This window comes from Dendrobates tinctorius, unplaced genomic scaffold (assembly GCF_039654945.1).
Source record: "Dendrobates tinctorius isolate UK_male_01 unplaced genomic scaffold, ASM3965494v1 ptg000308l, whole genome shotgun sequence".
NCBI classification, from domain to species: Eukaryota; Metazoa; Chordata; class Amphibia; order Anura; family Dendrobatidae; genus Dendrobates; species Dendrobates tinctorius.
In genome coordinates this window covers 1,083,524-1,135,383 of record NW_027361975.1, presented here as the reverse complement: position 1 = coordinate 1,135,383, position 51,860 = coordinate 1,083,524, and the positions used below count along the sequence as shown (strand labels likewise).

The following is a 51,860-nucleotide window of genomic DNA, read 5'->3' as shown; positions in this document are numbered from 1 at the left end:
GTGTCCTCCTTGGTCGTCTCCCATGAAGTCCACTTTGGCTCATACAAAGACAGATGGTGCGATCTGATACTGATGTTCTTTGAGCTTGAAGTTCAACTTTAACCCCTTCACCCCCAAGGGTGGTTTGCACGTTCATGACCGGGCCAATTTTTACAATTCTGACCACTGTACATTTATGAGGTCATAACTCTGGAACGCTTCCATGGATCCCGGTGATTCTGACATTGTTTTCTCGTGACATATTGTACTTCATGTTAATGGTAAAATTTCATTCAAATAATTTGCGTTTATTTGTGAGAAAAACGGAAATTTGGCAAAAATTTTGAAAATTTCGCAATTTTCCAACTTTGAATTTTTATGCCCTTAAATCACAGAGATACGGCACACAAAAAAATTGATAACTAACATTTCCCACATGTTTACTTTACATCAGCACAATTTTGGAACCAACATTTTTTTTTGTTAGGAAGTTATAAGGGTTAAAAGTTGACCAGCGATTTCTCATTTTTACAACACCATTTTATTTTTAGGACTACATCACATTTGAAGCCACTTTGAGGGGTCTATATGATAGAAAATACCCAAAAGTGACACCATTCTAAAAACTGCACCCCTTAAGGTGCTCAAAACCACATTCAAGAAGTTTATTAACCCTTTAGGTGCGCCACAGGAATTTTTTTGAATATTTAAAAAAAAATGAACATCTAACTTTTTTTCACAAAAAAAATACTTCAGGTTCAATTTTTTTTATTTTACCAAGGGTAACAGGAGAAATTGGACTGCAAAAGTTATTGTGCAATTTGTCCTGAGTACGCTGATACCTGATATGTGGGGGGCAACGACTGTTTCGGCGCATGGCAGAGCTCAGAATGGAAGGAGCGCCGTTTGACTTTTTCAATGCAAAATTGGCTGGAATTCAGATCGGACGCCATGTCACGTTTGGAGAGTCCCTGATGTACCTAAACAGTGGAAACCCCCTACAAGTGACCCCATTTTGGAAACTAGACCCCCCCAAGGAACTTATCTAGATATGTGGTGAGAACTTTGAACCCACAAGGGCTTTTGTAGTGAAACCTCCACCAGGGGGAGCTGGTGAGGGAAGAGAGGTTATACACTAAGAGCAGCAACCCTGAGCAACAGCACAGGTGCCACAGATAACAAGAGAGAATAGTCAGACGAGCCGAGTCAGAAACTAACAGGAGCAGACGTACCAGAAGGAGCAGCAATACACGTAGTCAAAATACCAAAGCCGAGAGTCAGAAAGCCAGAACATGAGCACGGGGTCCAAAACGTGAGACAAAATACGTGGTCGGGGTACAAGCCAGGGAGTCAGATGCCAGACAGGGAACATAACAGCAGAGACGAATACCAAGAGACGGGGTCAGAAATCAGTCCGGGTCATACACGTGAATATCAGTCAAAGGCAGGAGGATCACCAGGGTACAAGGGTCAGTGGCTCTAAACTGCAAGCTTGAGCTATCACTAACACTGGTCAGCAGGCTGTGAGGGATTTAAATAGCCCAGCTAGCTCCAGAACGAGGCTGAGGAGATTAACCCCCGCATGACCAGTCCGGAGTGAAGACAGCAGAAGATAAACTCCGGACTGGACCATGACAGTAACCCCCTCTCAATGGGGGGCCACTGGACCCCCAGGGTTCCCTGGATGACGAGCGTGAAAGGCCCGGACCAACCGATCCGCATGGACCGAACGCGCCGGCACCCATGACCGATCCTCAGGACCGTATCCTTTCCAATGGACCAAGTACTGAAGTGAACGACGGAGCATACGAGAATCCACCACCTGTTCCACCTCGTACTCGGTCTGCCCATCTACCATAACAGGCGGCGGGTGCGAGGGAGACTCGTCAGAGGAAGGCACCGAGGGCTTCAGAAGCGCTTTGTGGAACACATTAGGAATCCGTAATGACGGAGGCAACCGCAGGCGAAAGACCACAGGATTAATCACTTCTAAAATCTCATACGGACCAATAAACTTGGGACCCAACTTAGCAGAGGGAATTCTCAGCCTTATGTTTTTGGTGGATAACCATACCTTATCGCCCACCTGATAAGCCAGCCCCACCGAGCGTCGTTTATCTGCAAAAAACTTATATTTGCCCTGAGCCTCCCAAATGTTTCTCTGAACTTCCCTCCAAACCTCCTCCAACCGCAAAAAGGCTGAATCAGCCCCTGGACACTCCGAATCTAGTCTGGAGAATTCACCAAAATGAGGGTGAAACCCATAGTTGCAGAAGAAAGGAGAAGTACCAGTAGACTGATTGACACGATTATTGAAGGCGAATTCCGCCATAGGTATCATAGAGCACCAATCATCCTGTCTGGATGTGACAAGACACCGCAGGATCTGCTCTAAAGACTGATTGGTCCTTTCAGTCTGACCATTGGTCTCGGGATGGTAGGCCGATGAAAAGGTCAGACTGATGCCCAGCCTTTTACAAAAAGCTCTCCAGAATTTTGACACGAATTGCACCCCTCTATCAGACACCATACTGACAGGCACACCATGCAACCGAATCACATGCTCAATGAACAGCCCAGATAGAGTCTCAGCATTAGGAAGGCCCGTTAAGAGTACAAAATGTGCTTGTTTGCTGAACCTATCCACAACTACCCAGATCACGGTTTTGCCATTAGAGGGTGGGAGATCGGTGATAAAATCCATGGACAGGTGAGTCCACGGTCTATCCGGAATTGGCAGTGGCACCAATTCCCCGGCCGGCCGGTTGTGGGAGGCTTTAGCGCGGGCACAAGTTTCACAGGAGGACACAAAACCAGTGACGTCAGAAGTCAACGAGGGCCACCAGAACAGCCTAGTGATGGCTTTACGAGTGGCCGAGATTCCTGGATGCCCACTCAGAGCTGATTCGTGGAACTCCCGAAGCACTCTTAACCGATACTGGACAGGCACAAAGAGCTTATTTTCAGGAATGGACGGGGGAGCAAGAGATTGGGCCTCACGAATCTCCTGCTCCAATCTCTGGGACACCAAAGCCACCACCACCCCGCGCTGAAGATTGGAGGAAGGAGCCTCCGGAGGCGATACCGGATCTAGGCTGCGAGACAAGGCATCCGCCTTCACATTCTTGGAACCTGGTCTGAAAGTGATGGAAAACTGAAATCGGGAAAAAAAAAGTGACCACCTTGCCTGTCTCGGAGTCAGACGTTTGGCGGATTCGATGTAAGACAGATTCTCGTGATCTGTAATGACAGTGACACGATGGACAGCCCCCTCCAAAAAATGCCTCCTTTCTTCAAAAGCCAATTTAATGGCCAACAACTCTCGGTTACCCACATCATAATTCCTTTCAGCAGAGGAAAATTTTTTAGAAAAGAAGGCACAGGGTCTTAAGTTAGTTAATGTGGTGGGCCCCTGGGACAACATATCCCCCACTCCCACCTCAGAGGCATCCACTTCTACGATGAATGGTTTAGACAAGTCAGGTTGCACCAGTACCGGAGCAGTCATGAAACGTTCTTTTAACAAAGAAAACGCCGCCACAGCTGGAGCTGACCAGTTTTTAAGATCCGCTCCCTTTTGGGTGAGATCAGTGAGGGGTTTGACCACTTGAGAGAACCCCTTGATGAATTTTCTATAATAATTGGCGAAACCCAGAAATCGCTGAAGACCCTTTAGATCTCTGGGTTGCACCCAATCCACAATGGCCTGTACCTTCCTAGGGTCCATACGAAACCCCTCAGCGGACAGGATGACCCCTAGAAAGGACACTTCTTGAGTAAAAAATGAACACTTCTCCAATTTGGCAAAGAGTGAGTTCCCCCTGAGCCTCTGGAGAACCGCATGAAGATGACCCATATGACTTTGTCTATCAGAAGAATATATAAGTATATCGTCAAGATAAACAACTTCAAAACGTCCAATAAAATCAGAAAAAACATGGTTAATGAAATTCTGGAATACAGCTGGTGCGGTAGTCAAACCAAAGGGCATAACCAAATTTTCAAACAGACCCTCAGAGGTGAGAAACGCAGTTTTCCGTTCATCCCTCTCCCGCATACGGATGAGATTGTATGCTCCCCTGAGGTCCAACTTAGAGAACCACCTGGCCTCCGACAATTGATTGTACAAATCAGGTATCAGTGGGAGAGGGTAGGCGTTTCTTATGGTTATTTTATTCAGTTCTCGAAAATCGAGGCATGGGCGTAAACCACCATCCTTCTTTTTTACAAAAAAGAACCCCGCTGCCACGGGAGAGACAGATGGCCGTATATGCCCTTTACGGAGGCTTTCAGAGATATACTCCTTCATAGCAGCCCGCTCAGGGCCGGAGAGATTGTACAGCCGGGCTTTGGGCAATTTGGCACCGGGAACAAGATCCACGGCACAATCGAATGGGCGGTGTGGTGGTAGAACCTCAGCCTCCTTTTCGGAGAACACATCCTTAAAACCCTTTAGGTACTCCGGAATACCCTCCAGGTTGACGGATGACATAGACACAGTAGCAAGACAATTTTCAGAACACCCAGGTCCCCATTTAACAATATCCCGGGACCCCCAGTCAATAACTGGGTTATGCCATTGCAACCAGGGAAACCCTAACACCAGGCCAGCAGGGAGGTTATCCAAAACAAAGCATGACATGCGCTCCTGGTGTAGGGCCCCCACCCTGAGGGTAAATTCTTTAGAACTGAAATGGAGACCATCCTTAGTGAGTGGTGTAGAATCAATAGCCACAATTTTTAAGGGAGTCCCCAACCTAACTGTCCCTAATCTACAGCGAGCCACCAGCTTAGAGTCAATCAGGTTCAGGGATGACCCACAGTCTACAAAAGCCGAAGTATGGAAAAAGCCGTTCTCAACACCAAGTTCCACCTTTAGCAGTACTCTTGAAAAGGAAGAAAAAGGTACCTGAGAGTCTGGGTGACCTCCACGATTATCACCCAGACTCAGCCGCTTGTTAGTCGGAGGACAGGAGGGGCAGTCTTTTTTCCAATGTCCGGGATCTCCGCAGTAAAAACACAATTTTCCATCACGTCGCCGTCTCCTCTCTTTCTCCTGGGGGTTGGTGGCTCCCACCTCCATAGGTTCAGATGGAAGCAAAACATCAGGGTAGCAGGGAAAAACGGAACCCCTCGCTGAGTAACACCTCTCTCCCGCAGTCTCCGATCCATACGGATAGCCTGACTCATAGCCTCCTCCAATGAACTGGGAGGTGGATGGAGAGCCAGAGCGTCCTTTAAGCAATCCGACAGTCCCTTCCTGAACAGACATCTCAGTGCAGAGTCGTCCCAGGACACCTCAGTGGACCATCGACGGAATTCGGAGCTGTACCATTCAGCTGAGTGCTTCCCTTGCCCCAGACCCAAAATAGTGTCCTCTGCCACCCTAACACGGTCCGGTTCGTCATAGATAAGTCCTAGGGCCTCAAAGAACCTATCTACCGACATCCGTTCAGGGGCAGTAGGGGGCAACGAAAAAGCCCAGGATTGGGGACCCTCCCTAAGTAAGGAGATAACAATCCCCACCCGCTGAGTCTCATCCCCAGACGATCGGGGTCTAAGAGAAAACCATAATTTACAACTCTCCTTGAATATATGAAATTTATCTTTTTCGCCAGAAAATGTGTCAGGAAGTTTAACTGAGGGTTCAGGAGAGTGCAAAATAACATCTACAGAGTCACCTGGTGGACAACAAATATGAGAGGTGTTTCCCTGCATGGTCTTAATAGTCTCAGTCAGCTCTTTCTGTAAGAGGGTCTGAGACATCACAAGGGACTGATGATTCACAGAAAAGTCCTGCGCCATCTGCGTCAAACTGGACACTTGATCTGCCAAGTTATGCAGCAGATCCATGGCCAAAGAAAAAAAAATGCAAAATCCCGTTTAAATGTGAGTTTAGTGATAATGTAGTGAAACCTCCACCAGGGGGAGCTGGTGAGGGAATAGAGGTTATACACTAAGAGCAGCAACCCTGAGCAACAGCACAGGTGCCACAGGTAACAAGAGAGAATAGTCAGACGAGCCGAGTCAGAAACTAACAGGAGCAGACGTACCAGAAGGAGCAGCAATACACGTAGTCAAAATACCAAAGCCGAGAGTCAGAAAGCCAGAACATGAGCACGGGGTCCAAAACGTGAGACAAAATACGTGGTCGGGGTACAAGCCAGGGAGTCAGATGCCAGAGAGGGAGCGTAACAGCAGAGACGAATACCAAGAGACGGGGTCAGAAATCAGTCCGGGTCATACACGTGAATATCAGTCAAAGGCAGGAGGATCACCAGGGTACAAGGGTCAGCGGCTCTAAACTGCAAGCTTGAGCTATCACTAACACTGGTCAGCAGGCTGTGAGGGATTTAAATAGCCCAGCTAGCTCCAGAGCGAGGTTGAGGAGATTAACCCCCGCATGACCAGTCCGGAGTGAAGACAGCAGAAGATAAACTCCGGACTGGACATGACAGCTTTACAGAAGTTTATAACGTACAGCGGTACAATTAAAAAATCATATTTTTTCCACAAAAATGATCTTTTCACCCTCAATTCTTATTTTCCCAAGGGTAACAGGACCCTAAAAGTTATTGTGCAATTTGTCCTGAGTACGCTGATACCCCACATGTGGGGGTAAACCACTATTTGGGCGCATGGCAGAGCTCGGAAGGGAAGCAGCGCCATTTGACGTTTTTGGCTGGAATTGAGATCGGACACCATGTCGCGATTGGAAAACCCTTGCTGTACCTAAACAGTGGAAACCCCCCACAAATGACACCATTTTGTAAACTAGACCCCCCAAGGAACTTATCTAGATGTGTGGTGAGCACTTTGAACCCCCAAGGGCTTCACAGAAGTTTATAATGCCAGGGCATGAAAATAAAAAAATCGTATTTTTTCCACAAACATGATCAATTAGTCCCCAATTTTTTTATTTTCCCAAGGGTAACAGGAGAAAATGAACCCCAAAAGTTGTTGTCCAATTTGTCCTGAGTACGCTGACGCCCCATATGTGGGAGAAAACTACTGTATGGGCACACGTCGGGGATCGGAAGGGAAGTAGTCACGTTTTGGAATGCAGACTTTGAGGGAATGTTCTGTGGGTGTCATGTTGCCTTTGGAGAGCCCCTAATGTACCTAAACAGTGGAAACCCCCCACAAATGACCCCATTTTGGAAACGAGACCCCCTAAGGAACTTATCTAGATGTGTGGTGAGCACTTTGAACCCCCAATGGCTTCACAGAAGTTTATAATGCCCGGGCATGAAAATAAAAAAATCGTATTTTTTCCACAAACATGATCAATTAGTCCCCAATTTTTTCATTTTCCCAAGGGTAACAGGAGAAATTGGACCCCAAATATTGTTGTCCAATTTGTCATGAGTACGCTGACACCCCATATGTGGGAGAAAACTACTGTATGGACACACGTCGGGGCTCGGAAGGGAAGCAGTGACGTTTTGGAATGCAGACTTTGATGGAATGGTCTGCGGGTGTCATGTGCGTTTGGAGAGCCCCTGATGTACCTAAACTATTGAAACTCCCCACAAGTGACCCCATTTTGGACACTAGACCCCCCACGGAACTTATCTAGATGTGTCGTGAGCACTTTGAACCCCCAAGTGATTCACAGTAGTTTATAACGCTCGGTCGTGAAAATAAAAAAATCATTTTTTTCCACAAAAATGATATTTTTGCCCCCAATTCTTCATTTTCCTAAGGGTAACAGGAGAAATTGGACCCCAAAAATTGTTTTGCAATTTGTCCTGAGTAGGCTGATACCCTACATGTGGGGGTAAAACACTGTTTGGGCACATGGCAGAGCTTGGAAGGGAAGGAGCACCATTTGACTTTTTCAACTCAGAATTGGCTGGAATTGAGATCAGACGCCATGTTGCATTTGGAGAGCCCCTGATGTGCCCAAACAGTGGAAACCCCCAATTCTAACTCCAACCCGAACTCCAACACACCCCTAACCCTAATCTCAGCCCTAACCCTAGCCCTAACCCTAACCCTAGCCCTAACCCTACCCTAACCCTAGCCCTAACCCTAGCCCTAACCCTAACCCTAGTGGAAAAATGGAAATAAATACATTTTTTTTATTTTATTATTTTTCCCTAACTAAGGGGGTGATAACGGGGGGTTTGATTTACTATTTATGGCGGTTTTTATATTTGGCAGCTGTCGCACGCTAAAAGACGCTTTTTATTGTAAAAATAGTTTTTGCATCACCATATATTGAGAGCTATAATTTTTCCGTATTTTGACCCACCGAGTCATGTGAGGTCTTATTTTTTGCGGGACGAGTTAACGTTTTTATTGGTACCATTTTCAGGCACGTGACATTTTTTGATCGCTTTTTATTCTGATTTTTGAGACGCAGAATGAACAAAAAACAGCGTTTCATGAATTTCTTTTGGGGGGGTGCGTTTACACCGTTCCGCGTGCGGTAAAATTGATAAAGCGGTTTTATTCTTTGGGTCAGTACGGTTACAGCGATACCTCATTTAGGTCGTTTTTTTATGTTTTGTCGGATTTATGCAATGAAAACTATTTTATATAAAAAATAATTATTTTTGCATCGCTTTATTCTGCGAGCTATAACTTTTTTATTTTTTCGCTGATGATGCTGTGTGGCAGCTCGTTTTTGTGGGACAAGATGACGTTTTCAGCGGTACCATGGATATTTATATGCGTCTTTTTGATCGCGCGTTATTACACTTTTTGTTTGGCGGTTTGATAATAAATCATTATTTTTTGCTTCGTTTTTATTTTTATTTTTTAAGGGGTTCGCTAAAGGGGTTAACTAATGGGACAGTTTTATAGGGCGGGTCGTTACGGACGCGGCGATACCTAATATGTGTACTTTTATTGTTTTGGGTTTTTTTTATTTCCAATAAATGGATTTATTTGGGGGAATATTTTTTTTTTTCTAATTTATTTGGCGATTTTTTTAAAATTATTTTAACACTATTTTTTTTTTTACTTTATTAAATAGTCCCAGGTGGGACTTCGCTGTCCTGTGACAGATCGCTGATCTGTCACATCACAGATCACTGTGACAGATCAGCGATCTGTCACAGGCAGTGCAGAAGGCTTCCTCATGCCTGCGCTTTGCAGGCACTGAGGAAGCCAGCTTCCTGCAGGCCCCCGAAGGCCCCCGTTGCCATCTTGGATTCGGGGGCCTGCAGGAAAGGAGCCCCCCGCAGCAGCGCTGCACATTGCGCTGCCGTGGGGGGCTCAGGGAAGGACAGAGGGAGCCCCCTCCCTGCCGATGCTTCCCTTTAACCCCCGGTACACCGCGATCATGTTTGATCGCGGTGTGCAAGGGGTTAACGTGTCGGGGGCGGTCCGTGACCGCCCCTGACACATTGTGCTGGGTGTCAGCTGTGGTAATCAGCTGACACCCGGCCGCTGATCGCGGTAGACGTACTATCCCGTCCATGGGCATAGGGGCCCGGGTCCCATGGACGGGATAGTACGTCTGATGTCAGGAAGGGGTTAATCTGTTTAGAAGTTTTTCTGGGTTCTTTTTTTACCATTCATATTATCCATCTCTTTGTCATCAATTTTCCTCCTGCGGCCTCGTCTAGGGAGGTTGGCTACAGTCCCATGGATCTTAAATTTCTGAATAATATGTGCAACTATAGTCACAGGAGCATCAAGCTGCTTGGAGATGGTCTTATAACTTTTGCCTTTAACATGTTTGTCTATAATTTTCTTTCTAATCTCCTGAGACAACTCTTTCCTTCGCTTCCTCTGGTCCATGTTGAGTGTGATACACACCATGTCACCTAACAGCACAGCGAGTATCTGTAGCTCTCTATACAGGCCCACTCACTGATTCCAAGATTTTAGACACCTGTGATGCTAATTAGTGGACACACCTTGATTTAACATGTCCCTTTTGTCACATTATTTTCAGGGGTACCATCATTTCTGTCCAGGCCTATTTCATGAGTTTTATTTTTGTAAAAATTCTGTGGAAGCATGGTTGAAAAGCAATGTCTGACTTTCATTGTTCATTATCATAGATTTTTTATTTATTATTACTTTTGTCAGACTCAAGAAATTTCTGTGACCATTGTGGGCTTTTCTGTCATTAAATGAGTTGTACCAACAATTTTGACCACGTGTGTATATGGGTAGTACAAACTACCAATTTTTGCCAATCTGTGAACATATGTTCATGTAGAGGAGTGTATAAAAAGGACGTGTGCGACTGTCCGTGAGAAAAAAAATTGCAGTTTGCACTATTTTCATGCGAGTCTCGGACAAGACTCTTACATTCAAGTCTATGAGTGCGTGAAAAATCTAGGATCATCAGAGTGGCATCTGATTTTTATGGGTAGATTTCTAATATTAACCTAGGAAATTGTATGTGATAATGTACATTTTTTAATGTAGTTATATGAAAACAGATAGCTCATGGACATCAAAAACAGACACACAGATGGCACATGGATGAAAATCTGATGAAGATTAGACAAAAAAAAATTGTCCGAGTTGTCGGAGCTGGCCTAAGACTCAATAATGGAATATCATAGCAACCAACTTTACTTTCAATTGGGGTTTTAGAACTCAATACGGCAGGATAAAATAATAAGTGAAGACTGTAAAGAGCCACAACAAAACCTACATTAATCAAAAACCTACTCCACAAAGAAAAATAATAGGGAATATTTTATTTATATTTTGGAAATAGGTAGATGATCTCCAAAGTGAAGTTCAGTAATCTCTTAGTTAACTTTTCTTTCTCCATCCGGAAGCTGAAGTATAACCACTGGTCCACGATGACGATACGGGCCTGGAGGTGACGACTGTAAAGAAAAATTAATACGCTAAAAACAAAAATATATATCTAAAAGTAAATATGGCAGATGAGAGAGGAGGTAGGAACTCAGACTCTTGGCATGCCAATACTGGGTAGGTGCCACCTGGAGAATCAATTCATATTAAATGTAAAGCTGCCTCCTTTCAAGTCCCAAATAGGAATATTTGGGGCTCTTGTTACAGGATGGAAAACAGTGATCTCAGTAAAATGTGCAAGTTATCATTAACCCATCAACTACTGGTGCCAGCCACTCCACAGTCATGCTTCTTGCATACTAATTAGTGAATCACTAAAGAATGTATCACTAGGGCAGGCAGCTGTATATGTAATCTGCCTTACAGCATGCTATAATACATGATTGGTGGGTTTCTGAGAATGACCGTTCTGCATTGTCGTCAAGCCACAATCTGTCCCTGCAGGGTGGTACTCCTGCCACTCACTGTACGGCAGCACGGTGGCTCAGTGGTTAGCACTGCAGCTTTGGTCTCCTGGGTTCAAATCTCACCAAGGACGACATCTACAAGGAGTTTGTATATTCTCCCCGTGTTTGCGTGGGTTTTCTCCGGGTACTCCGGTTTCCTCCCACATTCCAAAGTCATACTGATAGGGAACTTAGATTGTGAGCAGCGATGTCAATGAATGTAAAGTACTGTAGAATTAGATAGGGCTATATATAAAGCTAAATTAATAGATACAGGAAGTTACAGAAGATTGTCACTACAGTAATTTGCAAATACCCGCACAGTGGGTGGCCAGGGCATGACTGCAGAGAAAGTCTGTAAGGTGTTCACTATACTGGACTAGTATTGCAGCCCATTCCTGCAATCATTTTAGGAGATGGGGTAAAAGCTCTTAAACTTTCTTGAAAGTTAATGGAAATCCTTAAGGATATAAAGTTATTCTCGGGCTTACTGTGCGCTGCTTGACCGGAATGAAATCACCACAATATGAGCAATTTGTCCATTTATTTCCCTACGCGTTTCAAAGTGTGAACCACTTCTCCTTCAGGGGTTGACATAAGGGGAACTGATACAGCGGCTTCTGGTTAAACACATGCAATATTTGAACTTTGGCGCCAAGAGCACATGTGACAGGGAACAAGAGTCAGAGTTCAGAGGTTAAAATTGCGCAGGAGCAAAGTTAAAATCATTATAATCATTTTAATCATTTTTCTTCTAATGTTTGCAGGGAATATCTTAAAAGAGATTTTTGGAAGAAAAAGGAAAGGAGATGAGGAAGAATGAAATTCTCCCAAAAAGACATGAGGATGATGTAAAACGAACCCGTCAAGAAAGGGGAAAAAAAAGGGGGGAGATGAAGGTCTGGAGCCAGAAACACTGGACTAGCGAAGAAACACGTTTGGGAGAGGGGGATTTATACCATGTTTCTAAAATTATCTAAACATATTGGTGAAATGGATAAAAATATTGGTGAAATGGATAAAAATGAATAAAAATGTGTATGTATTGAATTGTCTTTTGTATAAAATCGTATATAAAAAATCGTATATAAAAAAAATCGTACACTCACTGGCCACTTTATTAGGTACACCATGCTAGTAAGGGGTTGGACCCCCTTTTGCCTTCAGAACTGCCTCAATTCTTCGTGGCAGAGATTCAACAAGGTGCTGGAAGCATTCCTCAGAGATTTTGGACCATATTGACATGATGGCATCACACAGTTGGCGCAGATTTGTCGGCTGCACATCCCTGATGCGAATCTCCCGTTCCACCACATCCCAAAGATGCTCTATTGGATTGAGATCTGGTGACTGAGAAGGCCATTTGAGTACAGTAAACTCATTGTCATGTTCAAGAAACCAATCTGAGATGATTAGAGCTTTATGACATGGCGCATTATCCTGCTGAAAGTAGCCATCAGATGTTGGGTACATTGTGGTCATAAAGGGATGGACATGGTCAGCAACAATACTCAGGTAGGCTGTGGCGTTGCAACGATGCTCAATTGGTACCAAGGGGCCCAAAGAGTGCCCAGAAAAAATTCCCCACACCATGACACCACCACCACCAGCCTGAACCGTTGATACAAGGCAGGATGGATCCATGCTTTCATGTTGTTTATGCCAAATTCTGACCCTACCATCCGAATGTCGCAGCAGAAATCGAGACTCATCAGACCAGGCAACGTTTTTCCAATCTTCTACTGTCCAATTTCGATGAGCTTGTGCAAATTGTAGCCTCAGTTTCCTGTTCTTAGCTGAGAGGAGTGGTACCCAGTGTGGTCTTCTGCTGCTGTAGCCCATCTGCCTCAAAGTTCGACGCACTGTGCGTTCAGAGATGCTCTTCTGCCTACCTTGGTTGTAACGGGTGGCAATTTGAGTCACTGTTGCCTTTCTATCAGCTCGAACCAGTCTGCCCATTCTCCTCTGACCTCTGGCATCAACATGGCATTTCCGGCCACAGAACTGCCGCTCACTGGTTTTTTTTTCTTTTTCGGACCATTCTCTGTAAACCCTAGAGATGGTTGTGCGTGAAAATCCCAGTAGATCAGCAGTTTCTGAAATTCTCAGACCAGCCCTTCTGGCACCAACAATCATGCCACGTTCAAAGGCACTCAAATCACCTTTCTTCCCCATACTGATGCTCGGTTTGAACTGCAGGAGATTGTCTTGACCATGTCTACATGCCTAAATGCACTGAGTTGCCGCCATGTGATTGGCTGATTAGAAATTAAGTCTTAACACACAGTTGGACAGGTGTACCTAATAAAGTGGCCAGTGAGTGTATATAAAAAATGGTATATGAAAAATATATATATAAAAATATATATATAAAATTTCAATAGGCGCGAGGTGAAGGAAAAAATGCGGCAAAGCCGCTTGTGCATATCAGAAAGGAAAGGACCCATCCATCAGGAGGGAAAAAAAGGGGACTCAAGTCCAGGGTGAAAACCGCTGAGCTAGAATGAATTTCCCCTTATGTCAACCTTAATTTCCCCTTATGTCAACCCCTGAAGAAAAAGTGGTTCACACTTTGAAACGCGTAGGGAAATAAATGGACAAATTGCTCATATTGTGGTGATTTCATTCCGCAGCGCACAGTAAGCCCGAGAATAACTTTATATCCTTAAGGATTTGCATTGGAGGTCACGCAGTGGACCTTCGGGCGTGCAGCAAGCTGACGGCGAGTTTATATGCTTATACCTCTCCTGGAAAGGGTGAGTAGACTTTTTTCACATCTATTTCATTTATCACCAGATAAGACCCTATTGCGCTCTTTTGTTTCCTAGTTTTATTATATTTTGAAAGTTAATGGAGAATCTCATTGTTTTGACTCTTTGATAGAATATTCCAGGGGACCATGATTTTACTTGCTAGTTAGGGGTGTCCTAGCTACCCTGTGACAAGAAGACCAACTGTTACTACAACATAAGGGTATGTGTACATGACTTTTTCAGGTGGATCTACTCCGAAACTCGCATGAAAAAGTACTAAACACTGAAAAGACTGAAAGACTTGTGGTTCAAATGTTCAGTCTTTTGAGCATCATATAACCACTTCACGTTTCCCAAAAACGTTATGCAGTTAAAAAACGTGACCTGGCCAATCTTCAAGCATTTTCTACTCAGAAAACACTATTTACTTGTACATATCAATGGGAAGGCTCAGAAGACACCAGGGCATCCTTTTAAGTGTTTTTGCTTGAGAAACTGCTACTTGTTTCTTCATTGGTAAATGAAGTTAAAACACCAGTACAAGACACACCAAAAATGTTGCAAAAGATGTTAAAAAAGCACTTAAGGACAAAAAAATGCAGGTGTTTCCTTAAGCAGTTTCTGGTTAAAACCCCTCATGAGGTTCACCCATCCTGGAAAGAAGGCATGTGCACATACCCTAAATCTGCCTTCTGTTTGCCAGAATAGCCCAAACCGTGTTTTGCCTACAACTCCCCATATACTTAGTACAGTGGCCGTTATCCTACCCTGCACACCAAGTGTCTTATTTCCCATCCTATTTAGTACCAATGTATTCTGCAGCACTGGATAAGGGATACACTCCAAGGTCATTATCACAGGATGCGGATGAACCAATCATTGTTTTGAAATGCAGAAAAATCCACAGACATGGGAAGAAACCATAAAGGGGAGATACTGCCCACCAAAGGGCACAGAAATATGCTTCCAACACAGTTTATTAATTGCTCACGTCCAGTCTTCACAAATATACTAGAATTACTGGATTATTTTCTGGTCACATCATGGGGACCCCTGGATTACATGTCCACTGATGTACGGTGTTACACCTGAAACACTGCCATTACCTATTATGGTGTGACTAGTGGACCTGAAAAATTAATAATACATTGTGCGTGAAGAATTTCCCACCCTGTTTAGAGTGTAGACCCTCGCTGTATCAGCTGCAGTGTGATGGCAGGAGTCCTACACCACAATCACTCCTGGATGTGGCCTTGGTCTGTGCCCAGTAGGGGCTGCCATACACAGTGCCCCTCCGCCTGTGTGCCCAGCACGGTACCCTCTACTCCAGCCTCACATTCAGCACTGTGACTCAGTACCTTTTCCTGTACACCCTCCAGCCATATAGCGTACCCTCTGCACCCACTCTTCACCCTTTCTCCTGTGCACCCTCAGCAGTTGCCCCTTCCCTCTACAGTGACCTCTGCTTGGCTCCACACAACACTCACTGATGGTCCTACAGGAAGACCTGCATTCCCCTGGCACACACAGGCGAGTCCTGTCAGCACAGAGCACCAGTGTCGTGCACAGTCCCTCCCCAGTATACCCTCCCTGGATCAGTATCCCCCCTAGCACAACCACCAGCTTCTTCTGTGAGTCTGTGTGTAGCACAGTGACTGGCCACGGGTGACGACATGCAGGGATAGACGCTACCTGTCACTCCCGCACATATAATAAAGTCAGTGCTAGTAAGTGACGTCTCTAGCCGCGGCCAGGGAACCGCAAGAGGGAGCCCTGACAGAACGACGCAGCGGTTGCCATCACTCAAGATGGCCAAAAGAAGCGTCACGCTGACCTAATAGCGGCTTTAGCGTACTCCTGGTAGCGCATGCGCAGAGGAGCGGCTCTTGCTAGTTTGTGGAATGGGCGGCACTGACTGCACCGTGCTGCACACAGCCCTGAGCCCAGGTGTGCGCTGCTCCTCAGATCCCAGCAATGCATAGTCTCAGGATTTGGCGTGGTCAGTACCGGATACCGGGGCTGTGGCAGAATTCCGCACCTGTAATTCACACCTCAAGGTTTTTTTTATACGTTTCCTACATTTGCAGATAAATCATGGCTCCATTACCATCAGGGTGTCTTTTCACGTTATTCTCTTTTTAACCCTTTGTGGAGCAGGGAACTTTTTATTTTACACTTTCCCATTTTTTCCCGCTCCTTCTTCCAAGAGCTTTTTTATTTTTACCTGGACTAAGATGTGTGAGGCCTTAATTTTTTGCGGCACGAGTTGTAGTTTTGATTGCCATCATTTACTTGACCGACTAAACACGGTAACAGATTTCCAAGTGTGATGAAATGGTGACACAATGCGATTTCACCATTATTTTTTGGGTCTTATTTTTACGCCGTTCATTTTGTTGTGGAAATGACTTGGAAACATGATTGTTCGTGTCCGTTCTATTATGGCAATACCAAACATGCAGCGATTTTAATTTTTTTTTTTTTACAATTAAGTGGTAAATACTTTTTAGAATATTATAAAAAAAATAAACTATCATTTTATGAGACCCGTATAATTTTTTTTAGAGAGGTGAAGTGACCAAACAAACACAATTCTGGTGTTTTGATTTTTGTTTTTGTCTTTACAGTATTTACTAATCATACTTTAACCCTTTAGTGACAGAGCCAATTTGGTACTTAAAGGGAATCTGTCACCCCATTTTAGCCCTATCAGCTGCGGGCACCCCCATCAGGGGCTTATCTACAGCATTCTGTAATGCTGTAGTTAAGCCCCCGATGTAACCTGAAAGATAAGAAAAAAGATTTAGATTATACTCACCCCGGCGTCCAGTCCGGTCCGATGGGTATCGCGTGCCTCCCATCTTCATAAAAAGATGTTCTCCTTCTTGCTTCTCCCTCGGCTCCTGTGCAAGCGTTCTTTATCTGCCCTTGAGGGCAGAGTACTGCAGTGCACAGGCGCCAGGAAAGGTCAGAGAGGTCCTGCGCACTGCAGTATTCTGCTCTACCCTCAAGAGGGCAGATAAAGTACGTGTGCGCAGGAGCCGAGGGAGGAGGACATCATCGTATGAAGATGGGAGGCGGCGGACGTGACAGCGACACCCATCGGACCGGACCGAACGCCGGGGTGAGTATAATCTAACTTTTTTTATTATCTTTCAAGTTACATTGGGGGCTTATCTACAGCATTACAGAATGCTGTAGATAAGCCCCTGATGGCGGTGCCCGCAGCTGATAGGGCTAAAATGGGATGACAGATTCCCTTTAATTACCAAGCCAGTTTTTACAATTCTGACCACTCTCACTTTATGAGGTAATACACATGTGGTCAAAATTGTTGGTACCAGAGTCGGACTGGAACACCTTGGGCCCAACAGAGAAAATCATTCTTGGGGCCCACTATGTATCTACATAGAAATAAATTCAAGACCACCAACTGTGTTGTAAAACGCGCTAATATCAGTGTATAATATAAGGTAGTACACATCTTAATTATGAGGCAGGGGTTGGGGTAACCTCCTCATAGAATATAATGCAACCCCTCATATAATATAATGCAGCCCCCTCATAGAATATAACGCAGCCCCCCTCATAGGGTATAATACAGCACCCCACAAAATATAATACAACCCCCTCATATAGTATAATGCAGCCCCTCCACAGAATATAATATAGCCCCCTCAGAGAATAATGCAACCCCCTCATAAGGAAGCCCCTCCCATAGAATATACTGTAGCTCCCTCATAGGGCATAATGCAGTTCCCCTCATATAGTATGCAGTAACACCCTGAGAGAATAATGCAGCCCCCCACAGAATATAATGTAGCCCCCCTCATAGGGTCTAATACAGCCCCCCTCCACCTCCATCATTGTTCTCCCCCTCCACCCCCATCATTGTCCTCATCACCACCTCCATCATTCCCGTCTCACCCCCCACCTCCATCATTGCCTCCTCCTCCACCACCATTGTCCTTTGCACCACTACCATTATTGTTGTCACACCGCCCCACCATACTTACTCCGCCTTGGCGTCCTGGCGTGTCTCTGGACCGGGAGCGCGCCACACGGTGTCCTCACTTCCGGTCTCGCGGCCGGCTCCGGGTTCACATCACATGAAGAGAAGAGACAGAGGGTCAGGGGTGCAGCAGCTCTGGTGGTGGTGAGGTGGCAGAATGGTTATTGCAGGCTGTAAGCTTTCCTGAAGAGATGGGTTTTCAGGTTCCATTTAAAGGATCCGAGGGTGGTGGATAATTGGACGTGTTGAGGCATGGAATTCCAGAGGATGGGGGATATTCGGGAGAAATCTTGGAGGTGGTTGTGTGAGGAACAAATAAGTGTGAAAGAGAGTAGGAGGTCTTGGGAGGATCGAAGAATACGTATGGGAAGATATTGGGAGATTAGTTCAGAGATATAGGGAGGGGCCAGGTTGTGGATGGCTTTGTAGGTCATTGTTAGTAGTTTGAACTGGATTTGTTGGGGAATTGGGAGCCAGTGGAGGAATTTGCAGAAGGGAGAAAGGGGAGTAGCGAGGAGAGAGGTGGATTAGTCGGGCAGCAGAGTTGAGGACAGACTGGAGTGGAGCAAGAGAGTTAGCAGGGAGGCCACAGAGGAGAGTGTTGCAGTAGTCAAAGCGTGAGATGATGCGTACAAGAGCTTTAGCAGATCGAGGGCTGAGGAAGGGACGGATTCTGGAAATATTTTTGAGTTGGAGGCGACAGGAGGTGGCAAGAGTTTGGACGTGCAGTTTGAAGAACAGGGCAGAGTTGAGAGTTACTCTGAGGCAGCGGATTTCTGGTGCGGGAGAGAGCATGATGCCGTTTACTATAATAGATAGATCAGGTAGGGAAGATACGTGAGATGGAAGAAAGATGATGAGTTCGGTTTTGTCTACATTGAGTTTTAGGAAGCGAGAAGTGAAGAAGGAGGATATGGCTGATAGACACTCCGGGATTCTGGACAGCAGAGAGGTGACATCTGGGCCAGACATTTAGATCTGAGTGTCGTCTGCATACATGTGGTACTGGAAGCCATGGGATTTATGAGTTGCCCTAGGCCAAGGGTTTAGATGGAAAAAAGTAGGGGCCCCAGGACAGAACTTTGGGGGACTCAGAGAGAGGGCGGGATGAAGAGGTTGTGTGGAAGTGGGAAGCGCTAAATGTGCGGTGGGAAAGGTATGAGGCGATCCTGGACAGGGCAAGGTCTTTGATGCCAAGGGAAGAAAGAATCCGTAGCAGTAGGCAGTGGTCGACTTTGTCAAAGGCAGAGGACAGGTTGAGGAGGATGGAGAACTGTCTGTTAGCTTTGGCTGTGAGTAAGTCATTAGTAATTTTGGTCAGGGCAGTTTCGGTGGAGTGATGGGGGCGGAAGCCAGATTGGAGGTTGTCAAGGAGACAGATGAGAGGTGGGAGGAAAGTTGAGCATGGACATGCTGCTCAAGACTCAAGGAGTTTGTAAGCAAATGGGAGCAGTGATATGGGGCGATAGCTGAGCGTAGTAGTTGGGTCAAGGTTTGTTTTTTTGAGGATGGGTGTGATGGTGGCATGCTTGAAGGCAGAGGGGAAGGTACCAGAAGATATCGATAGGTTGAAGAGATGGTTAGGGCTGGAATGAGTGTGTTAGGTTGAGGAGCAGGTGGGAAGGGTTGGGGGTCAACTGCACAGGTGGTGAGGTGTGATTTGGAAAGGAGGTGAGTAAGCTCTCCTTCAGCAATGTTGGAGAGGGAGGTTATTAGGGAAGGGCAGAGGTCTGATATGTGGAGTGGTTGGGGTGGTGGAACAGTAAAGGTTTGCCTTGTTTGGTCGATCTTATTTTTGAAGTAGGTGGCAAAGTCCTCGGCAGAGATGAGGGGAGTTGGCAGTGGTGGGCGGAGAAGAGTTAAATGTGCTGAACCGTTGTTTTGGGTTGTTGGATAATGAAGGTACAAGGTTTGTGAAATAGGTCTGTTTAGCAGAGGTGAGGGCTAATTTGAAGGCAAGTGTAGCTTGTTTGAAAGCAGTGAAGTTGTCTGGCAGGCGTGTTTTCTTCCAACTCCGCTCCGTGACCCTGGATGCTTGTCGAAGTTTTTTGGTGCCAGGGTTACCTATTGATTCATCGCACTTTGCCATGCGTGAGAGGGGTGACTGAGTCTATGGCAGATGTGAGGGTGGCATTGTGGAAAGTGGTGGCGCAGTCCGTGTCGTGGAGTGACGATATGGAGGACAGAGGTCGAAGAGAGTCTGTGAGTGTCTAGGTGTGCAAGGTTTCTGCGAGGATGTGCTAGTGGCTGGACATGGGGGGCAGGTGAGAAGGACAAGGATGAGAAGGTGAGTAGATGGTGGTCAGATAGGGGGACGGGAGAGGTTGTGAGATTAGGTAGGGAACAGAGATGGGTGAAGATGAGGTCTAATGTATGTCCATCTGTGTGACTGGCTGTGGAGGACCACTAAGTCCAAAGGATGAGGTAAGTGACAGAAGTTTGGAGGCTGGTGGGTGTCAATGGGGATGTTGAAGTCCCCCATGATGATGGTGGGCATGTCAGCAGAGAGAAAGTGGAGGAGCCAGGTGGAGAATTGGCCAATGAAGGCAGTGGCTGAGCCCGGTGGTTGGTATATGACAGACATTTGGAGATTAGAGGGAGAGTAGATACGGACAGAGTGAACCTGGAAAGAAGGGAGGATAAGGGAGGGTAGGGGTTGGATAGGGTTAAAGGAGCAGTTTTTAGAAAGGAGGAAACCCACTCCTCCACTATGTCTGTTGCCAGAGCGAGGACTGTGGGTAAATTGGAGGCCGCTGTAACTCAGTGCAGCAGGGAAGGCTGTGTCAGAGGGTGTCAGCCAGGTCTCAGTGAGGGCCAGGAAGGAAAGGTTGCGGGAGGTAAAGAGATCATGGATCACGTGGAGCTTGTTGCAGACAGAGCTGGCATTCCAAAGTGCTCCAGAGAGAGGGAGCGGGGGGGGGGGGGGTCGGTGACACAGATTTTTAGTGTGAGGGAATGTGGTAGTTTCTCTTAGAGAAAGATAGGGGTGTGGATTAGTGGGATGGATGAGGCGGGGGGGCAAGATTGGGGGCCACTGTAACTCAGTGCGGCAGGGGAGGCTGTGTCAGAGGGTGTCAGCCAGGTCTCAGTGAGGGCCAGGAAGGAAAGGTTGTGGGAGATAAAGAGATCATGGATCACGTGGCGCTTGTTTCAGACGGAGAGGGCATTCCAAAGTGCTCCAGAGAGAGGGAGCGGGGGGGTGGGGGTCAGTGACACAGATTTTAAGTGTGAGGGAATGTGGTAGTTTCTCTTAGTGTGAGAAAAATAAGGGTGAGGATTAGTGGGATGGATGAGGCGGGGGAGCAAGATTGGGGGATATGTCGCCAGCAGTGAGAAGTAGAGATAGGGAAAGCAGGTGGGTGAAGGAGAGTGACCAACTTGTATTATATTTTATTTGGAGAGGTCTGAGGTTAAGGGGTAGGTCTGTAGATGAAGCAAGGTAGGAGGGTAAAAGAGAGGGGGAAATAGTTATTTGGTTCGAGAGTGCAGGAGTTCGGGGATAGCGAAGGAGAGTGAGAATTAGTGGAGCAAAAATGGTGAGGGCAAATATGAGCATGGTTAAAGAGCAGGGTAAGAAAAGAAAGGCAAGTAAAATTAGAAGATAGTGATTAAACTTACCTTTCTGGCCAATTTCTGGTATATTTCTGATGTTACACTTAAAATATGTCACACTTCAAATGATGTTACATCTGAGCAAGGTCAGATATGACCCACTCTATGCAACTTATATCATTCAAAAAAAAAATATCAGGCAGCCTCTTCCTGTAGGAGGCGCCTGATTATCACTTGTGCACCCCTGATTTAGGCCCCTGCTCCCTGTGTGTACCCGGCGTTACAATACTCCTTGTTACCTAACTCCACTGTCTTCCCTCTAGTGCCCATCTACTCCAGTCCTCGCCAGCCCCCAGCTCCCTCTCCGCACCTCTTCCGAGTGGTCTGCTTGGTCCTTCCTGTCCGTTCCGTTTTGGATCCTGTACCCTGCCTCACTCCATTCTCGTCCTCTATCCCCAGGACACCTAACCCTGTTCTGCCTCTTGTATTTCCTACGGGCTGTGTCTTGGTACCGGCTGTCGCGGTGATTGTCTCCCCGGGGCCTGCCCCTGACGCTCCCTGTATACAGTAGGTGGCGGTCCTCACTAGGTTAGCTCATCCGGGGTAGGTTTGTCACTATGACCCAGTTGGTTCACTCTAGGAGTTTCGCAAGTTGTCACAGCTGTCCTTTACACCACAACCATCATTGCTTTCTCCTCCACCACCCCATCATTGCCCATTCCACCACCTCCATCATAGCCTCCCCCCACCACCATCATCATTGTCCTTTTCACCACAACCATCATTGCCTTCGCCCCCACCACCCTATCATTGTCCATTCAACCACCTCCATCATTGCCTCTCCCCACCACCATTGCCTCCCCTCTCCCCCACCATTGCCCATTCCACCACCTCCATCATTGCCTCCCTCGCCACCATCATCATTGCCTCCCTTCATCACCACCATCATCATTGCCTCCCCCCACCACCATCATTGCCTTCTCCCCTCTTCCTCCATCATTGCTTCCTCCCTCACTACCCCCATTGTCCTTTCCACCACCAACATTGCCTTTTCCACTACCAACATTGCCTTCTCCCCCACCAACATTGCCTTCTCCCCCACCACCCCCATAACTGCTCTATCCATCACCCACATCATTGCAAGTCTCCAATTTCTCTCACACACACACAACACCACTATCACACATACAGCACTACACACAGACAGCACTGCACCACTCTCTAACACACACACAAAGCACCGCACCACATACACAGACAGCCACACACATGCAGGCAGGCAGACACACACACACAGCATCCACTCATCTCTCAGCACGTTCCCAGCAGCTGCAGCACATCCCGGCAGATTCCTCTCTGAAACAGCCACGCTGAATGATGACGTCATCCAGCCGTGCTGACTCGGGCAGGAAGGAGGACGCCGTCGGATCCCTGCAGCTCCGTGCCGGTACCAAGCTGCAGGGATCGCAATTAGGGTTCGTCACCCTTTAGGGGCCCACCTTTCGGAGCCCCGATTCAGCAGCACCAGCGGGCTGTGTTAGCCTCAGCCTGCGGCTAACGCTGCCCACTATTAAAGTGAAGTGGTATTCACTCCTCTCCATGCCAATGCGGGCATGGGGAAGCGTGAATATTCATTTCTCTTTAGCAGCGGGGACATGCTCCTGTCTCCAGCTGCTGCTCTCAGGCATCGGGAGGGCCCCCCTTGACTCAGGGGCCCCATAGCAGCTGGGTGTGCCGCTATTAGCGACATGCCACTGGCTAGGGGGCTCCTGGAGCAGTGGGGGCCCTAGGCAGCTGCTGGACAATATGCCAGCAGGTGTCAGTGCCTGGGCCTACCGGAGAGTCACAGAAATAACTTGAATCTGACAAAAGTAATAATAAATTAAAAATCTATGAAAATGAACAAATGAAAGTCAGACATTGCTTTTCAACCATGTTTCCACAGAATTTAAAAAAAATAAAACTCATGAAATAAGACTGGACAGAAATGATGGTACCCCTGAAAATAATGTGACAAAAGGGACATGTTAAATCAAGGTTAGCCTCACAGGTGTCTACAATCTTGGAATCAGTGAGTGGGCCTGTATATAGGGCTACAGATATGCACTGTGCTGTTTGGTGATGTAGTGTGTATCACACTCAACATGGACCAGAGGACACAAAGGAAAGAATTGTCTCTGGATATTAGAAAGTTATAGACAAACGTGTAAAGGGTATGTGCACACGTTGCAGATGTGAATGTGGAATTTTCTACACAGAATCTTCATCTCTTGGCAGAAAACGCAAGTAAAAATCCACGCGGATTTGATGCGGATTTTCATGCGTTTTTTTCATGCGGATTTATGTGCGTTTTTATAAGCTAAATAAATATATTTTATTTAACAAAAAAAAGGATTGTGATGTAATTTCTTTGTCCAACCTCTTATTTTAAATATTCTATTGATGTCAGTGTTCTACACAGGAGATAATCGTGGGACACTCGTTATTAACTGGACTACGGCAGAAAGGTATGTATAGGTTGGTTTATTAATTTTATTTTTATTACAGTAGATCGAGGGCTTCGAGGACTAGGTGATTGGTGAGTATGTACTCTGTATTATATGTTGTATGTACTGTCTGTAATGTATGTGTATATGTATGTACTGTATGCGCTGTATTTTTTTTTTACTACTGAACACATGCATTGTCTAATGGGACTACTTTCCCATCATCGGCAATGCTATAGCACTGTGAGCATTCATAGCCAGATGGGAGCAGTAGTCCCATCAGACGGCTGCTTACACAGACATGCACACACACAGGGACTCACAGAGACACACACACCACACACATACATGCAGACCCCCGCATACAGACACGCACAGTCTCCGCCCACACTCTTTCTTCCTCCAAATCTGCAGCGTTTCTCGCACCCACATCCGCAGAAAATCTGCAGATCTTTTTACACCTGCGGTTTTGCTGCGGATGTGCCTGACTCAATGGAAGTCAACGGGTTCAGAAACGCTGCAGTTCCGCAAAAAGAATTGACAAGCTGTAGGAAAAAAAACTGCAAATCTGTACGGATTTCTCCACAGCTTGTGCACAGAAATTCTTAAATTCACATTGAATAACATTGACTGTGCACTATACTGCGGATTTGATGCAATTCCGCGCGTCCAAAAACTCTGCAGAAACGCATCTAAATCTGCAACATGTGCACACAGCCTTAAGGTAAAAGTGTAAAAGTTATAAGACCATGTCCAAGCAGCTTGATGTTCCTGTGAGTAGAGTTGCACATATTATTCAGAAATTTAAGCTCCATGGGACTGTAGCCAACCTCCCTGGATGTGGCCGCAGGAAGAAAATTGATGACAAATCAAAGAGATGGATAATATGAATGGTAACTAAAGAGCCCAGAAAAACTTCTAAACAGATTACAGTTGAACTTCAAGCTCAAGGAACATCAGTGTCAGCACCATCCGTCCTTGTATGAGCCAAAGTGCACTTCATGGGAGACCAAGGAGGACACCACTGTTGGAAAAAAATCATAAAAAAGCAAGACAGACTGGAATTTGCCAAACTACATGTTGACAAGGCACAAAGCTTCTGGGAGAATGTCCTATGGACAGATGAGACAAAAATTGAACTTTTTGGCAAGGCACATCAGCTCTATGTTGACAGACGGAAAAATTAAGCATATCAAGAAAAGAACACTGTCCCTACTGTAAAACATGGAGGAGACTTTATTATGTTCTGGGGCTGCTTTGATGCATCTGGCACAGGGTGTCTAGAATCTGTGCAGGGTACAATGAAATCTCAAGACTATCAAGGGATTCTAGAGAGAAATGTGCTGCCCAGTGTCAGAAAGCTTGGTCTCAGTCGCAGGTCATGGGTCTTGCAACAGCTTAATGACCCAAAACACATAGCTAAAAACACCCAAGAATGGCTAAGAGGAAACATTGGACTATTCTGAAGTGGCCTTCTATGAGCCCTGACCTAAATCCAATTGAGTATCGTTTCAGCTGAAACATGCCATCTGGAAAAGGCAACCTTCAAACACGAGACAACTGGAGCAGTTTGCTCTTGAGGAGTGGGCCAAAAGTCCTGTCGAGAGGTGCAGGAGTCTCATTGACAGTTACAGGAATCGTTTGATTGCCGTGATTGCCTCAAAAGGTGGTGCAACAAAATATTAATATTAAGGGTACCATCATTTCTGTCCAGGACTACTTCATGAGTTTTATTTTTTTAATTTCTGTGGAAGCATGGTTGAAAAGCAATGACTGATTTTCATTATTTATTATTACTTTTGTCAGATTCGAGTTATTTCTGTCACCATTGTGGGTTTTTTTGTCATTAAACGAGGGGTACCAGCAATTTTGACCACGTGTGTAGCTCTAAAAGGCTTCAACGTATGTCACGGATTCTGAGATTGTTTTTTCGTGACATATTGTACTTCATGATGTAATACCCATGCCCGTACCTCCGCGGGGTCCCCGTTGGGGCCTCCGCTCTCAGTCTGCTCCCCGCCTCTCTGCTTATGGTCTCTCCCCTGCTCCTGCTTCCTAGCATGTGGCCAGCAGATCCCCAGGTATGATGCTGAGGGCGTGCACGATCCCGGCCTCTTAAAGAGACAGCGCGCATTTTTCAAAATATGCTGTTAATCAATGGTGTCCTTATGTGTGCTATTTCTGGCCCCTCTGCAATAGAGAGGGCGCCGGAGCAACAAGTGTTTCCTGTTGCTAGATTTCGGTTTAGTGTTATGACGTGCCTGTGATCTGTTGTGACTTTCCAGTGTCCTGCCAGTACCCAGCTGATACTGTTTGTCTTCTCAGACTAGCAGTGACTTGCTACTCCATCCCTGGTACGATACCAGTGCTGCCTGTGCAAATTCCATCCTACTCAGCCGTCCGTCACTCCGTTACCCACGACGATGTCAGTACTGCCAGAGCCAGCTCCATCCCGTCCAGCCGTTTCCCGCCTGTCAAGATCTACTCTACCTGTTATCCCTGTCTGTGCACCTGTTCCACTGGGCCAGCTTCCATGTGTTCGGGGTCTAACTGGAGGAAGCACCTGTGTCCCTCGGACATTCCATTCTGATCCTGTTTGAGGAGTCTTACTACGGGCGTCTGGGGTTCGCATAGTCACGCCCCCTTGGGCGCCCCCCAGACTGTGGTCCCGTAAAAATAGCAATAAAAGAATGTGCACTTTAACATTTGTGCCTCTGCTTCCATTCATTTCACATGATAGTGGTAACATTTCTTTGATATGACTTGTGTTTATTTACAAAAAAAACGGAAACTTGGCAAAAATTTTGAAAATTTTACAATTTTCAAACTTTTAATTTTTGTGCCCTTAAATCGTAGAGTGGTGTCACACAAAATAGTTAACAAATAGCATTTCCCACATGTCTACTTCACATCAGCACAATTTTGGAAACATAATTTTTTTGTTAGGACATTATAAGGGTTAATAGTTGACCAGCAATTTCTAATTTTTCCAATAAAATTTGCGAAACCATTTTTTTAGGGACCACCTCACATTTGAAGTGAGTTTGGGGGGGTCAATATGACAGAAAATACCCAAAAGTGACTCCATTCTAAAAACTGTACCCCTCAAGGTGCGCAAAACCACATTCAAAAAGTTTATTAACCCTTCAGGTGCTTCACGAGAACTAAAGCAATATGGAAGGAAAAAATGAACATTTTACTTTTTTCACAAAAAAAATTTACTTTGGAACCAAACTTTTTTATTTTTTACAAGGCTAGCAGGAGAAAATGGACCACAAAATTTATTGTGCAATTTCTCCTGAGTAGGCAGATACACCGTATGTGGGGGAAAACCACTGTTTGGGCGCATGGCAGGGCTCAGAAGGGAGGGAGCACCATTTGACTTTTTGAACGCAAAATTGGCTGAATTCAATAGCGGGCACCATGTCGCGTTTGGTGACCCCCTGATGTACCTAAATAGTGGAAACCCCCCAATTCTAACTCCAACCCTAACACATCAATAACAGAAAAACTTTCTGAAACAACGATAACTAGTCTGAACAGGTGCATACCAAAAAATAACTTGCACATCAAAATACGAAAATGGTTGCACTTAATCGTGCTAAAGCATGTCAATGTGAAATACATGAAGTGTGAATAGCAAAATGGCTTTTGAAATTCAGGAAAAATACACATTAGACGCTTAGCATAAAATTTGGCCAAATAATGTGAGCCCGTCCACCAGGTAATCTTATGAATCAGATGGGTCCCTGACCTAACTGCCCAGTGTGAACAATTACCTATGGCTAATCTTTGAATGTATGGGTGAATATAAACACCTCTCTTGGTAAAGCCTACCTTTATGGGTTGGTCGGAACCTGGAGTGATTAGATGTAATTAAAATCACTGCATGGTGAAGGGTGGAGTGCTCAGTGAGAAAACTTAGCATATAAATAACAGAAAAACTGAGTAAAACAACGAGCATACCAAAAAAAAACTTGCATATCATATCAAAATACGAAACTGGTTGCACTCAATCGTGTTAAAGCATGTCAATGTGAAATGCATGAAGTGTGAATAGCAAAATGGCTTTTGAAATTTAGGAAAAATACTCATTAGACAGAATGACAATATGACAGAAAATACCTAAAAGTGACACAATTTTAAAAACTGCATCCCTCAAGGTGTGCAAAACCACATTCAAGAAGTTTATTAATCCTTCAGGTGCTTCACAAGTAAAGGAATTTGGAAGGAAAAAATGAAAAAAAACTTACTTTGGGACCAAACTTTTTTATTTTATTTTACAAGGGTATCAGGAGAAGATGGACCAAAAAATTTGTTGTGCGATTTCTCCTGAGTACGCCGATATCCCGTATGTGGGGGAAAGCCACTGTTTGGGCGCATGGCAGGGCTTAGAAGGGAGGGAGCACCGTTTGACCTTTTGAACGCAAAACTTGCTGAAAGCAATGGCGGGTGCCATGTCGTGTTTGGAGACCCCCTGATGTACCTAAACAGTGGAAACCCACCCAAATCTAACTCTAACCTTAACACAGTCCTAACCCCAACACACCCCAAACCCTAATCACAACCATATCCCTAACCCCAACACCACCCTAACTCTAACCCTAGCCCCAACCCTAGCTCAACTCTGACCCTAGCTCTAACCCCAACCCTAACTGCAAAGAATGAAAAAAAATACATTTTTTTATTTTAGAATTTTTACCCAACTAAGCTGCTGATAAAGGGGGGTTTAATTTACATTTTTTTTAAATTTTGATCACTGTGATAGGGTCTATCTCAGTGATCAAAATGAACCAATAGGAAAAATCTCCTATTGTTGCAGAATAACGGCTGGCAGATCTCAGCGGGAGACTGCGCATGCGCCCGCGATTTTCTTCCAGGAAAAAGACGGCGGAAAACTGCACATGCGCCGGCCATTTTCTTCCAGGAAGAAGATGCGGAGGGCCAGAGGGTCCATGGATGGCGGAGGTACCAAGGGCTCTCCAGGGACCTCATTTCTCTCTCCTCTGGTATGCTAAATCTTTTTTCTTTTTAGATCGCTATTGCGATTCGAGACCCCGGAGGTTTAATTTACATTTTTTTTTAAATTTTGATCACTGTGATAGGGTCTATCTCAGTGATCAAAATGAACCAATAGGAAAAATCTCCTATTGTTGCAGAATAACGGCTGGCAGATCTCAGCGGGAGACTGCGCATGCGCCCGCGATTTTCTTCCAGGAAAAAGACGGCGGAAAACTGCACATGCGCCGGCCATTTTCTTCCAGGAAGAAGATGCGGAGGGCCAGAGGGTCCATGGATGGCGGAGGTACCAGGGGCTCTCCAGGGACCTCATTTCTCTCTCCTCTGGTATGCTAAATTTTTTTTCTTTTTAGATCGCTATTGCGATTCGAGACCCCGGAGATTTTCCAATGCTGGGCTGCGCTATACTGTACTTTTGAAGACACTATTGAATTTAACATATTATGTCCTGGAAAACAGGAAAAAAATTCCACGTGTGGTGAAATTGCAAAAAAGTGCAATTCCACAGTTGTTGTTTTTTTTTTTTTTTTAACAAAGGTCACTAGATGCTAAAAATGACCTGCCATTATCATTTTCCAGGTCAATACGAGTTCATACAGGAAAGATACTGTGGGTACAGAAAGTATTCAGACCCTTTTCACTCTTTATTTCATTGCAGCCAGGGTCGGACTGAGGCACCAGGACACCGGAGGAGCCTCTGGTGGGCCCCGCCCCCATCCCCTGACTCCGTCATTAGTCCCTGCCCTGCATGTCAATAGTGCCTACAACTGACCGGTCATGCTGTATGCAGATGTCAGGCGCACCGGTGGCTGGGCACAACTCCTAGACTAGGCGCAAACTCCCCTCATCCAGCTGAGAGCACTGTGCCAGCCATTTCCACATCATTCTATAAATCCCAGCAATGACGTTGCTGGGCTGCTCTGTGCGCACAGGACCTGTGATGATGTCACGAGGGGAGGAGTCAGGGGTCACATGATCAGGGGCCTCGGTGTTTGCAAGACTCTGCTGTGATGGTTGTCATGGTGCTGGATGAGGGGATGTTTATGTGTGGGGTCAGGATGGGGTTTACAGGGTGGATGTAGCGGAGCCGCGTGTGTACGAGGTGTACAGAGTGGAGCCATGTATGTACGAGGTGTATGGAAGGGATCCCTGTGTGTATGAAGTGTACGGTGCAATGTGTGTGTACAGGGTGTACGGAGTGGAGCCGTGTGTGTTCGGGGTGTGCGGAGCGGAGCCGTGTTCAGGGTGTATGGAGCGGAGCCATGTGTGTACTATATAGGGGCTCATACTGTATGTAGGGGGCTGTGTGCGGGCTCATACAATAAATAGGGGGGTTGTGTGAGGTCTCATATAGTATTTAGGGGGCTATGTGGGGGCATAATGCCTGGGCTTGTGAGCTATTATTTTCAGTGCAGTGCAGCCTATGGTCTCCTTTTCTTGTCCTGATTGAAGGAATTCCCTGATGAATTGCTGAATTACCAAAAGAGGTGGGGGAACACATCAGAAGAAGATGCCATTAAGCAAAGTACACAACTGTTCATGCCATATGGTTTCACTCTCGCTATATAAATATATAATAGTCCATAAAATTGTGACTATGAGGTATATGGATTTTTAAACTTAGTAAAGAGAGAATTTTTGTACAAGGGCCCGATAGGTTGATCGCGTTCACTGTTAATTCAGGGGTCTATGTGGATGTTCATATTGTATGTGGGATCTCATACTGTATATAGGGGAATGTCAGCATACTTAATTCTGCTCAGGATTAAGTCATACTATTAATATAAAAAAAATATAACATTTTGAGCAGCCTATTGGTGCGGTTCCACAGTCATGGTCTGTCATGTGGACCCTTGGGAAGATTAATCTCCCACCCTGCTCTATTTTGCATAGTACCATGTTATGTATAGTGCTGTACATAAGGGAAAAATTTGCGTAGCGCGCCACTATCTCTGACGTTTGTCATCAGCCCACGCCTTCTAAACTGCCCGGGCCCCTGTGTGTGAGCCAAAATCAGGAGTGGAACAATTAGGCCAGGTTCACACATGCGAGAAACTCGTCCGAGTCTCTCGCATGAACACCCGGCACTGCCGCCGGCACGCTCCGATCCCAGTGTCGGGATTTCATGCGAAAGACTTGCACGAGTTTCTCGCATGTGTGACCCCGACCTTACAGGAAAAGTATACTAAAAACATGTCACTAGTTCGGGATTTATCACCTACTACTGGCTTTGGCTTACACATACTGAAGTATAAAACTGACTGTGTGAACATGGTCTTAGACTTTAGTTCTTGGTGCAGAAAAATCTGTTAAGTACTTGTGGGCATGTGTACATATACTTTTAAGCGTCGGGTAAGGCTGGTACCACGGCCATATTGAGGCACGGCAGACAGCAGCTCTGCCTGAGGGTCGGTCACGTCCACTGCCACGCAGATAAGAATCAAGGATTTCCCGCCTGCTGGTGACGTCACGGGGGCTCCACCGCCTCATACCAGCGTTCACCGAACGCCACACATCCAGCTTCGAACATGCCGCGCTTTTTAGGCCGGCCTCTTCTTCATTGATTGGGTGGTGTGGCCCGGCCTTCGTGCTATCATTGGCTGCAGCGATGTCTTCTCTATTCTGATTGGCCGAATGCCCGAGCCTTATAAACATCAGCCTGCAGTTAACATTTTGTTCGTGTTATTCCTCCCCGTCCCCTGCAGCTTAAGCTTTGCATTTGTGAAGCGCTCACGGTTCCTCGCAGGCTATGGCCACTCCACCCAAGAGAACGTGCTACAGCCCCAGCCTGGACCTCAGCTTCCACAAGCGCTGCAAGAAGCTTTCCATAGAAGGGAACATCGGTAAGTGTGCAGCCACACATCGGACGGTGTTGTAGGGATGCGCCGTGAGCGGGATGTACAGTCCGGTATATGCTGGATGTCCGCACACAAGCGGCCGGTGCAGGGGGCGCAGCTCCCGCCTCTCCACGCTTTGATTTCATTGGAACGTAGCAGCTGTGAAATTCTGGCGGGTTTTCTGGTTACGATGGCGGCAGCGCCCCCTATGTCCGGCCGTGAGAGAGCACTTGTATTTATCATGGACACTTCACTAGTAATGTGGGTGAATTTTCTTTTTTTACATATGTAAGTAAATTTATATCTATTTTTGTATTGTGGCCCTCTAGGGGACTTTCTAATTGTTCTGATCTCCTGCATTACAAAATAGCCCTGCAGTGAATATTGCACAATACCTGTTTCCTCCAGAGCCCAGTCTGTGGCCACCGCCAATTAGGTGTGATGGTGGGAAGTGCAGCTACTAGTGATCGGTCCTGGCTGGAAACCCAGCCGACGCCTGCCCTACACTCTATACCTCCTAGAGCAGGGCTCTGACTGTGCTGGGTGTAACACCACTTATACTGGCAGAACAGTTTTTTTCATGCATTTATTTCTTTAAAATCTTCTTTCCCTAATTGGCCACATACAGTAATATATTGTCTTACAATTAGCACTACATAGTAATTTTAGCAAACGTCTTGTTGCCGCGTCCTCCACATCCTTACTGTCCATGTGGCCGCAGGCACTGTAGACCCCTTGATGATCACGGCCTAATACAGGAGCCGCCGCCGGCAGCACCTTATTTCAGTTGAGTGTGTGCCCTTGGATGTACATTCGATGGAACTGTATTGCCGCCCAGAGACTCTGCACAGCAGTACCAATGCAAGCTGCCAGGCAATCAGAGGCCAGCAGCTAACTGGTGCTGGCGCATTACTGTGATATCACACGTTGCCACGCCGGCACGCCTATGTTCTGGCGTCTGATTTGCCAGCGGCTGGCTTAGGTATTGCTTTGTGGAGTCACTGCATGTGTGGGCAGGCATCATGAAGGGGTCTTCAGTGCCTGCGGGCTGCATGTTTGAGTCCCCTGTCCTAGAAAATGGCCAACTTAACTGTGTGTGTGTGTGTGTGTGTGTATAAAATATATAATTTTTTTTACCTCATGGTGCGAGAAGGGATAAATGGTCTTTTCTCCAGACACCTGTAATAGGTGTGCAGGGAGCTGCATGGTACACAGTGTTTTTCTTTATGTATGGGCATACAGTTTTAGTCAGGTTCTTCACCATAGTTTATTCTGCCACGCTGTCAACCTTTATCACCTCTGTCCTGAGCCACATTGCCCTAGACATCATTGTTTTGACCTTCTGTTTTTGCAGCTGCTGGGAAATCTACGTTTGTCCGAATTCTGGAGCAGGCGAGTGATGACTGGGAGGTTGTTCCTGAACCCATCGCCAAGTGGTGTAATGTGCAGACTGTGGAGAACGAGCACGAGGTATTCTTCTAGCTCTTGCTGCTCTCACAAAAGGAGGTGCTGATGGCCACTTCTTTATAGTCCAGTTTCCTTATCTGAGGAGGACATTCATGGCTGCCTTTCAGTGAGCACTAGATTTACCCTTTTTAGACATTAAATATATTTGATGTATGTATATATGTGTATTCATATGAAAATGCAAACTAGGGGCAATTGACAGTTACTTGGGGCATGTCTGGTTAAAAAAACTGAAAAAATGCTGGAAAGACTCTCCCTAAGACTGGGATCACACTACCGTGTGTTTTGCGAGAAACTCTCACTAGTCTCTCGCATCAACACCCAGCACTCAGGACCGGAGCTGCGGCTGCATAGAAATGCATGCAGCCGCAGCTCCAGTCCTGAGTGTTGGCGGAAGCGCCCGGGTGTTTGATGCGAGAGACTCGTGTGAATTTCTCGCATCACACACGGTAGTGTGATCCCGGCCTAATAGTTTATATTGCTAAACCAGTTTGCCTTTCACTGTTTTAACGCCTCTACGACCTTGAATGTTGCAATATCCAGGTTGGTAGGTACTTAACAACCTTGGACGTATGGCTACGTCAGTGGTCCCCAACCTTTTTTGCACCAGGGACCGGTTTCAAGCAAGACCATTCTTCCATGGCAGGGCGGGGATGGAGGTGTGGCAGGGGTGGGGCTTTGGTCATAAGGGGGCAGGGCTATGGACACGGTTGTAGTGTAGCAGTGCATACTTATAATTAAATAACATTTATAATATGACTCAACTCACCATAGGTTTTGAATGAGTGCTCCATCACTGCCGTCTCTCCATCACTGCCGTCTCCCATCACCCCCATCATGGCCTTCTCCTCATGTCCCCATCTCCTCCAGGGCCAGGCTCCACAGACACCACCTCTCACCTGTCCGCAGCATCGCCCGCGCTTCCTCGCTCTGACACGGCAGCGGCGCGCTCCTCTCTGTGTCAGTCAGACAGGAAGGGCGGGCAGGAAGCTGGACGGGTCCTTGCAGCTCCGCTCCTGCTCCTGCTATTCCCTCTTGCAGGCAGCGGAGCTGCTTGGATGGCTCCCCTTGTGTCCGCGGACCGGCAAGGGCACTGCAGCGGCCCGGTGCTGGGCCGCGGACCGGCGGTTGGGGGACCCCTGGGCTACGTCATATCTTTAACGCAGCACCTCTGTCGCGATGATTGTATTAAGCTGCCTGCTGATTTTGTCAACATGGCACATGGAGTAGTGGTCGTCCCAGGCAGTGGCGACACCCCCAGAAACTACAATCGCTGATCCTCCTGTTCTTCCCCATTCTGTCTTCGAGATGTTGCAGAGCGGTCGTGGAATTGATCTGTCGTGCTGTGCTGGGCCTTGGTGTGCCACAGACCTTTTTCAAGCCTGTGCCATTGCTGCTGGTGGTCCTGCTGATGAAGAAGAAAGACATTCCAAATCCATCCCAATCACCCTTCTGTCACCAAGCACTGATCAGTGCTTGATTTGTCAGTTTTTTTCTATGTGCATCCTGTAGCCGCTGAGCACTGATCAATGACACAAATCACTGATCCACGCTTGTGCTCGCTGTTTTCCACAACCTTTTCCTTTTTTTTTTTTTTTTTTTTTTTTTAATTCACTCCCACCTTTGCTCCACCTCAGTGTGCAACCTACAGCTACTAAGACACACATCACTGATTAGCATTTCCTATGGCAAGGATTTTTTGCCTTTTTTGCACCACATTCATGCATGTGTCCTACAGCCATTGAGTGCTGGTCAGTGACTAACATCACTGACAGACCAATTTTTTTTTTTTTTTTCCCCCCTCCTCTAAATTAGTTTTACACAAAGCACTCGCACACCTGAATAAACTTAGTAAACACAACATCTGTGAGAAAATGTCCTGCTCATCACAATCACTTTATTCAGCGGAGGAGGCATATGCCTTTTTGCTTCTGACACTGTTAGGGAGAGTATCCCACCTTCCTTTTTTTTTTTTTTTTTTTTTTTTTTTTTTTTTCCCCCTCCTCTTCAAGTGATACTGATCTGCCACACAGACTTTCCAGGACAAAAAATGATCCAGTGCCCAGTTACTGACCCTGTGTGGACCTCTCACACCCCCAGAAGGTTTTGTTTCTTAAAAATGTTTTACTTGAAAGAGAATCATTTGATCCCATATTGTAATGTTTTTATACTGTGCTTCCTCCCCTACCCAGGAGATGTGGTACAATCAGACAACGTCCCTGTACGGTCAGACCTAGTGATTAAACTTAACTTGTGTGTGGGAAAACCCTTTAAAGCTGTGTGAGTACCTCGGGGTACACCCCCATTGTTTAGAGTTTATGAAGGGAAGGACCCCTGGATTGAACCACCTAAATGTCCCTCTGTCCTGGTAGTGAGTGAGAAAATTGTGTGGGATTTGGTGCACCCACTGTTGGATAAAGGTTGCCATATCTGCATAAATAACTTTTATATCCGCATCCCACTCAAGTCCCTCTCTGGGCGAGCTACAGCAGCCTGTGGTACTGTCTGCAAAAATCAGAAGGGCCTTCCTAAGATGAGAAATTACGAAGCTGCTCAGAAAGGGTGAGGATGGGGCCCAATGTAACAATAATATGGTCCAAGGATGAGGGATAACCTTTTCTTGACCACTTTACATGGTGATGGCAGCACCTCCACCGCTGTACGAAGTACCTCTACACAGGTCAACAAACCAGACTGTACTGTGGTACAGCAAGAACATGCAAGAACAGTTGATCTAATAGTTTTCTAACTGTACAGTGCCATTAGAAAAGCCAAGGTATGGTACAAGAAGCTGGCTGTGCACATCTTACAGGTGGAAATGTACAATGCTTATGTGCTATCACAATGTGCAGGCCACACCGGTCTGTACCTTCAGTTCCAGGAGGTAGTGATCAAGGCCTTAATGTTTGGAGATCAGGAAGGAGCGGGCCCCAGTACTTCCGAACCTGAATGTGTTCTTATCGTACCAGGTCAACCTTTCCCCGGTGAGGTCTCTGAATGCACAAAGAAAGGAAGGTTGTGAAAAAGGCAGTGTTACAGAAGGGAGATACACAATGATGCCACTTATCAATGCGATACCTGCCCCGACAAACCTGTTCTGTGTATGAAAGAATACTTTAGACTGTACCATACATCCATGGACTACTAAATTCATTTCTGAGTTGCACAACTGACTTATGGCAACCTGACGTACACTACTCAACTTGCGTAAGCCACTCACTACATTATAAAGTTTCACATGCCAGAAAACTGTAGATCAATTCCAAAATAGTATCACTTGTTGGGTTTTTTCGGCACATCAGAGACTCTCCAAATGCGACATGACTCTCGCAGACAGTTTCATCAAGTCTGCATTCCAAAACGTCACTCCTTGTCTTCCAAGCCTTGACGTGTGCAGAGTAGTTTTCCTCCACGTATGAGGTATAAGCGTACTGGGCAGAAATTGCACAATATTTGGGGTCTTTTTTTTTTTTTTTTTTTTTTTTTTCCTGTTACCCTTGTGAAAATCTTTACTTTAGACTTTTTTTTTTTTCCACAAATTATTTTCCTCCCACGTTGCTTCAGTTCCTGTGAAGCACCTGAAGAGTTAATAAACTTCTTGAATGTGGTTTTGAGCACCTTGAGGGGTGCAGTCTTTTAGAATGGTGTCACTTTTGGGTATTTGCTGTCATACAGGCCCCTCAGTCACTTCAGATATAATGTTGTCCCAAAAAAATGAATTTGTAAATTTTGTTGGAAAAATGAGAAATCCACTTTTAACTTCCTAGAAAAAATTTTTTAAAAGTTATACTGATGTAAAGTAGACATGTGAGAAATGTTATTTATTAACTATTTTGTGTGGCATGACTAATTTAAGAGCATAAATGAAGTTTGAAAAGTGCAAAAAAAAAAAATTTTGTTTCATGAACACAAGTCATTTCACACAAATTACCAATACCATGAAGTATAATGTCATGAAAAAACTACTGCTTTTTCAAATGACAATGTATAAAATGACTGCTCAAACCAAGTCCAAGCTCTTGGTACACTTGGTGCCCAACCAGTTCAGTGCACCTTTCCACCTACTTGTCATGTTTGTACAGTGTCAGCACTGCTCTTCCATGATTGACGGCTTTGATAGGAGCCAGGGAGGGTAAAGACTGGTGAGAAGGTGTACTGAACTGTTCAGCGATAGGGTACACTGAGAACATGTACTTGGTTTGAACAGTCATTTTGTGCCTACAGACTTGCTTTAAATGGACTTTGTCAGCACAGAATAATGGTTCAAACCAAGTCCTGTTGCTAAGTGCTTCACTGCATGGCCAATCCCTTCCTGCCTGCTTGTGTTTATTTTTATTTTACTGCTATGTCCACTCCCATTCTTTGACAGCTCTGGCTTGATAGAGCCAGAGAAGGGTGGTGATTATAGGGAAAACAAGCAGGTGTACATTTAAATCATTGACCACTTCTTGATGCCACGAGTGCCTGTACTTTTGTCGTCAGTTGTTTTGTGCTTTGACTGCTCTGGATTCATAGAAATAGGTGGGATAGTGGTGTTGAATTACTGGCGGCACGATGATGCACCTGAATGTTTGAACAGTCATTCTGTGCTGACAGTCCCTTTTGAGAGTTGTCCATGTAAGTTTTCTGATTTATAGGTGTTTTCACTTCTCTTTAAGGAACTGTCTACATCACAGAAGAGTGGTGGAAACCTCCTTCAAATGCTATACGACAAGCCAACACGTTGGGCTTACACCTTCCAGACGTATGCTTGCTTAAGCCGTGTGAGGGCTCAGTTGAAACCTGTGTCTCCTAAACTAAGAGAAGCGGAGCATCCAGTACAGTTCTTTGAGCGCTCGGTGTACAGTGATCGGTGAGCACCTCTTTATTGCTTATTGTCAGTAAGAAAATGTTTTCTAGAACAGAAGTGCCTGTGTCACACCCTATTATTGGCCATATAGGTACATCTTTGCCTCAAGCTTGTTTGAATCTGGGAACATCAATGAGACGGAGTGGGCTATCTATCAGGACTGGCACACATGGCTTCTCAAACAGTTTGAGGGTGAGATTGAGCTGGATGGAATAATATATCTCCGGGCAACTCCCCAGGTACGAATCCCTCCCCCCCCCCCCCCCTCTGGTGTCTCATAACCTAGAAGCAGAGGAACTCTTAATACAACATAATCTTGTTCTTTCACTCTTCAGAAATGTATGGGCAGACTGCATTCGAGAGGCAGGGAGGAGGAACAAGGGATTGAACTGGAATACTTGGAAAGCCTGCATTATAAACATGAGAAATGGCTCTATGACAGAACAACACAGTAAGTCTTGTGGTATAGTGGGGGCATCAAAGTTTTTGTTTTCTCTATAGGATTTGAAACTGAAAGTCAGTCTAATGTATACGTATACTATTTGAGATTTGTCCAATTACATTTTGGAAAGAAGTTTGACCTTTGAGCCCTCTTGGCTAAAGCAAAATTAATATAGCACAAAGGGACTGCATTGCTTACCTGCCCAGGTCTTAGAACTAGTGCACTCAGGATGCAGCAAACCCATGTAATAAACATGGTGGCAATACAGATGCAAAATACAGATGAGGTAACCATTCACAGCCTACCAACTCATGGAGGGAGTGATTGCTTAGTATTAGGTTGCACAAAAGAGGCTTGTATAGGGTGCTGGTCACACACAGGTAATGCAGTCTCTGGCTTACAGCCTATTAGTGACTCCCATACTATTAGATCAGTTGGGCTACCCAGCACTATATGAATGCAACCCATGAGAGCAGACACCCTAGTTTACAAGGTCAAAAAAGCTGGGCCTGGCTGCACCCTGAAATTAAGTGCAGATGCAAAATACGGATGAGGCAACCACTCACATCCTACCAACTCATGGAGGTGGTGATTGCTTAGTATTAGGTTACACAAGAGGCTTGTTTAGGGTGCTGGTCACAGCCCTCTTAGTTAATGCAACTTTCAACAAACCTGAACATGTTCTTTTGCTCTAGAGTGGATTGTGAGTCCCTGAGACACACCCCAATTCTAGTCTTGGATATAAACGATGACTTCAAAAATGATAGGATCCAACAAGAAGCATTGATTGACAAGGTAAGAGCTTTACAAAAAATACAGAACTCAAACTGCAGTGTGTGAATACTCACCATTTACCATTTGCATATTGTGCATTGGCATTGAAAGGCTAAACTGGTCCAAAACAGAGGTGGTAATCATGACATTTCTGCTTTTGTCCTTCAAAATGTAAAAAAGAGCCACCATACAGCTGTCGGTGGAAAAATTTATAGCTCTCAGAATAGAGATTAAAAAAAAATTTTTCTATAAAATTTAACAGCGCCAAAACAAATATGTGGTATTGCTGTAATTGTACTAACCCAAACCATAAAGCTGCCTTATCTATTTTACCACATGCGGAAAAGCATAAAAAATCAATTCCTGCATTGTTGGTTTTTGTTTATTCTGCCTCCCAAAAATCTAAACAGGCAATTGAAAAAAATTTAATTTGCCCAAAAATTGTTCCGATAAAAGCATCACTTCGTCCCGCAAAAAACAAGCTCTTACATGAATTTGTTTAACCATAACTCTTCCATATTTTGGCTGTCAAAATATGGTGATTCAAAAAATTAGCTTTTGCAATAAAAAGCATCTTAGTGTGACAGCAGCCAAACACGTGAAAACCTGATATAAATCTGGTATTGCTGTAATCACACCGACCTGAAGAATACTAGTCTATTCACTTATACTGCACAAGAAACGGCATAAAAAATACAATCATTTCTTCACATTCTGTTTTTGTTAATTCTGCCTCTCAAAGATTTCACAGTAGTGCATTTATCCTGCGTGCTATGCTGAGCACTTACACTGGGTTCTCCGTGTAAAACTGTGAAATATGTGATTCAGATGGAACTCCCGGCGGAAAATTCCCTATGAGGCAGATGGAGGCACTGTGGACACCCTCTGACTTGTGATCCGGCAGTGTCTGTCTTTATAGGAGTGCATAAACGCGGGTGACCAGTTTTGTGCATTTCTGAAAAAGCTACTGCTGAACAGAGACCAGACTGAGTCCAGAGTAACTCTGCTGCCCAGAGGTGTAGCTAGGGTTTTGTTTCAGGGGGGGGCAAAACTTCTGAGTGGGCCCCTAACCAGGTAACCTTGATTTACAACTGGCTGATGCGCCCTATTAGTGGATGTAGGAGAACCTCAGCAGATGACTGTGCTGTTACTGAAAATACTCTATATAAAGACCAACATTGATATGACTATATGGTCAGTGGTAGATGCCAGTCCTACAGAACATATGAGATTACAGCACCATTATAGCTGGTGACTTACAGCTGACATTCTTTCCGATGGAATCGTTCACTTTTCAAGTCTTTTCCATCAGGCCCAGACCGACATGACAACTCCTCCAGCCAGGACACGGCTGCAGAGATTATAACAGCCACATTTCACATCTCATGTTTTCAGCACTGTCCACATCTATCCCCAACCTGCACAAACTCCTCATCCTGCTAACGCCACAATACTGAGCTGCTGTGGCCGTATGTCACTTTTAACTGCACCTACTGTGTGGTTCTCTGTGCTCTCTAAATTCTAAAGCATCCCTCTGTAATATAGTAATACCGGGTGCAAGTGCCCTAGAAAACTGTGCCCACATTTTGTCCTTTAGAAAGTAATGTCCAGTGTGCCCCTTTGACGGTCACAATAACCTAAGTTCCCCTATAACAAGTGCCCACTTTACATTTAATAATGTCCTGAGTCTCCCCCTTTTCAGCTCCCCTATACACAGTATGATGCTTACACAGTATAATGGCCCTTACTGTGTATATACTGATACATATGATTCTATGATATACTGACCTCTTAGTATCCCCCAAACTGTTTGATGGCTCCAACACTGTATGATGGCCCCCTCACTAATCTCCACACTGTGTATGATGGTGCCCTAAATAGCCTCCATATAGTATAATGCACTCCCCATTGGCAGACTCTGTATTGTATAATGCACTCCTCATAGGCACTCTATTGTATAATGCCCATCCATAGGCAGACTCTGTATTGTATAATGCAGCTCTCCCATAGGCAGACTGTAGCATCACGTAGCCCCCCCATAGGCAGACAGCAGTATAATGCACCCCCATTAAAAAATAAAATAAATACAATACTCTCCTCTTCCTCCTCATTCCTCTGAGCTTCAGCTCATCTCCAGACAGTGGGTGCCGAGCAGTGACATCGCGACCCCCTGTCCGTGTCTGCTTCGGGGACGTCTGACGCTGAAAGAGGGATGATCGGAGAGGAAACGTAATGCTCCTTCTATCATCAATGCGGTCAACTGTGTCGGCATCCAGCCAATAAAGTTGAAGCTGTTATGACAGGCGAGGAGGCCCACTGCTGTAGATAAGCCACTGATGTTGGTGTCAGCAGCTCATAGTTGAAAAAAGGGTGACAGATTCCATTTAAGTTTAAGGCTACGTGCACACGCTGCGGAAAGGGGTGCAGATTTGGCTCGCGGATTTTGTAAAATCCGCAGGTCAAAAGACCTACGGTTTTTCATCTCAATGGAGGAGATGGCAAACCGCAGCGGAATGTCAATTCTTTCTGCGGATTTGAAACCGCAGCAAATCCGTGCGGAAAATTCTGCACTGCTTTTTTTTTTTTTTTTTTTTTTTTTTTTTTTTTTTATAGGTTTGAATGGTACTGTACACCGCAGCGTGTGCACACCCTAAAAATTGTTAAATTTTCACAAAAACTAAGTCATATTGAAGTTTTACCACTATCATGAAATACAATGTCCGAAGCAGTGGGATCCTTTGATGCGTTCCAGAGTTATTCCCACATAGTGACACTTAGTCAAAATTGTAAAATTTGGCCTGGTCATGAATGTGAAAACTGGGTGAAGGGGTTAATATAAAAAAAACCCTTTTACTCTCCTCCCATACCATCAGCACTGGCTGACCCCACCTTTGTACTAACTCAACAGGAAGACAGGGCTGCATTTGATCTGACTTCCTCCTCATGTTCAATTTTTATGAATGTGTGGATAACTATGCCTGCACTTTTTGGGTGCTAGGCTCCTGTGTCAAGATAACCATGGGACCACAAGTGTGAACATTGGATGAGAGTATAAGTTGTGTGGGGGGGGGGGTTTTTTTTTTTTTTTTTTTTTTTTTTTTTTTTTTTTTTTTTTTCTCTCCCCTTATAGCAGCCAAACAATTAAGTAAAGAAGAGGTTGTCCTAGTAGTGGACAACACTATTCAAAATGAAAATCCAAGTTATGTCTCTTGTAAAAGTAGGGAGGGGGGGGGGTAGTTTTCTCTTTGAGAAGGGGTTAATGCACACAAAATCCTCACTGATTTGCAGTAATTTTGTGTACAAAACCACCTTTCAAAATAACTGTAGATGTTTCTTGGCATGAGGGAAAACTATATTTTTCTGTGTATATAAAATATTTTTTTTTCACCATTTTAGGTCAAAGACTTTCTCATGACCCTCTAACCACGACTTGAAAAGCTTTCTACTTGATGTCTTGCAACTAGTTGGATTTTCTTCCTTGTCATCAAAGCCTTCTTCCATTTGTTTCTTATTTTTATGTTCATACCTCAAATATATTTAAACTTTTTAGCATTTGTTTAGCTTTGTAAATATAGGCTTTTGCTTTAATTTTTATAATTTCTGCATTAAGATTTGTGAAATGGGTTTTATAACATAACCACTTGCATTAGTAGTTGGTTTTTCCTTGAACGCTTTTTGAAACCTAAATGGCAACTTTTGTACAAAATAATATGTATGTATGTGTGTGTGTGTGTGTGTGTGTATATATATATATATATATATATATATATATATATATATTTTCAGAGCATGATGTTGGCTTACATCAGCACTGTGGAGTCTGTAAAGCTGACTCTAGATCTACATTACTAAATCTGCTAGTTTTTTTTTTTTTTTTTTTTTTTTTTTTTTTTAATGATATATTACAAATTATTGTCCTTTTTTATGAAGTGGTTGTCATTTTGGCTTGCATACGCCACAACCCTAACTTGCATTTTAGAAGTGTCTGAAATATGTCTGTGCTTTACATCTTATATCTTCCAAGAAGGTGTCATTTTATTGCTGTTTTTATAGAAAATAAAATCAATGACTTATGTCGTCTTGTGGTACAATGGATGTCTACAATCCAGACAAATTTGTGTATTGGTGTTTAATTACATAAATGCTGTATCCCTTATGGAAACGCTCAGCAAGCACATAATTACACAAATGAAAGTCTACTACCTGATTGCTCAATCCAGTTGCAAATGTTCTCTTTTTGGAAAAAAAAAAAAAAATCCTCTGCCTCATATTTTAATGGACTTATGGTATGCTAACATGCTACAAAGACTGATTAGGTGATTGTGGCTATGTTAAAGCATTCTGAGCATAGGGCACTCGCCAGAGGAAGCAGACTGGAAGATGGCTGCCAAGAGGCTGCTTTAGGGTACGTGCACATGCTGCGGATTGGTCTGTGGATTCATCCGTGTGGATTTTGCAAAATCCGCAGGTCAAAAGACCTGCGGATTATTCTGCGGTTTGGCCCTGCAGCTTCACCATCTCCACAATGGAGGAGATGGGAAACCGCTGCGGATCCGCAGCAGAATCCGCAGTGTGTGTGCACACACCCTTAGGCTCCAGCTTAACCGCACCTCCTGGTTTACCATGGAGGACCAGAGCAAGCAGCCGCCACCCGTTCACAATTCGTGTGGCCACTGGAGGGACAGCCAGTCGAGCAGTCTCTAAAGACTCTGCAGTGTCCAGAGAAGATGCGTTGTGTATCCCAGAGCAACCTTTAAATCTGGAGAGACCAAAAAACAAACCAGGGAGTGTGCTATGTAAGACTCTGCTAGCAGTGGACTAGCAGAGGAATCTGTTGACTGCTTTCACAAAACTATTAGTGAGGAGATCTTAAAGGTGACTGTCAGCAGAATTATGCACTGTTAAGGGTGGTTTCACATTAGCGTTTCAGGGTGCAGCGACGGCCTGCACGTGGCCACCGCTAAGCCGTGCCTCCTCCGGTAACTCTGGCCTACGGGTGCATGACGCCGCATGCGTCCCCTATCTTTATCACTGGGGACGCAGGCCGTGCGCAGTATGCGTTTGGCGGCGCATGTGTCCTTTTGATGGTACGCCGACCAGTGCCAAACGCAACCTGTTGCAATGAGGTTGCTCTCGGCACACCGTCAAAAGGACGCATGCGCCACCAAGCGCATACTGCGCATGGCCTGCGTCCCCAGTGATAAAGTAGATGTCCAGGTAGCAAGGGTGGTAAAAAAAAATGGTTCTGCGGTTCGATGATGCATCCCAGCTTAGAGACCTGATGGACTGTAAAGCAGAAAGCCTCCTAAGAAAAGCCTGGGAAACCTCTGCCTTTACTTTAAAATCAGGAATCGCGTCCACTTGTGTCTCTAGGTCCCTCTTCCAATGGATTGAGGAGCTAGAGAGCCATATTTCTCATGGTACCTCAAGGAGTGACCTCCTTAACTCCCTTCCTATCTTGTAGAGAGCTACGGGTTTCCTGGCAGATGCATCAATGGAGATGATCCATGCCTCGGCCAGGGTTATGGTCCAGTCAAATTCCACCAGGTGGGCCCTCTGGCTTAAAACATGGAGTGGGGATGTTACTTCCAAGGTTAAACTCTGCGCTTTACCCTTCAAAGGCGAACATGTTTTCAGCCCGGCCTTAGACAAAATTCTAGAAAAGGCCACAGATAAAAAGAAGGTGCTTCCAGAGCAGAGGACCACAAGAAAGTGTCTTTTTCGAGCCCCCCAGAGCCAGTCATCCCAACCACGAGGAAAGGGAAAGACGGGAAGATGGAGCTATGCTAAAGGGAGAGGCAGGAACATCCTGGTCCCCCAGCAGCAGCAACAACCACAACCTTGCAATGTGGTTGCGCTCGGCACACCGTCAAAAGGACACATGCGCCGCCAAGCGCATACTGTGCACGGCCTGCGTCCCTAGTGATAAAGATAGGGGATGCATGCAGCGTCATGTGCCCATAGGCAGAGCTACCGGAGGATATGTGGCAGGGGGTGGGGTTTAGTACAGGCCGTCGCGCCCTGAAACGCTAATGTGAAACCACCCTAACTACAGTGTCAGGTTGGTGCTGTTATCATGATTAAAATGATACCTTGGTTAATGAAATCTGTCTTGTGGTTGCATCTTTTATTTTGAGTTGGAGATTCTTGCGCTTCAGTGCGGCCTGTGGAGGGTCTTCACATGGTGGTCTGTTTAGGCATTCATAATGCTGACTGCTGACAGGTCAATGATCCCTCAGTGATATGCCACCTAGTTAACATGATATATGTACATACTTAAAAAAAAAAAAACACCATATGCAAGCAGGTGCCACCCCTGGCCCATGGGCTGCAGCATAATTGCATGTTTAAAGTGCAGTTAATGAATGTGCTTGATGTTTTCCTGTGGAGTATAAAAATCCATTTTAAAATGGCACCTGTGCAGTAGCTGATGTGTGTAAATAGAGGAGATCCAATAGCTGCTACTGCGCATGCGCCGGTGGTGCCATCTTGCTAGACAAGAAAATAAATTCCTCCAAGATGGCACTGCCTGTGCAGTAGCAGCTCTTGGTGATCTGCTGCTTCTTTCTCTAGCAACCTTCCACGACAGCATGGGAGGATGTCTCCACGCCCTAATGGGGGACAGGAAGCATGAGAGGTTAAAAGGTCCCTCTCACCAGTGACTTTCCTGTCCCCCATGGGGCATGGAGAGGTCTGGTATGCTGTGTGGCCGGCTGCCGCAGCGTACCTGGAAGATCTAGAAGCCGGGCAGTGGTGGTCGGTGGCGCCGCCTCCCCTCCTCCGATCTGCTCCCGTTTTCTATTGAACTCGGGACAGTTTCCTGGCCCTCCCACGCTCCCCTATGGGGAGTAAAGCGGGCCAGTTCTCCCTGACCGGAGGCCTCCCGCAGCTCTCCGGTCTCTCCTCCCTCTGCGCGCAGTGCAATACCGGAAGTGACGTCAGGCGCGTCACTAGCGGGGTATGAGGAGGATGTGCTGTCGTGGCGGCCCCCATCCTGTTGCCGGCGCATGGAGCTCACCAGCGCTTGCTGTACCTGCTCTGGCACCCAGGGAGGAGGAGGGGGAAACATGACTGCGCTGAGGGCGGGGTTAATCTCATATTAAGACGCCGACTCCCCTGTTAGCATGGACGGGTCTTCCTGCCCTGCGTCTGCAGAGCCCAGCGCTGCCCCAGCCACAGTAAGTGTCCAGGGGTGGGTCCTAATGGTGCGGTCAGGGCATAGGTCCTCAAAATACTTCTCCCCCTTATTCCATAGGGAGAAAAGTCTGCCCATGAGAGCACCAATACATCTAGCAAGTCGGCCAAGTGTGCCATATGCAGCACAAAACTTCCCTCAAATTGGGAGAAGCAGCTATGTCAAGCTTGCACGGATAAGGTGGTTAGGGCTGAGCATCCGTCATTGATCGAGAAAATCCGCAGCTTGGTTACCCAGCAGGTTCAAACCTCTAGCTGCCCTGCCCCCCTCCGATTGTGGTTCACCACCCCCTAAAAAACGGAAAATTCAAATAGAGGATTCAGAATCAGAAAGATCATACAATTCGGGGTCCGGGAATTGGGAACAACCAGGAACCTCTAGGTCAGCCGACACTAGAAGGTACCTCCTTTCCGCGGAGGAGCAGGTCAGTGCAGTACGTGCCACTATGGGCTTAGAGGACGAACCTGTCACGCAGACAGCACAGGATCACATGTTCGGTGGATATGAAGGGCCTAAGCGAACGGGTTTTCCAGTTCACAGGAGTGTAGCAGATATGATTTCCCAGGCATGGGAATATCCAGAAAAACGCTACTCAGCCCCTTCAGAACTCCGACATAGATTTCCCCTAGAGGGAAAGGAATTTAGATGGGACATCCCGAACGTAGATGTCCAGGTAGCAAAGGTGGTAAAAAAAGATGGTTCTGCCATTCGATGATGCATCCCAGCTTAGAGACCCGATGGACCGTAAAGCAGAAAGCCTCCTAAGAAAAGCCTGGGAAACCTCTGCCTTTACTTTAAAATCAGGAATCGCGTCCACTTGTGGCTCTAGGTCCCTCTTCCAATGGATTGAGGAGCTAGAGAGCCATATTTCTCGTGGTACCTCAAGGAGTGACCTCCTTAACTCCCTTCCTATCTTGCAGAGAGCTACGGGTTTCCTGGCGGATGCATCAATGGAGATGATCCGTGCCTCGGCCAGGGCTATGGTCCAGTCAAATTCCGCCAGGCTGGCCCTCTGGCTTAAAACATGGAGCGGGGATGTTACTTCCAAGGTTAAACTCTGCGCTTTACCCTTCAAAGGCGAACATGTTTTCGGCCCGGCCTTAGACAAAATTCTAGAAAAGGCCACAGATAAAAACAAGGTGCTTCCAGAGCAGAGCACCACAAGAAAGCGTCTTTTTCGAGCCCCCCAGAGCCAGTCATCCCAACCGCGAGGAAAGGGAAAGATGGGAAGATGGAGCTACGCTAAAGGGAGAGGCAGGAACATCCTGGTCCCCCAGCAGCAGCAGCAACAACCACAAGAAAAGCAATGACTCGACCCCGGTCAGGGGAAGGCTTTCAAGGTTTTTTTCTTGCTTGGCAGTTGATTTCCAACAGCCCCTGGGTCCTCATTGTGATCAGAGAGGGCCTACTGCTAGAGCTCGACTCCTCCCCCCCTACGGGGTATAAAAGTTACGTCCCTACCACCTCGGGAGATCCCAGCACTAAAATCCGGCATTCGGCTTCTTCTACACTCAAATGCCATCTCGGGTCCCTGCGGAGGAACAAGGAAAGGGGCATTATTCCAGAATGTTCCTGGTAAAAAAAGCCCACAGGGGAGGCAAGAATAATAATAAATCTGAAAGGCCTCAACCGACACATTGCATACCGCAAATTCAAGATGGAGTCAGTAAAGACCGCCATTCCTCTGATAGGACCGTCATACTTCATGGCAACCATAGATCTGAAGGATGCTTATTTCCACATCCCCATACATCCTTCCTACAAAGTATCTGAGGTTTGCGATTCGTCAGGAAGTCAAGCACTTTCAATACAATGTGCTTCCCTTTGGAATATCCTCTGCCCCTCAAGTGTTTTCCAAAATCATGACAGAAGCCGTGTCCTACATCAGAAGCCATAGTATATGTATTGTACCTTACCTGGACACAACCTACTAATAATAGGGTCCACCTACCAGACCCTGGAAGACCAGGTAGCCCAGACTCTGGACATTCTCCAATCATTGGGGTGGATCCCAAATATAAAGAAATCCCAAATTCAACCCTCTCAGGAGGTAAAATTCTTAGGAATCCTACTAGATGCAAGGAATCAAATGTCCTTCCTCCCGGAGGAACATCAGAGGTCCATAATGTCAAGAGTCTCAGATTTCAGGGGACAAAGGTCCCCGACCCTCAGGTCAGCCATGTCCATACTAGGGTTAATGACCTCCTGCATCCAGTCGGTGCCCTGGGCTCAGGCCCACTCCAGAACACTCCAATCCCATATCTTAAGAAACTGGAACAGGGATCACACCTGCCTGAACAAAAAAAGAGTCCAGGCCCCAGGAACAGTGAAAGCTTCACTGGCATGGTGGATGGACCGCAAAAACCTGTGCAGGGGAATCAACTGGTCCCAGATCCCCTTAGTTACGGTAACGACAGACGCTAGCAAAAAGTCTGGGGAGCTGTAGTGTCTCGGCAGCCATTCCAAGGGTTATGGAGCCAGAAAATGAGTGCAAGATCCTTAAACTTCAGGGAGCTGAAGGCAGTGGAGGAAGCCCTCCGGGCAGCAAGACACCTGGTCCAAGATCAATATATCAGAGTCTACTCGGACAACATAACAACAGTGGCACATCTCAGGCATCAGGGCGGCACAAGATCCAGCAACCTGGAGGGCCTCAGGCCGAATATTTTTCTGGGCCGAAAGACACCTCCGTTCCCTGACAGCGGTCCACCTGAAGGGTACGGCCAATCTTCAGGCAGATTTCATGAGCAGAAAACGCATCCAGCCTGGCGAGTGGACCCTGAATGGAAGAATCTTTCGAACACTAGTCAGCAGGTGGGGTCTCCCGGAGGTGGACCTTCTAGCCTCAGTAGAGAATGCTCAAGTGAGCGACTACTTCTCCCTGAACCCCAGGGACAGATCCCTGGGAGTGGACGCCTTTGCCCACAAGTGGAGGTTCCGTCTGGCATATGCCTTCCCGCCAGTTCCAATCCTTGCTGCAACCCTGAAGAAAATCCGGGAGGATCAGACCCCAACCATTCTAGCAGCTCCGCTGTGGCCAAAGAGGAGCTGGTATTCGCTAATTACGGAACTACGGGTAGATGGGCCATTCATCCTACCCACAGAAGACGACCTTCTCTTGCAGGGCCCTCTATATCACCCAAACCTCCGCGGAATGAAGCTAGCGGCCTGGTTTCTGAAGCCCAGATCTTGAGAGCCAAGGGGCTATCGGAGGCGGTAATTAAAACCCTCCAGAAATCTCGGAAGCCGGTTACCATTGCCATATATAATAAAATATGGAAAAGATTCTCCTCATGGTGTCTGCCAGACCTGCCCGACCCGGAGAACCCTAACATTTCCCATATCCTGGATTTCTTACAGAGGGGGCTGGAACTAGGTCTAAAACCTAGCACTCTGAAAGTACAGGTGTCAGCATTAAGCTCTATGTTTGACTGTGACTTGGCTAACCACAGATGGATAAGAAGATTCATGACATCAGCCGCTAGGCTACATCCAAAAAAACTAGTTTCTGTTCCGCCACGAGACTTGAATGTGGTGCTTACGGGACTCACTCAATCACCCTTTGAGCCTCTGTCATCCTGTACTTCTCAGCTCCTCACCTATAAGTTAGCCTTCCTTGTAGCAATAACCTCAGCAAGGCGAGTAGGAGAGCTCCAGGCTCTCTCAGTCAAGGAACCCTACCTAACAATTAGAGACGATTCCATAGTTCTCTCCCTTGATCCATCTATTCTACCAAAGGTTGTGTCTGACTTTCATAGGTCTCAGAATATAATTCTTCCTTCATTCTGTCAAAACCCAGCAAACCCCAAAGAGGAGATGTTTCACACGCTGGATGTAAGACGTATAATTCTCCACTACTTGGAGTACACCAAACCATATAGAATCGACCACAACCTATTTATCCATACCTCTGGTCCAAACAGAGGAAAGAAGGTGGCAAAGAACACCATTGTCAATTGGATTAAAAAGGCTATCTCTGAAGCATACCTAGTGCAAAACACCACTCCCCCTGCAGGGATCAAAGCGCACTCAACACGATCTACCTCTACGTCATGGGCTGAGAGGGCAGGTGCATCTTCAGAGCAGATTTGTAAGGCAGCGACCTGGTCCTCCTTACATACTTTTACTAAACACTATAGATTAGACCTTGTGTCCAACAGGGATCTAGTCTTTGGCCGGAAAGTTCTTCTGGCCGTTGTCCCCCCCCTAGTGCAGTATAGGTTGTTATGCCTCCTATGCTGTCGTGGAAGGTTGCTAGAGAAAATAGAATTAGACTTACCGGTAATTCGGTTTCTAGAAACCTTCCACGACACCACTATTTCCCTCCCTGCATTCTTGGACAAATTCTGAGAATCCTAAGGTAACCGGTGCTATGGTAATCAGTTATAAGTCACTGGTGAGAGGGAGGTGGGAGGGACCTTTTAACCTCTCGTGCTTCCTGTCCCCCATTAGGGCGTGGAGACATCCTCCTATGCTGTCGTGGAAGGTTTCTAGAAACCGAATTATCGGTAAGTCTAATTCTAATTTTCTCTAGCAAGATGGCGCCGCCAACGCATTTACAGTAGTAGCTATCGGATTACCTATATACACTGATAGCTGCTACTGCGTGGGTGCCATTTTAAAATAGATTTATTTGTTGTATATATACTCAGGAAAACATCAAGCACATTAACTGCACATTAAACATGCGATTATGCTGCAACCCAGGGACCATGGCTTGCACCTGCCTGCAGAAGGGTTTTTTTGTATGTACATATATTCATTATGTAAACTAGAGGGGCAGATAACTGAGGGATCAGTGACCTGTCAGCAGTCTTCAGTATGAATAGCTAATCAGAGCATCACATGACGCCTGTCCTGGAGCACGAGCATCTCTAACTCAAAACTGAAAATAAAGATTAAATCCATCCTGTGGTTGTTTAATCAACCAAGATATCATTTTAGTTTCAACAATTTTATTGAAATGGAAACATCACTTAACATGAAATACAATCACATTAGAGTACAAGGATCCCCTCGCAGGGGGAAATACATAGAAAGAAAAAGGCACTTAAATTCATACGGTATCCTTGACTACAGAATCTTTGTTTAGAATATGTGTAGAAAGACAGTTATAACACAACTAAGCTAAACTTAAAGGGATGGGAAGGGAAAGTGGGGAATTTAAAGTGAGTGTCGATAATACGAGATATACCAACGTTGGACACCAGTGTACCTGCTTTTAGAGTCTCTGATTGTAAGGAGCCACTGCCATG

The 51,860-nt window shown here is 45.8% G+C and overlaps 1 protein-coding gene across 1 annotated transcript; it reads left to right on the top strand.

The window, feature by feature from the left end:
- Positions 1 to 31,707: 31,707 nt before the first annotated feature.
- On the top strand, positions 31,708 to 43,175 carry LOC141073610 (deoxycytidine kinase 2-like). Its single transcript, XM_073560909.1, has 7 exons — positions 31,708 to 31,884; positions 33,233 to 33,348; positions 38,004 to 38,197; positions 38,286 to 38,433; positions 38,530 to 38,645; positions 39,332 to 39,431; positions 42,807 to 43,175. The coding sequence occupies exons 1-7, from the start codon at positions 31,791 to 31,793 to the stop codon at positions 42,831 to 42,833; spliced, it is 795 nt and encodes a 264-aa protein (XP_073417010.1). The 5' UTR covers positions 31,708 to 31,790; the 3' UTR covers positions 42,834 to 43,175.
- Positions 43,176 to 51,860: the final 8,685 nt, after the last annotated feature.

Excerpts from the sequence above, each read along its gene's own strand:
- LOC141073610 (XM_073560909.1), top strand. The coding sequence starts at position 31,791 with ATGGCCACTCCACCCAAGAGAACGTGCTACAGCCCCAGCCTGGACCTC. Across the intron at positions 38,198-38,285 it reads CGCTCGGTGTACAGTGATCG|GTACATCTTTGCCTCAAGCT; the intron begins GTGAGCACCTCT and ends TTGGCCATATAG. Across the intron at positions 38,646-39,331 it reads CTCTATGACAGAACAACACA|AGTGGATTGTGAGTCCCTGA; the intron begins GTAAGTCTTGTG and ends CTTTTGCTCTAG.